This window comes from Dipteris shenzhenensis, chromosome 3 (assembly GCF_047967505.1).
Source record: "Dipteris shenzhenensis isolate YYH24624 ecotype China chromosome 3, Dip_SZ_1.0, whole genome shotgun sequence".
In the NCBI taxonomy this organism is placed as follows: Eukaryota; Viridiplantae; Streptophyta; class Polypodiopsida; order Gleicheniales; family Dipteridaceae; genus Dipteris; species Dipteris shenzhenensis.
Genome location: NC_141598.1, coordinates 56,572,589 through 56,644,677, shown reverse-complemented (window position 1 = coordinate 56,644,677; position 72,089 = coordinate 56,572,589). Strand labels below are relative to the sequence as shown.

The 72,089-nt window shown below is 42.5% G+C and overlaps 1 pseudogene; it reads left to right on the top strand.

Moving 5' to 3' along the window:
- Positions 1-41,220: 41,220 nt before the first annotated feature.
- On the top strand, positions 41,221-71,887 carry LOC147904042 (uncharacterized; annotated as a pseudogene).
- Positions 71,888-72,089: the final 202 nt, after the last annotated feature.

Sequence of the window (72,089 nt, the reverse complement as noted above, 5' to 3'; positions counted from 1 at the left end):
CTTCTCAATGGGATTTGTTGTGTTTGTAAAACACAAAATTGTTTGTTAGTAGTAATGTTGTAATTGTGTTTTGTGCTTTAGGACATTTTAAAAACGTGACTAAGAAAATTCACGCATGTACTAACGAAATACGCATGTGGACTTATCTGTTGGTCCCTACTAGCATGACTACGTATGAAAAATGATGCACGTACTAACGAAATACGCATGTGGACATTTTTGTTGGGGATGAAACTTTGCACGACTCTTAGGTCACCCTAGACATACATCCATGCAAGATTTGGTCTCCAACTAATTTGGTATGTGCCATGTGGAAGGTATAATGCGTACATTTTTACAATCCCTACTAGCACGACTGCGGCAAAGCTATGGCGCATGTACTAATGAAATACATGTGTGGACTTATCCGTTGGGGATGAAACTTCGCACGACTCTTAGGCCACCCTAGACATACATCCATGCAAGATTTGGTCTCAAACTTATTTGGTATGCGCCACGTGGAAGGTATAATGCGTACATTTTTACAATCCCTACTAGCACGACTACGTATGAAAAATGGCGCACGTACTGACGAAATACGTATGTGGACTTATCTATTGGAGATTAAACTTTGCACGGCTCTTAGGCTACCCTAGACGTACATCCATGCAAGATTTGGTGTCCAACTGATTTGGTATACACCATGTGGAAGGTATAATGCGTACATTTTTACAATCCCCACTAGCACGACTACGTATGAAAAATGGCACATGTACTAATGAAATACCCACGTGGACTTATCTGTTGGGGATGAAACTTCACATGGCTCTTAGACTCCCTAGACGTACATCCACGCAAGATTTGGTCTCCAACTGATTTGGTATGCGCCACATGGAAGGTATAATGCATACATTTTTACAATCCCTACTAGCACGACTGCGGCAAAGCTATGGCGTATGTACTAACAAAATACATGTGTAGACTTATCTGTTGGGGATGAAACTTTGCACGACTCTTAGGCCACCCTAGACATACATCCATGCAAGATTTGGTCTCGAACTGATTTGGTATGCGCCACGTGGAAGGTACAATGCGTACATTTTTACAGTCCCTACTAGCATGACTACGTATGAAAAATGGCGCACGTACTAATGAAATATGCATGTGGACTTATCTGTTGGAGATTAAACTTTGCACAGCTCTTAGGCTACCCTAGACGTACATCCACGCAAGATTTGGTGTCCAACTGATTTGGTATGCGCCATGTGGAAGGTATAATGCGTACATTTTTACAATCCCTACTAGCACTACGTATGAAAAATGGTGCACATACTAATGAAATATGCATGTGGAATTATCTGTTGGGGATCAAACTTCACACGGCTCTTAGGCTACCCTAGACGTACATCCACGCAAGATTTGGTCTCCAACTGATTTGGTATGCGCCATGTGGAAGGTATAATGCATACATTTTTACAATCCCTGCTAACATGACTAAACCCTAAACCCTAAATCCTAAACCCTGTTGGGGATGAAACTTCACATGACTCTTAGGCCACCCTAGACATACATCCACGCAAGATTTGGTCTCAAATTAAACCCTAAACCCTAAACCCTGTTGGGGATGAAACTTCACACAGCTCTTAGGCTACCCTAGACGTACATCCATGCAAGATTTGGTCTCCAAATGATTTGGTATGCGCCACATGGAAGGTATAGTGCGTACATTTTTATAATCCCTACTAGCATGACTAAACCCTAAACCCTATTGGGGATGAAACTTCACACGGCTCTTAGGCTCCCTAGACGTACATCCACACAAGATTTGGTCTCCAACTGATTTGGTATGCGCCATGTGGAAGGTATAATGTGTACATTTTTACAATCCCTACTAGCACTACGTATGAAAAATGGTGCACGTACTAATGAAATACGCACATGGAATTATCTGTTGGGGATGAAACTTCACACGCCTCTTAGGCTACCCTAGACGTACATCCACGCAAGATTTGGTCTCCAACTGATTTGGTATGCGCCATGTGGAAGGTATAATGCATACATTTTTACAATCCCTGCTAACACGACTAAACCCTAAACCCTAAATCCTAAATCCTAAACCGTGTTGGGGATGAAACTTCACATGACTCTTAGGCCACCGTAGACATACATCCACGCAAGATTTGGTCTCGAATTAAACCCTAAACCCTAAACCCTAAACCCTGTTGGGGATGAAACTTCACACGGCTCTTAGGCTACCTTAGACGTACATCCATGCAAGATTTGGTCTCCAAATGATTTGGTATGCGCCACATGGAAGGTATAATGCGTACATTTTTATAATCCCTACTAGCATGACTAAACCCTAAACCCTGTTGGGGATGAAACTTCACACGGCTCTTCGGCTACCCTAGACGTACATCCACACAAGATTTGGTCTCCAACTGATTTGGTATGCGCCACATGGAAGGTATAATGTGTACATTTTTACAATCCCTACTAGCACTACGTATGAAAAATGGTACACGTACTAATGAAATACGCACGTGGAATTATCTGTTAGGGATGAAACTTCACACGGCTCTTAGGCTACCCTAGACGTACATCCATGCAAGATTTGGTCTCCAACTGATTTGGTATGCGCCGTGTGGAAGGTATAATGCATACATTTTTACAATCCCTGCTAACACGACTAAACCCTAAACCCTAAATCCTAAATCCTAAACCCTGTTGGGGATGAAACTTCACACGACTCTTAGGCCACCGTAGACATACATCCACGCAAGATTTGGTCTCGAATTAAACCCTAAACCCTAAACCCTAAACCCTAAACCCTGTTGGGGATGAAACTTCACATGGCTCTTAGGCTACCCTAGACGTACATCCATGCAAGATTTGGTCTCCAAATGATTTGGTATGCGCCACATGGAAGGTATAATGCGTACATTTTTATAATCCCTACTAGCATGACTAAACCCTAAACCCTGTTGGGGATGAAACTTCACACGGCTCTTAGGCTACCCTAGACGTACATCCACACAAGATTTGGTCTCCAACTGATTTGGTATGCGCCACGTAGAAGGTATAATGTGTACATTTTTACAATCCCTACTAGCATGACTAAACCTTAAACCCTAAACCCTAAACCCTATTGGGGATGAAACTTCACACGGCTCTTAGGCTACCCTAGACGTACATCCACGCAAGATTTGGTCTCCAACTTATTTGGTATGTGCCACGTGGAAGGTATAATGCGTACATTTTTGCAAGCACTCCCTACTAGTGATTGCATATGAGAAATGGCACACGTACTAACCAAATACGCATGTGGACTTATCTGTTGGGGATTAAACTTTGCACGGCTCTTAGGCTACCCTAGACATAATCCATGCAAGATTTGGTCTCCAACTGATTTGGTATGCGCCACGTGGAAGGTATAATGCATACATCCACGCAAGATTTGGTCTCCAACTAATTTCGTATGCGCCACGTGGAAGATATAATCCCTACTAGTGACTATGTATGAAAAATGGGAAGAATTGATATATACAAAATTCAATATGATATTCAAAATGATAAAGTTCATAGCACGAGAGAGCTCTAGAAAGAGAGAGATAGAGAGAGAGAGAGAGAGAGAGAGAGAGAGAGAGAGAGAGAGAGAGACCTTATACTTGAACACCTTTTCAATGCCTAATGTTTACAATCACGACACACGGCATTATTTTTAAAATACCTTATGTATTAGATGTGTGAATTGAGATATCTGAAATTCAAAATCATACTCTTAATTTTAAATATGCACATGGGGATGAAACTTCGCATGGCTCTTAGGTTTAGTGTAATAATTGCAAGCATTGATATATATGAAATTCAATATGATATTCAAAATGATAAAGTTCATAGCACGAGAAAGAGAGAGAGAGAGAGAGAGAGAGAGAGAGAGACAGAGAGAGACCTTATACTTGAACACTTTTTCAATGCTTAATGTTTACAATTACTTCACATGGCATTCTTTTTAAGATACCTTATCTATTAGATGTGTGAATTGAGATATTTGAAATTCAAAATCATACTCCTAATTTTAAATGTTTATGTTAGATTTGAACAAACTATAAACTGAGATAAACAAAGTAAGAAGAACATCATGAAAGTAAGAAAATGCTCATACATCATAAAAGTAAGAACAATATCATGAAAGTACCAAAATGAATGTGTACATCATCATCATCATCGTGCAGAAGTGCATCCCTAAACAAGAAATGTGTGAAGCCAAAACAATCATCCTGAATCAGAATCTGATAACTCCACATATGATCCTCTAGTCATCCTCTGACGTGGCTCTTGTATGACCCACTGCCCAACTGTCCGCTATGTGCCCTCAGGCAAAGCCGGATCAGATGGGCCAGCCTCATCTCCTGCATGAGATGGGCCAGCCTCATCCTGATGAAGAGGAGGGCATGCTGCATGAGCCACCATTGCCATCTTTGCCTCCCTTGCCTCCTCTATGTATGCACGTCTCAGCTCCCAAAGTCGTGCATCTGTGAATACTCGTGCCTCAAATCCAGCACGAGTAATTGTCTCTACATGTAGAAGACACTGGTCTCGGCCCAAGCGCTGCTCCACCCACTACTGCAATGATGTCTGCAGCTCTGCCTCTCGCTCAATACGGTGTGCCTCCTCTGCTCGTGCCTCGTCACCTGGTATGAAATCACCATATGAGAAGCGTTGTGGAACACACGCTACAACGTAGATGTATCAGCACCCTCCTGCTGCAGTAAAGCTCTCTGTGCCTCCTCCTTGTAGTGCTCTGTCAAGACCACACGGGCGAATGGATCAATGGCCTGACGATGACCAGGATACAGATCATCCATGCCTAGTCCTCTGTATGTGGCCACATCAATGTCAGCAAAGCATATAGGGCACACTGATCGTGCCACCATGTGGCGGGTCATGCAATGGAGATGTGCGATGTGGCTGCACCCTAGTCCAAACCACCCTACGGTGTCAAACTCCTCGTGGCAAAGGACGCAAGTGGCGGTAGGAAGCCTGGCTATGACTACTGCATCTATGGTGTCCTAGTCGGCACATCTACAGGAGGAGCGGGGTATAGGGCCACGTTGGGGTCGATCCTATGGCGAGATGGATCATGACTAATATGTCTCAACTACAAAATATAGTGCTCTGCACGATGGTACGCTATGCGTGTCCGAATCCTCTGCTCCTCCAAATCTACCTCCAACAGTCGTACACGAGACTCCATATCCTATCGCAATAGATGTGCCTGCAATGCAAACATGTTGCGTACATAATGAGAATTAACCAAAAAACTTCAGTTCAAAACACGCTATAAAAAAATAAACTAAAATAATTAGAATAACTAACCTCATCCCTAAACTCAGCCAACAATGCCTCCAACTCTGCAATCCGTGCGTCTCGAGTCTCCAACTCGTGTTGAGGTGGTGTAGATGTGGGAGGCTCCATCGATGTGGGAGGTGGAATCGAAAGTGATCTTGATAGGGTAGAGACCATGTGGTGCAAGGATGATGCCACTGAATGAACATCCCCCCTAATCCATCCTCCAACAGCTCGCAATGCCGGTGTAGGGATAGTGTGCAACTCTGGAACTCTGGTGCCTCGCGTTGACACCAAACACCTGCAGTCTGACGCTCCTGACGCCCCATCCTACCATGTCCCGCTCCTGGACGGGTACTAAGGTAGTCTACCCGATGACCAAGCATAAACTCAGCGTATAGCTACATGGCAAATGACCTAGCTATCTGACGGTTGTGAGGCAATTGACACCATTCGTAGCGAGATATCTCGGATAAATGTGTGCTGCTATGACGGGGTGCCTACAATGTAAAATATGCAAGGGCAGCCCTGATCGTGGTCGCATCGCCTTAGTGTGACCATCCCAAAACATATCCTCTAAGGCCTGCCTGTGAGGTGACTCACACTCAAACAACTATCGAATGGCTCTCCAATCCAAGCCATGACCAGTGATCTCTGCCTTAGCCTGTGCCTGAAAGCTATCCACAACGTTCTCAACTGTGTCCAATCAACCTAGAGCCTCAATAACTGAATCTAGACTCGCAACCAAGTGAGGGGGTGCCCTAGCATCCTGCAGTGCCTTCATCTTAGCTCTCAGAATCTCTATCTACATACGAATAGTGGTGCTAGAACTTGTGCGCTGTGGCTAGCGCATGCACAAAAAAAACACATGAAAATTAATATTCTATTTGGGTAATGAAAATAATATTCTATTCAATATGAATTATAATCTAGTTGTTGCATTTTTAAACTTGCATGTCTCAAATATTTTTTCCTTATATGTTTCCCTTTTTTTACTTTTTATCCAATTGATGGAATTAACTGTATGGCTCAATTATTGATGGGACTTTTTAATTAAGCACACACGCACTTTTTTTGTGTGTGGAATCTCTCTCTCTCTCTCACTCACACACACACACACACACACACACACATGCAACACACTCTTGGTAACCCTTGTATTTCTTTGCATTTATCAGTACTTTGAGGACCCTGGTAAGAAGACTCATTATGATCTGTGTTTGTTAACTATACAGATTCTAACAAGACTATAGGTTTAAGAGATGGTATTGAGGAGAATCTCTATATTTTATTCCCCAAGATAATACACATGGTTGGGGCAAGTATTATTATACTTGATTAACTTATTTTCCAAAATAAAGAGAATTGTATTTTTTTAAATGCCTTTCTCGCTCTTTGGAAACTTTTCCACATGTGGTGTAAGGGCCACATTGTCCACTTATGGACTCTATACTAAGGACAGATAGTGGAGAGGTTTGGTTAATAAGACCTTCTTTGAATGCTTTACTGCCTTGGGTTTGCACTAGATATGGAGGAGATAGAAGGATATCTAATACATTACTTTGAATGATACACAAGCAAGGTGCATCTAGTATTTCTCGGACTACACATTAAAAAAGAGAGTGGGTTGACACTACAGACCTTCAAAAGCGAGAACTTTGAGAAAATAATTAGGCGTTTTCAATATTATCTATTTTGGTTGGGCAATCCATCTCAACTAGTGGCCATTCCTATAGATCATCACTTGGTTCCCATGCCTGGGGAGAGAGGAGACCTTTGGACAATCATTTACGTATGTGTTTTCCATGCGCTGATTCATTTAGAAGATCCAATTAGCCATACGCTTATGCATCTAACCACTCTAGTGTTGGGGTCTTTGCCATATGGCCAAGCAAAACAATAGATGTTCTACATGGGTAGCACAATCTCTTAGTAGGGTGGTGTTGCATGTGGGCAATCATCCTCGGATGATGCATCATTGGATAGACTTCATTCATCCCATGCTCAATTGAGGCTGGAAAGTAAAAAACGCTTTTCCAATTTCATTTGACCCCCAAGTGAATGGTGTGAACGAAGCCAAGTTACTACGCTTTGGGCCATGCTATACTAAGGTTAGAAATAGAAGATACTTTTTCGTGATTATGTGAGCCTCAAGTGAGAGGATGTAGGTGGGCGCCAGGTGGGAAGGAACGAATTACTTTGCTGAAGACATGAAAGAAAAAATCATTTTGCTAATATAAGGGAGAAACTCACATACCACATGACATTGAATATTGCTTGCTCTTTTATCCCAAGGATGATGAGGACATGATTAGCTATGTTGGGATACATTTTTAGGATAATGCCCATGTGGTGTGGTGTTTTAGGGATAATGCCCATGTGGTGTTTTATACAGCCTACTTACTCTACCTAAATTATGAAACAACTCTTAACCAACTATTTAATCTATAACATTCCACATAAAGATAGATAAATGCACACCGCTACCTTAAACTCTTATTTTCTTTTTTTTTAAAAGATGATTTTGAAGACTAAAATTTAAACATTTTTTTATTTAAATAAAAATAGCACCAATTTGAAAAATAACATAAAACCTACTTTTATCTCTCTTTTTTTAAATAGATGAATTTAGAAAACAAAAAATATATATTTTCACATTTTAAATAAAAAATTACGTAATTAAAAAAAATTATTTAAAAAAACTTTAAAATGCATTTGAAATTTTGAAATATTTTATAATTAGATTACATATTCCTATAAACTAAAATAATATAAATGCTACTTTAAACTCTTATTTTCTTTTTTTTTAATAGATGATTTCTTAAAAAAAAATTTAAACGTTATATTTAATTCAAAACTTCAGTAATTTATAAACTTCAGTTATAATTTTTTTTAATAGATGATTAAAAAAAACAAATTATATACTTTTTGACATTTAAATAAAAACTTCACTAACCTAAATAACTTACATAACATAAAAGCTACCTTAAACTCTTATTTTCTTTTTTTTAAAAGATCATTTAAAAAAATAAAATTTAAACGTTTTTTAATTTAAATAAAAATAACACTAATTTAAAAAATATCTTTAATCTCTTTTTTTAAAAAGATGATTTTAAAAAACAAAATATATACATTTTCACATTTTAAATAAAAAATTACGTAATTCTAAAAATAATTTAAAAAAACTTTAAAATGCATTTTAAATTTTTAAATATTTTATAATTATTCCTATAAACTAAAATTTAAATGTTATATTTAATTTAAAACTTCACTAATTTAAAAATTAACATGCAAACTACTTTAATCTCTTTTTTTTTAAATAGATGATTTTAAAAAACAAAATATATACTTTTTGACATTTAAATAAAAACTTCACTAACTTAAATAACATAAAAGCTACCTTAAACTCTTATTTACTTTTTTTTTAAAAGATGATTTTTAAAACTAAAATTTAAACGTTTTTTTATTTTAATAAAAATAGCACCAATTTAAAAATAACATAAAACCTACTTTAATCTCTCTTTTTTTAAATAGATGAATTTAAAAAACAAAATATATACATTTTCACATTTTAAAGAAAAAATTATGTAATTAAAAAAAATTATTTAAAAAAAATTTAAAATGCATTTGAAATTTTGAAATATTTTATAATTACATTACATTTTCCTATAAACTAAAATAATATAAAAGCTACTTTAAACTCTTATTTTCTTTTTTTAATAGATGATTTCTAAAAATAAAATTTAAACGTTATATTTAATTCAAAACTTTAGTAATTTGTAAACTTCAGTTATATTTTTTCTTTATAGATGATTTTAATAAACAAATTATATACTTTTTCACATTTAAATAAAAACTTCACTAACTTAAATAACTTACATAACATAAAAGTTACCTTAAACTCTTATTTTCTTTTTTTTTCAAAGATCATTTTTAAAAATAAAATTTTTACATTTTTTTATTTAAATAAAAATAGCACTAATTTAAAAAATAACTTTAATATCTTTTTTTTAAAAGATGATTTTAAAAATTAAATATTTACATTTTCACATTTTAAATAAAAAATGTCGTAATTCCACAAAAAAAAACTTTAAAATGCATTTAAATTTTAGAAATATTTTATAATTATTCCTATAAACTAAAATTTAAATAAATTTTAGCAAAAAAAAAAAGCTACATAAAAAAAACCTTACCTGGACTCTCCCGCTCCGTTCATCTCTGTCGTTGTCTGTCGGTCGCTCTCCGTCGCTGCCGCAATTCCGTCGACCTCCCACAAATCTGAAATCGGTCGATGAGGAGGAGCTCGATCGAGGTATGAAGAATGAGGGGGGGTCCCTCTCTTTATACAAGAAAATTTAGGGTTTCCCTACCTCGATCGAGGTATTTCACATGCAACATACATATCGATCCATCATACCTCGATCGAGGTATAGACATGCCACGATACCTCGATCGAGGTATTTTACATGCCATATATACATTGCTCCGTCATACCTCTATACCTCGATCGAGGTATTTGACATGCCCCATACACATCGGTACATCTACCTCAATCGAGGTATGGACCTGCCATGATACCTCGATCGAGCTATGTCAGCAGCCAGCCGGATGCCACATATCCTGCCACGATACCTCGATCGAGGTATGTCAGCAGCAGCCAGTCGGATGCCACATATCTCGATTGATGTATGTCAACTGCCCTGTCAGATGGCACATACCTCGATCGAGGTATAGCTGGACATGCCACAATACCTCGATTGAGGTATAGTTGGATTGCCACGATACCTCGAACGAGGTATAGGTGGCATGTATAGGTGGCATGCCAGGAGACCTCGATCGAGGTATAGGCTCGATTCGGTGGAAAAAGTCTAGGACCTCGATCGAGGTATCGGCTTGGCTCGGTTGTCCTCGTGTGTGATTTTCATTGGAGATAATACCTCGATCGAGGTATTGCAGACTGAAGCAAAACCTTTGTATTTTCACTCGAGCAGGTGTCACACTCACCCGAAAGTGGTCCGGAAGTGGACACCCTTAGCTTGCTACCACCCCCCTGTGCATAATTTGCTAAGACTTGTGTTAAGATGAGAAAAATATCTTTTGCCTATCTACACATGCCGGGTTTATAGCACTCAAGACGGATGCTTTCATTGCATATGTATGCCTCATGGGTAGTCCTCCCCTTAGGGTTATTGCATGTTTGTTGCCATTGCTAAGGCCATCACTATTATTTGCAAGGCACGACATAACCGACATCCCACCCATGCAGCTGATCATCCCATCGCACCAGCAAAAGAAGTGTCAAAAGATGATAGGGCCTATCTCACTTCCAACTTCCCATATCTAACCACTCTTTCTGCCAACATCATAACCTCACTTACCCTTGCTGCTACCACCCTCTTAACCTTCCCCGAGCTCCATCCGAACATCTATTCCCTCCATTGTCTCTTTGCTCATGCCTCTCACCATTTTCAACTAACCCAATAGTCACAAACTTACGAGCCCCTCACATCTAGCTTTTTCCCCTCCCTTGCTAATCCTACCGTTGAGTATTACCAAGTTGCTCAAACCATTTGCCCAGTTCTTCCACCCCTCCCCTCTGCTCCCCCTTCTGCAACTAACACTCTGCCATATTTCTCTCGCATGTCCCTAGATTCTCTCCCTGCCCCGTCATCACCTCGAACACTACTTGTGCTTCCATCAGCAAAAAATTACACAATATTTGATTTCGAATATCAGGATCCGGATAATCCAATTCATACTCCCATGCCAAGTTCCAATGATGGGTATGATTTTGATGAGATACCACTTCCCAGTAACCTTATCAAGGAATTTTGGTTCAAATATCCTGATACGAGAACTCGAGGTGGATGGACCCTAAACAACTTTCCTACCAACCTTCGTCAGCGTCAAATTAGTGAAGGTTGGATTAGCAAGTTGGATCCACAACCCGATTGGCGCTGCACCAAGCTTTTTTATGTAATCTTCTTGAAGGAGTACCTGCATGCACCTCCATGTCTCAGAACCCATCCCAAGTTCTATGCAGTTCCATGGCATAAAAGAAGCCAACATACACACTTTGGGTGAAAATTGAACCATTGATTGGCCAATGATCAAACCATACTCTGGTGTAGAATGGAATATCCAAGGCACAATGATCCGAGCACTTCAACAGCATGAGCAAGTAATGCACGGCAACATTGATCGCTTCCTTCACCTAAGTGCTATATTCATTCTGGAGGACCCATGTTACCTCGATTCCCATTTGCCTCCACTCAGTTTCAATCCCAATGAACGGGTCGATGCTAAGATTACAAGCCACCTTTATCAAAGAGTGATCTTCTTAGAAGCACACCACATATCTCTGTTCGAGCAAATGGTAGATACATGCTACCTAGAAATCGAGCAAAAATTATATGGTGCTAAGGCTTTATAGTAGGATCGACTGGCACGACACAAGTTCCACAGCCACTAGACTAAAGAAATGGCAACCTAGGTACGTGCTCGCAATAAGCCATAACTCGAGGACGGGTAATAAAATGGATCCGGGAGTATGTTGACTTCGTGCCAACATGGACTTATGAAGAAAGAGAATGTGTTACAACTTCTACATACGACTTCTACATGTAGAAAGAGAATGTGTTACAACTTCTACATGTAGAAAGAGAATGTGTTACAACTTTGTGTTACAACTTCTACATATGACTTCTACATGTAGAAAGAGAATGTGTTACAACTTTGTCTTACAACTTCTACATGTAGAGAGAGAATGTGTTACAATTCCTACATGCAGAGAGAGAAGCTCTCCAACTTGTATAAATACCCCATAATGGAATGAAGCCCACACTCTTTGGGGCATTGTGTTGAGTCTACTTTGGTATTCCAAGCATTTGTGTCAAGTGTCCATGCTTCCTTGCACTCCACATCCAAAAGCATGTCCTAACCTTGCAACTTCTCCTCCCCTCACCTCCAAGCTTGCAACCCATCCTCTCCCTCTCCTCCTCCCTCCTCCTCCTTCCTCCTCCTCCTCCCTCCTCCTCCTCCTCCTCCTCCTCCTCTCTTCTCCTCCTTCCTCCTCCTCCTCCCTCCTCTCTCTTCTTTTCCCCATGCTCTTACACTTCTTCCTCTCCCACTCCTATGCTCCCCCTAAACCCTTTGTTCCTCAACCCTTAAACTCCATGATCTACAAGGGAGACGAGTTCTCCACCATGTACTCTACCTTGAACCTTGGATCCTCCTTCTAACCCTGGACTCCTTCTGAACCTTGAAACCTCCTTCTAACTCTGGACTCCTTTTGAACCTTGGAACCTCCTTCTAACCCTAGAACCTCTTCTAAACTTTGGAACCTCTCTTTGAACCCTGGAACCTCCTTCTAACCCTTAAACTCCTCCTAAACCCTGCAACCCCCAATGAAGGCGAAAGCCTTCATTACCTCAATCATGATGATACACGTTCCTTTTACACATGCATGCACTTTGTTTGCTTACCACACTTAAGCCTACATCTCTCACCGGAACACGACTCGAGGTCCTAAGCTACATGTATACTACAATGACAACCGCAATATATCTGTAGGTGACAAAAAGCCTCGGAACCCTGCAAACATAGAATACCTTGCTCTCCCTATGAAAGCAGTAGGAAAGAGCCAACAGTTTAACCTCATTTAGAATTATAATTTCTTGGGTTCAAGTCTAAAATATGTCTTTCACCTCATCGTTCTTGTGCTTAAATTTCTTTTAAAGTTGAGCTTCAACTTCAAATATTTCAAGGAAATCCATGATCTCTGCTAGATACAAATTCAAGTAACTCTTTGTAGGGAGAAACAAATTCACTTTAGTTGCTAAGACATATCACTGATCCATATTCGGGTAAGAGATCCCAATTAATATTAATTTCCTTATCCTCAAATCATTAAGGTACAAAATGCACTTGCAACAGCTAGAGCAAGAATTGTAATTTTTTATATACACTTGCAATAGCTAGTGGCACTTTGGGAGAAAGAATTGTAATTTGGGCAAGCTCGGAGGTAGTTTTAACTAATTAAATTCTACCTCCATTAGACATAAAGAAATAGGAATCTTAAAATTAGCCACAAAAGAAACGATTTCATTTTTCAAGAACAATAGATAGTTTTAAGTGCTTAAATCTTAGCAATAACGTCAAGTTATAGCTTCAAGTGCAACATAACTTAGATGATGAGCCATTGGAGTATAATATCATGGACGCATGGAAATTGCTCCTTCTTAGATGAGAGACGGTAGATGCAAACGAAGGAAAGAGAAAGCCATAGATGTATTAGTTACACGTGGTGACATAGTAGCGCTAGTGGCACTAGTAGTAAGTAGTGGAATAAAGATGGGTAGTGGAATAATAGCATGGAGAAGATTAATCGAGATCTATTTGGGAAGAGGTGGGGATGCAAGCGAGGAGTGAATATGGTGTGGAGGGGCATCACCTTGGGGAGCGTTACCCCGTATTCTTCTTGCATGTCCAACATCTCTGGAGTTTGATCTGCAGGAAGTGACTAGTCGAAGCCATGGAGCAGATTGCCCAGTGCTTTTTGCATACTCAATAGCCCAAGATCCATCCCTGGACACCCCCTCCTCCTTGCTCCAAAAGGCAGATTATTGAACGTATCATCCTACATGAATCTCTTAGGCCAGAACTCCATCACCCTCATCCACAACCCTGCGTCCCTCCCTATCACCCATACATTCACCAGCACACTCATCCTTGTAGCCACATTGTATCTGCATGATTCTGTGGACTCGTGTAGCAACAATGGCACCAAGGGATGTAGCCTTAGTGTCTCCTTCACCATCACTTGTAGATATGGTAAGCGGACCAAATATGCTTCTTCCAACCACCACCATGGCTCTCCCTATTCTTTTCTCATCACCTCGAGATGCTTCAACAACTCCGCCAATCCCCATTCGATCATCACCGCAGTCATGTAGGTTTTTGCCCCCAACATATCTTGCAGGACGTCCATGATCAGCATAAAACCATACAACATCATTTAAGTTTAAGTATGGCCACGAATGAATATCGCCATTTTAGTTATATGGTGTCTTACTAAGAACACTGCCTTGATGCCTTTGTCATCATTGATCTTGAGTGTAAGCTTCTTGTCTTCCCGGACTGATAGGAGCACATCCAATATATCCTTGTCTGCTGATCTGCCACCTCATCTGCCACCTTGTCTTTCTTGACACTGCTCATCTATGAGATCTTGAAACGCCCTCTTGCATTAGAAAAATATAGTAATACACTTAACTTAGTAAATTACATAGACACAACACTTAATACATTTCAATAAAAACATTATTAAATGATTGCATGTAAAACAAACCAAAATTTAAAACAAACTATCTAATGAAGGTATCAAATATGCTAAGACAAAGTCTGAATGTCAATAACATCAGCACATATACAATAGAAAAAAAAACCAATATCACATACACAGATATCACACAAACAATAAATAAATTGACTTGCATTTAGTAAATTTAGAGGCATACTTGACTTAGTAAATTATGATACAGCATCACAAATCACATTTGAAAATGACAAACATTGTTGAACTATCAAATGCAAAAAACCCAAAACTTTGTAAATAACCAATACTAGATTCTTAGAACAAGGATCTTTCAAGGAAAAATGTGATCAAACTTGTCTTCCTCAATGGCCTCTCTTGTATTCCAAGTTGTTAAAGTTGATGGATCTTGATCCAAAACAAATTATATGCTCCCAAACATCTCAAAATCTATTTCAAGCAAACTTTTATAAAAAAGTACAAATAATAAAGGTGTATGTGTTTGAAACTATTTACTTGCTTGAAAAGGTATCCAAAGTGACTTCTCTTTTACTATTGCACTTTACTTCTTGTAAGGGAGACTCTATAAGCTCACTTTTCATAATATTTCTTACAAAAAAAACTTTCAATGTTTTCAAACCATGTAGTGAAAGAAAACAACACAACACAAAACAAACTATGAACTCACTATTTCTTCGAAAATACATTACTAAAACTTAAATCTATTAATTGTCACTATCTTTCATTGTTCCAAAGGCTGAGTCACCTCAACCTCCATGAAAGCTACTTAGATAAACTCGAGACCTTCAAAGATGGTTTGAAATCATGCCTCCCTAGAGATTGCAGTATGGAAAGTGACCAATGTTGAGAGATGGGTAAAAGAAAGATTGATTTTTCATGCATAAGCAACTGAAATGGCCAAAAGTAAAACTTTTTTCTTCCTGTCTCAAAGAACCTCATCCAGTAGCTTCCTAAGAGCAAACGTTTTCTCTAGGCTATTGCACTACAAACTGGAGGCCCTGCCAGGACACCAAATAGGGTTTCTACATTGTTCATGTCTTCAACTGCAAAAACCATTGTGTCATCAACCAAATAGTTGTGAAGTTAATTGTTTCCCCTCTGGGAGAGATACCCTGCCAACTTGATCATCCTAATGAGGGGAATGGAACTGTTGGCTCTTTCCCATGGCTTCCATAGGAAGAGAAGGGTAATATCAGTATGTAGGGTTCTAAGGATTTTTGTCACCTAGAGATATATTGGTGGTGTCGTTTGTAGTAAAAGTATAGCTTAGGACCTCAGGTCATATTTTGATGAGAGACGTAGGCTTAATTATGGTAAGCAAAAGTAGTGCATGCATGTGTGAAAGGGACATGCATCATCATGATAAGGGTAATGAAGGCTTTTGCCTTCATTAAGGGTTGAAGGATTTAGGAGGATTTTGAGGTTTAGAGGGAGGTTCAAGGTTTAGGAGGGGGTTCCAAGGTTTATAAGGAGTTCTAGGGTTTAGAAGAGTTTCAAGGTTCAAAAGGAGGATTTAAGGTTCAGAGTAGAGTACATGGCAGAGAACCTATCTCCCTCATAGATCATGTGGAATATTTGGGAGACAAACTCTGTGAGTTTGAGATGTACTCCTTTCATGGCCATTTTTGTTGGTGTCGCTATTTCTTGTGGTTGTGGAGCTGAAAAGTGCAAGGCGCATGCACTCCTCATGGCCCAGAAGTGTGCATCTCCTTGTTCCGGGTGGTGGTAGCTAGAACATGTAGCCTATGCCTAGGATCCTTGAATCCTTGAACTTTGGAGCCGACTTTGGGTATTTGGGGATCAAACTCCCTGAGTTTGAGCTATACTCCTTCCATATGCACATTGCTTGTAATCATTAATCTTGGTGTATTTGGGTACCAATCTCCCTTGAGCTTGTCCTGTTGAAGTAGATCATTCGGATTGGTCACCTTTACTCCTTGATTGCCCTACATTTTGCGGCTGTACTCTATGGATGTTAACATGCCCCTTTTCCTATTGCTAATCCATCCTCGAGTCAGCCGCGTCAAAGGAGGTTGGTGGTGAGCTGACTGCAGGATGGCATAGCGATCTAGCTGCCTTGATGTGAGGCAAGTGAGGTACGAGCAGTACTTACTAAAATGGGTGGCATGCATATCCTCATAAGTGCAGAGGTGATGCCCATGGAGATTGCAGATGCGGAGGTAGAGGCGAAGGTCCTAGAACTGAGTTGGACTGACGTCGGGGTTGAAGACAATCTGGTTGGTCATATTGTGAATGCAGTCGTCGATGGGACGGCTATGGGTGGGAAGATCACGAAGGAGTAAGAGGATGAAGTGGTTGAAATGGATGGTTGGATCTGGCACTGAGTCGTAGGTGTCATTGATGAATGACTGGATGCAGAAGCAAAAACCCTCCTGCATCATTTCTTTTGGAAAGTTGTACTTAGGAAAATTGTACAACACATTGGGGTCCTGTTGCTGGAGAGCTCGAAAGGTGGCCCAAGTCCAACGTCGTTCCATGGGCATGTAGAGTGGGTGGACTCGATGATCAATGGGCACGATGCGGTAGTAGTGCCAAAATGTCTCCAACTTCAAAAATGGGAGTCGCCAATTTGGTTGTAGATCAGCATCTGCATCAGTCACGAGGACGGGGGCATCGGGGTGAGGCTATATCCTCCTCTTGTGCATTTGGGATGTGTGCTGCGCCAGTCATTGAATGACTATGCTATGAACTATGTGAGGGGGCACACCTTAAGAATTTCGTAGAGGTGGAGGTGGGAGCCCTCAAGTTGGTGCTTCCAATGGTGCATTAGTGCACTATCTAGTAGCTCTTGAAAGGACTACAAGTTCGGATGCCAATGAACATCTTTAGGGGGAGACCTTGGTGGGGATGGCAGAGCTTCATCATCTGCAAGCGGCATGGGCTCTGGCTCTATGGGGCTTGCAGGAGTCATGGCATCAGTGCTTTTACAAAATGTGCTGCTTTGAGTAGCATGTTGAAGGCTTCATCAGGGAGGTCGACCGGAGCATTAGAGGAGATGGACTAGGAGGATCCGTGCTATGCAGTGGTGGTGTTGGAGGCATTGGACGAGTACTCGGGCAGTGTTGTTTGAGGGAGAGGAGGCTGGGCAGCTTGTTGGGTGGGATCTAGGGGAGGCAATAATGGAATATCTATAGGGGGGCGGTGGTATGAAAGAGTGTGACTACATTTTTTCCCTCGTCCTCAGTTATTTTCTCAAGGTATGCTACGTGAATTGTTTCAAAATTGCTCACCAAGGACTCAAATGAGTGTTGGAGAGCTTGTAGCACCCTATTAAAGAGGATTATTATTCTGAGGGGTTGGTAGGTTGTGGACTGGTAGGCTACAAGGTGACCTTGAGCTTGGACTATTGAGGCTTGGCCATAGTTTTGCATCCAATTTATGTTTGCATTCAGTCTTTGGGGAGTGCAGACCCATGGCGTGAGCTCCTTGGGCTTTGCGAGTTTCATCACTTCATTGTCCGTAGGATAATTAAGGGACTCAGTGATGACATGGCACCAAGCTTAAAAATTAAGAAGAATGGGATGGGCAGATAGGGTTTGGAGATTGGAGGGATGGAGAAGAGATAGGGAGGTGGGATGAAGGTCAAGAGAGAAATATGACATGTCTAAGATGGGTCGGCACTGGTCGAGATTACGGTAGGGAATAGTTTGGAGGGCATTAGGCAGTAGTGGGGTAGTGAGGTCTAGGTGGAAGATAAGGTTTTGTGTGCGGAGTGCATCAAAGTGCATTTACAGGGTTTGGGCGATGGTGCGTGGTGCAAGTGTGTATGTGGCTAATTGTGCAGACACCTCCCTTTACATCTTGAACTCCCACCACTGCTCGTGGTCTTCCAACCCTGAATCCTCAGATTGGCCAGTGGCACGCTATCTTTCAATTTGTTGTTGGAGGGAGACCATGAGGTTCCTCTCTTGTGCCAAGATGTTCGGTAAGGAGCAGATCTGTTGGTCTTGGGACTCCTGTGTGTGGGCATGCTGCTGCTTTGCATGTGCTTGCTGCTCCAACGTCATGCTGTGTAGGGCTAATTTTGTCATGTCCACTTGTTCCATGAGCGTTTGGACTAGGGATTCACTGGTGGCGAGGTCATCCTTGACTTTCGCCAGAGTGAGCTCGAGTTCTTCCACCTTAGCTTGATATTCTTTGGCTCGATGTAGTGCAGCATGGCCCGTTGCCTGAGCTATGACCATTGTCGACTGGCTTTCATGAGCTAAGAGTTGGGCTTGGATGAGATTGGAGGAGAGTTGTGAGGCTTGCTCCTGCCTCCTCTATAAGATCATGCATGCGACTTGTGGCAGTTGTGCCATGGCTTCAAAGAGATTCATCTCCATCACATCTGCGTATGACAACTGTTTTGTCGTCATGTGGCAATAGCCTCCCGTTGCCCTGTACTGGGGCACACTGCAAAATTGTATGGCCTCAGCTAGGCCGCATGGAAGAGGTGCTGGTTGCGAAGGATGCTGTCTCCTGAGGGGTGGTGGAGAGATTGAGACAAAGGGCACAACGAGGGTTGTCGGTGTAGTTTTGGCTCCTGTATGGAGGCTGATATCGATGGTGTCATTGCCCTGGAGGTCTTCAATGAGAATAGGCACTCCTTGCACCTCTGTGCCCTTATCCTGAGGACCTAACCATTGCAGGCGTAGTTGTCATTGCATGAATTCATGCAACTAGCGGTCCTCATATTGGTTGAGTGACTGACTTGTTTCGGATTGCACCTGAGTTACTGGAGTGGCACATGGCATTGTCCTCGCTCTCTTGGGCCTTGTTTCTATCTGTTCCTGCTTGGTTTGTACAGGACCGGTGGCAGATTTCTCGACGAGGCTGAAGCCGACTCACGGATGCTAACTTTTCAAGTAATATAGAACCGACATGTACAACATGGGATTGCTGATGACATCCCCGTGGGTGCTGAGATCATCTCTCATCTAGCTGTAGTAGTAGTCAGCTTAGTTCGTCTCCTGGAAGTTCACCATTCTCAGTAAGATATTGGGTACAATGGACTGATGATGGTCTGTGTGCTTCACTTGGGTGAGCCATTGTAAGGCTCTTACTGGTCGCTCTACTTTTGGCTTGTGGATGGCAATGAACTGGATGTGGCCTTTGCACTTGTGGCGATCATAGTGATAGATCATCTTTAGGGAGTCGAGCTTCTTTTTCTGCTTGGAGTATTTCTCCACCACCACTGGCAGGTTGAATGCTGCCCGCACCATGTTCTGATTGATTTGGTAGTGGTGGGGGTTGCCTGCTGCATCCCACAAGACACCAACGTTGGTGTTATTGTCATATGTCTTGAGGAATTCCGCCAGTAGAGTCATGTCCAGGTGACATGGGACATGGGCTGCTACTCTTCACAAGCCTAAAAAGTTGAGGGCTTCCACGACTGTCAGGTTCTAGAGAGCGACATATGCTACTACTGTGTGGTAGTGGAGGGTGTAGTCGTGATGCTCGTAAGCAAAGCGTGAGTGGATCACGCAAGCATCTAGCTCTTGGAGCCATGCTTCTCCCAATGGCGAGTGCACTTGTGAATGCACGATCTTGTACTCACCTGCGGTTAGCACCGGGGTGCACTTTCATGTTCTCGTGGGAGGTGTGCTTGTTGTAACTGGCTCTTCTTGAGTAGCATGTCTAGTGGAGGTGTCTTCGTCTTGCAAGTCCTTTGCGGGTATTTCGGTCGACATTCAAATTGTGGCAAAAGGAGTGCTTTGAGACTCTGACGGGCCACTGGCCTTTGGAATAGGGTGAGGGTGGAGACCCAGGTCAGCTTCAATTTCAAAGAAGTCATGTTCAGACTCCATCGCAAATAGGAGGGGAAGTTGAGTGACGAGGGAATCGGTGGATGAGGAAGAACAGGATGACATAAATTTGCTGGTGGGGATGTAGAAAAAGTGGGCAGGAGACTATCATACTTCTAGATAAATTTTGATAGAGTTTTGGGGTAACAACTATGGTGACGACCCAATGGGGTAGGCCTCCTTTTATTGAATTCTATCCCCCCAACTGGCAGGATACTGGTATGATGAGGGTCGGTGCTAACTTTGATGGCAATGGTTGGTGCTGAACCTCGATGGCGATGATCAGTGTGGAATGTCTTAGGCCGTGACCGGTGTGGTACTCGAATGGCGACAGGACGATGATATTTTGGATGGCGACAATCCGATTGCATATCGTGACGGTCGGCGGTGGCAAAAATATTAGCAACGGTTAGTGGCGAATATTTTGACGATGGTCGATTGGCGAACATTTCGGCGACGGTCGGTGTTGTACTAGTTTGGTAATGGTTGACGGGGTAGTGACTGTGTAAAAATAGGGAAAAGAGAAGGAAGGAGGAGTGGGGTGGGGGAAAATATGGACTGAGCAGAGTGCACTTGTGTGGTGCAACATGATAGTGAGGTTAGCGTGCAAGAGCATGAACACTTGTAAAAATGCAAGAATGGACTCTAATCACCTAGTGCTAACCGTGTGCATTAGTTGCATCTGTTCAATTGTTGCCTTAAGAAGGGTCATTTGTCTTCACTGTCAGATCTTAGCATTACAGATTCTGGCTTCCTCGATGGTTTCATCCTCGCCACCTCTGCCTTGAGTTCCTTTTCTCTATGCATGGCTTGAAGGAAGCGTGGAGATAGTGAGTGGTCCATAGTATCTTTTCAATTTTCTTTTGTTTAGGTAGCCATCCATTTCTGTTCTATCAAGGGAGGCTATTTGGCACAACCCTTGACGAGTGATCTCAACTACGTGGTAAGGACCCATACCTCGATACTTAAGCTTACACTTGGTGTTGCGGACACTATATAGGAGTGCTAAGTCTCCTTCTACTAGGTCCTTGTTCTTGAGGTTGCAGTGAACCACTTTTTACATCGAGCCTTTTCTACTCGGAGAGAGTTGGCTACTCGCAACCTTATCTCTTCTAACTTTTCTAGGTTGACTAGCCTTTCGGCTAGCATGTTTTTCATGAGTCTTTCTATTACGGCAAGACGTAGGCTAGGCACTACCTACTCCATTGGCATTACTGCCTCTACCCTAAAGGCTAACTTGAAGGGGGTACAATGTGTTGCCACTTTGTAGGAGGTCTTGTAGGCCCATAACACTGCTATGAGCTTATGCGCCCAGTCAGTATGACTGGCTTCTATCATACATGTGATAATCTTATAGCAAGTTTTGTTGGAGCTTTTGGTCAAGCCATTTTCTATGGGGTAGTATGGCGTTGAATTCCTATGAATGATCATAGACTCGCTCGTCAATATTGCTATGGCTTCATTGAGGAAGTGAGCTCCTCACGATCACTGACTAACTCCAAGGGGCATCCAACCGCGCGATAACTTGTTCATATAAGAATTTGGCGATGGATCTTGCATCAGTCTTTACCGTGGCTCTTCCTTCTACCCCACTTAGTGAAGTAGTCTACAAAGCACCCATAGACACACACACAGACATGTTTCCTTAACTTTAAAAAAAACTTACGGGCGCATCTATTTGCACGTCTATTGGTGCATTTATAGACCTGCATCTATAGGCACGTTTATATAACAAATAGACACGCCTATAGATGCGCATATAGACGTGCAAATAGATGCTCTGGTAGAAATTAAAAAAAAAACAGAAAGATGTGTATATAGATGCGTTTATAGACGCACTTATAGATGCTCTACAGAATCTTTTTTGTTAATAAAAGCAGAATTTTATATGGTTGAACAGAATGCTGTGTATGTTGTGTATGCTATGTAGTTACAAGAATCCCATTTTCACATTGTGCAATTCAATTCTTACAGCCAACTGCATTTTAATTAGCACGATTGCAAGCATGTTTATAGCCGACAATTACAATTCCAAATAAAACATTACAACTCCAAAATTTTTAGTTCTTAAGGCATTCATTGATAGAATGTTGCACAAGGAAATTGAAAGCCAAAAAATAAAAGGAGTATATTAATTCATAGCTTAAAAAGTGCTTGTATGTACATATAGCATGAAGCCAAGCCACGTCCTATGGCTTCAAGTACAAAAAATAAGAGGAGTGTATATACAAGAGAGGCATGAAGCCAAGCCAGTGGATTCAAGTACAAAAAAGAGTAGCTAGCACTACTTCTACGACTAATCTAAGTTCTCCGCATCCTCATTCCCTTCTTCACTCCCTTCTTCGTCCTCTTGATCAGCCGTAGGGCCCTGTAAACGAGGGACAACATGTATCAATGTATGAAAAATCAAATTTTTATTTAAATATTGACATTATTTAATTATTTTTAAATACCTGGGGGGTGCTCTAGTAGCCCAGATATATTGCTCCTCAGTAATCAACCCATCATCATAGAAGTGCCTCCATGTATCTCCTCTGTGATGGTGGCAGTGGTAGGCTATCTCGATAGGAGTAGGGTACCTGCCCACGATATCAAGCTACAAGATGACACAATTTGTGGAGGGGTTAGTACAAAGAAACAACCTCCTAATAAACTACATAAACAATATAATTTGAGATCGATACTTACAAATTGGGCCTCCCATGATTGAACACACCCTACTCCAAAATGCACACTTCCATATTGCTCCATTTGGATCCTTCGTGCCTCCATGTGCTGCAGACTGGGGTTCGCCTTCAATGCCTTCATTCTTAAGCGAAGATCTTTTATTGCTAAGTATCGTAACAATCTTTGACTTGGCCCATTTATCTGTGAATCGAACATTGGGGGGGTTGGGATACCTAGAGCGAACAACAGCGAGGGTCTCATCAGCCAACTTTTTTGGATGGTCTTTGTAGTGAATAAAGCAATCTCTATAGTTGTTTGCAATTATAGCGTGCATGAAGGCCATGATGTCCTTCCCCAGTGCATCCATCAAGATGCCTCCTGTATGAGTGATGTCATAGAAGGTCATACCATCACCCTCTGGCACATTTGCATCATCTGAATCATCCCCATCCCCACCACTACCCCCCCAAAGCACTGTGCCATGCATCCCCCACCGCTCTCCGTGCTACTACACCTACTGCCCTATCGTGTTGAGCTAGTACGCTGGCCACTCGTAGCTAGAGAAGCGACTCTCGACTGCACGAGAGTATGCTGGCCACTTGTAGCTAGAGAAGAGACTCTTGACGGTACGGGAGTATGTTGGCGGCTCTGCGAGGTAGGACCTATTGACCGCAGGAGGGGAGAAGGGGCTCGGCTTTGTAGCTGGCTGGGCTATCTCAACTCCACTAGGGTAGTCTCAGCTGGTGTGGGGTTGGGGTGATTTGGAGTCTGTATTGATGACTCCTGGGGGGTGTTTGTAGTACTCATCATGTATGTGTATAACTTCGCAGGAGTGGGAGTGTGACCCAAAATGTTATATAACTCCCGAAAGATGGCATCTCAAAGATCAGGTGAGGCTGAAGAGCTTCCTAGACACATGATGAACTGAAGAAAAGAAAAGAAGAAGATTATCGTCGAGCATGCCCTTGTCAGGAGATGCAAAAGAAAAAATAGATTGAAAGCCTGACATTGAGCAAGCATTTACAGACTCCTGCATTCTTTGAATTAGAGTGATGGAAGTCTGTATCTGCTTGCTCAATGTCAGGCTATTGAAGCTTCATGTGGGGAAAAAGAGAGAAGGAAAGAGACAAAAAGAGAGGAAAAGAAAGGAGATAAGAGAGGAAAAGAGAGGAGAAAGGAGAAGGAAAGAGAGGAGAAAGGAGAGAAAAGAGAGGAGAAAAAGAGAGAGAGAGAGGAGAAAAAGGAGAAAAGAGGAGAAAAAATAGAGAAAAAGAGAGGAGATAAGAGAGAAAAAGAGAGGAGATGAGAGAAAAAAGAGAAATTGAAAAGAGAAAAAGTGGGGATAAAAGAGAGAAAAAGAGAGAAGGAAAGAGAGGGGAAAAGAGAGGAAAATAGAGGAAAAGAGAGGAGAAAAAAACAGAGAAAACGAGAGGATATAAGAGAGAAAGAGAGAGACAAAAAGAGAAGGAAAGAGAGGAGAAAAGAGAGGAGGGAAAGAGAAAAAGAGAGAAGGAAAGAGATGAGAAAAGAGACAAAAACAGAAGAAAAGAGAGGGGAAAAAAGAAAGGAGATAAGAGAGGAAAAGAGAGGAGAAAAGAGAAGGAAAGAGAGGAAAAAGGAGAGGAAAAGAGAGGAGAAAAAGAGAGAAAAAGAGAGGAGAAAAATGAGAAAAGAGAGAAGAAAAATAGAGAAAAAGAAAGGAGATAAGAGATAAAAAGAGAGGAGATAAGAGAGAAAAAGAGAAAAAGTGGGGATAAAAGAGAGAAAAAGAGAGAAGGAAAGGGAGGAGAAAAGAGAGGAAAATAGAGAGAAGGAAAGAGATGAGAAAAGAGATGAAAAGAAAGGAAAAGAGAGGAGAAAAAAGAAAGGAAATAAGAGAGAAAAAGAGAGGAGAAAAGAGAAGGAAAGAGAGGAGAAAGGAGAGAAAAAGAGAATGCAATCCCTTATTTCCTCACGAATGCAATCCCTTCCTTCAATCATGCAATCCCTTTCCATCATTCATGCAATCCCTTTCTTCAATCATGCAATCCCTTTCCATCATTCATGCAATACCTTTCTTCATTCATGCAATCCCTTTCCATCATTCATGCAATCACTTATTTCCATCATTCAATATGCAATCCTTTTCTTAGAAGGGGAAGGGGAAGGGGAAGGGAAAGAGAAGGAAAAGGAAGGGGAAATGGAAGAACACGTAACAAAGATTGTCGGAGCATGTCTATAGACACGTCTAATAGCGCATCTATAGGTGCGGTTGTCTATTTTCCCAAAAGACAGATGCGCTATTAGACGTGCTATTAGATGCATCTATAGACGCACTCCGATAGACGCCTTTTTCAAAGAAACTGAAAAGGACATGTGCCCAACCCCAAAAAGAACAACACTAGTACCAAAAACATCTGTTCCCTGCATATGACAAAGGACGAATCTAAAGAGAGCAGCTTCCAAAGAAGATCAACTGCCAAGAGACTTACCTTGGATAGAGGTATGGAAGCTTCTTGTCCTTCTTCCAAGCTGCTTCTCTTTCTTCTCTTCCTTGTTCACCCTCTTCTTTTGTGTGCTTGGGGATGATTGTGTAGGCTTGGAGATGAGTGTGGGTGCTTGGAGATAAGTGTGGATGCCCGGAGCTGTGTCTGTTGATAGGAAAGCAAGCCGCATGATGCTAAAAGTATGTGAAGGAAAGCAAGCGTGCTAAAAGTAGGTTGGAAAATCAGCTCGCAGTTTGTGCTTCTAAAAGTGCGTCTATTAGCACATCTAATAACACATCTAAATGCATGTCTATCAACGTGTCTACACTACATTTTAGACATGCCTATAAATGCACTCCACAATACAGACGCGGTGTTAGACACGCTCTTAGATGCTCGACAGAGTTTTGACATTTACAACTCATGTAAGAACAAAATTTTTGGGTTGTTTATCTATAGGATGTCATCTTCAACAAGTAGCTCCAGTGAGGATGAATCCCTCCATATCCACCATCGCAAATTGTGGTTGGAGCAAAAAATCAAATGTATGTGTGATCGATGTCGAGGAAACATGTATCGTGCACGCAAAATTACACTCAATCACCTCTCAAAGTATGGAGAATGGGATGCAACCATAAACATGGTAAGTGTTAAAGAGTTAAGGTTAATTGAGATACCTATGGGTGTTCATGTGTTTGAGTTATGATCGCATTTTAATTTGATACAGGATGCAGTGTCACACCCGTATATGTTGCCCTATGCCTATCATGAGGAGGCAAAGCATCGGCGATATGAGGTGGGATCTTCAGGAGGGACCATTACAGATGCATGGAGTGATGGTGATAGTAGCCCTCTGCCATTTCCTCATGAGGCCATGGAGGAGGAGGTCTTTGATGATATGGTGTGGGATTTATATGTCCATCAATCCTCAGGTAGGGATGATAGCATGGAGCAGGATGATCTTTTTACTGCAGCATTGACACCACTGTTTGAGGGGTGCACATTCTCTATTCTAGGTGGCTCCCTTGAGTTACTAAACTTGTAGACACGGAGCAATGCAAGTTTGAATGCATTACTCAAGTAAGCTTTAAAGTCTATTTTGCAAACATTGTGAATTATGCTAGTGGGTCAATTACTCGAATGCTTTTTCTCATTATGGTCTTCACATGCAGGCTATTGTGTAAAATGCTTCCAAGGGAGAATAAATTACCAACCTCAAGAGATATGGCAAGGCAACATGTGACCTCTCTTGGAGGATTAGATTACAAGCGCATCCATGCATGCATCAATGATTGCGTTCTATTTTGTGGACCACATAAGGATGCAAGAGAGTGTCCTACTTGTGAAGAGGCAAGATATAGAGCAGATCTCAAAACTTTGGATGTGCCTTGTAAGGTTCTGCGACATTTTCCCATAATCCCTCACATCCAACATATGTTCAAGTGCAAATCCATTGCAGAGCTCATGTCATGGCATTCCTCCCATCGATCAACCAATGGCAAGTGGAGAACTCCCGTAGACACTCCTGTGTGGAAGCATATTAAAGACACATGGCCAAGCTTCAAGGAAGAACCTAGGAGCTTGAGACTTGCATTGGGTATGGATGGTGTGAACCCATTTGGTCTCAAAAGCACCTCTTATAGTGTATGGCCAATGATATTGGTGAATTATAATCTTCCACCCTCTATGGCGATTAAGAAAGGACATGTTATGTTATCCCTTCTAATTCCAGGGAAACATAAAGTAAAAAATCATGATGTTTATTTGGAGCCTTTGATTGATGAGCTAGAGATACTTTGGAGAGGTATTGAGGTGCATGATGTGAGTAGGCCACCTCACTTTTAATTATGAGTAGGCAATCGATGTGGCACCCTAAACCCACCTTCAACTCTTAATTGTGTCTGTTGTTCAGGTCTCACTACATCAGGTTACCATGGATGTCCTATTTGTGGTCCTTCGCTAGTTGCCTCATGGGCACACGCATTGAATAAGGTCATCTATGAGAATCGCCATCGATTTCTTCCACCTGATCATCCTAGATATTTCGCCCCTTGGAATGAGGTCCCCCCATAGTCACTCACTGCGGGAGATTGGATGAGAATTTGGGATGGTTCCACGACTCCTCCACCACTTGGAATGAGCCGGCAAGGGTTTGTAACTATTATGTGATATATTGGCAAGAAATAAAGATTGTCGGCTAACACCAGCTTTTGTTTAGATACTCCATCTTTTATCATTTACCATATTGGTCCCACCTCAAGATCAATCACTTGCTTGATCCCATGCATATCTTCAAGAATGTGGCATCTACAATTTGGGAACATTTGAATGGGACACAAGATTCCGCAGGCATAAGTGAGGATCTACGCACCACAAGGAGGATGTGCGAAGCTTGGCCACAAGAGAGGCCAAATGGGTGTGTCTTTTTACCTCGTGCACCGTGGAGGTTATCAAAGCTAGAGATGGTGGCAGTGAAGTGAGCTATCACTACAATTGGTACTCCCACTGGATGCATGAGGTGTTTGAAGGGGGCCTTCACAAAGAGCAAGAAAGGAGGTGTAGAGCAATTATATGGCTTGAAATCTCATGATTGGCACAAGATGCTCCAAGTAAGTATTTTATGTGCATAATATCTTTTTACTTCCAAATTTGTGAGTGAATTAGAAGCACTTAATCAACCATTCCTCGTGTGTTCAATTCATACTACCTACTAGCATTTCTCATAGTGCATCAAAGGTCATGAAGTATTGTATTTACAAGATGGGCAAGCTTGTGAGGTACTTTACACGATACAAAATGTGAATATTGTATTTACAAGATGGGCGAGCTTGTGAGGTACTTTACAGGATGCAAGGTGTTCATATTGCTAATATGGCATACTTTTTCCTTTATAGGTATGTGAGCTCAAAGGAAATAGATCCCAACACGCTTGAGAATGCTTGAGTTATGTCAGTGGAGGTGGTTTGTTTAGTGGAGGAGACATTTCCATGTTCTATTATCACAAGCCAACTACATCTCATAGTGCATTTGGTGGATGAGATTGCTATATGCGGTACTGTACATGCACGATGGTTGTTCTTCCTCGAGTGCTTCATGAAGACCTTGAAGGGTTTTGTGAGACAAAATGCAAGACCCAAAGGTAGCATGACCGAGGGTTGGTTGGTACAAGAGTCACCTGTATATATTTCTGAGTTTCTTGTTGATGTGGATAGCTCTCTCCCATGACTATGGAGAGATAATGAAGACCTAAGGATGACCTCTATTGTGCCTTAAGGGAAAGGATGCAGCAAAGTAATAGACACAGAGTTGGTTAATAATATCAACCTCTATTGCATGCTTAATAGTGATGTGATGAAAAGATGGGTGACAAGATACGAGGATGCAAAGGCAAGAAGACAAGGAAAAAGGGCCCTCTTTCGTACACACCACGAATCTCATGTGCCATACCCTCGGCATCTAAGAGCACTTCCAAAGGATATTCATGTGGATTGGCTACTTGACAAAATGGAGAGAGAAGAGAGAGACGAGGGCATGCATATCACAATGGAAGAATGGGAGTATGCTAGGGAATGCATGAGCAAGGTCAGTATATAGAATGTTATGCATAAGTTAGGAGCTTTCAACAATTTAGATTGCTTGTTTAATTGATTTTGTCTTGGTGTAGTGTACTATGTTCAATGCTATATGCTGTGAGGGCAAGCATTTTTGAACAAAACGGATTGATGATAAGAGAAACACACAAGATTGCGGCATCATTGCTAGCTTTGAGGGAGCCAATGGAGCCATGGATGATTATTGTGGCATAATCCAAGATATTATTAAGCTTGAATTTCGATGCTTCTTTGTGTATGTTTTGGATGTAAAGTGGTTTAAGGACATGGTGGAAAGAGGCCCTAATGCAACAATCAAATGCCATACAAGTGGCTTTGTAACTATTGATTCCAAAAAGTTTTGGAAAAGTAAGAAGGACACACTAGTACTACCGCAACAATGTGAACATGTATTGTACACACATATAAAAATACTCAGTTTTAAATATTTGATACCTTCGATGCAAGGAAAATAACATGATTGTATTTGTGTTTGAATTAGGTTGTCTATCAACCAATGGTGGATAATAATAGGTGGTGGCATGTCATACGTATTACGCCACGTTCCAAAGTGATGTATAGTACATTTACTAATATGGAGCGTATGGACGATGATCATGGCCATGGAGGTGATGATGACCATGATACAAGAGAGGAGGATGATCATGAGATAGGAGATATAGATATTGAGGCCATTACCTGTGATGACGAGCCTACCATTGGTGATTCTGATTTCGATGAGCACATGAGTAGCATGAGTAGTAGTGGGCTGAATGTATTTGTAGATCTCAACACTGGTTTGGATTTTGAAGTAGATAATTTGGCAAGGGTTGATCTCATTGAGGATGAGATTGAACCGTATCCCATCATTGATATTGGCAAAACTATTTTACATATTGTCTCATTCTCCTCACCTCACTTAATTTTTGTATATGTGGGTTTGCCAAAAAGAATTGATATTTTTGTTAAAATTATGTGCTTTAGTAATCATGGGCAATGTTTGGAAAGCAGTGATATACATTTATCAGCCTACACCAAAATCTCACTTTTTGTATTCTCTATTTTGTGTCTAAATCTGCGCCTAATTCATAGTGCAGACACGCTAATAGATGCATTAATAGACGTGCAAATAGATGCGCTATTAGATGCATCCGTATTTTCACTATTCTAACAGTGCCTATAGATGCACCCGCTATATTGCGTGTCTATCAAGCACATCTATAGTTGCTTTGTCTTGTTGTGCAAGTAGTGGCCGATTTTGGTGGCCCATTCTGGAATGACATCGAGGAAGATGAGGGAAACATCAAGGAGATCATCTTCTACTCCCATTGGAGCTTCGCCGTTTGGGATCCTCGATAGGTGGTCAACTAGAACGTGGGTTTTGCCCTTACATACAGTGACTATGAAGTCAAATTCTAGTAGGATCAGCATCCCCACCTAGTGATGCATCCCATCATGTAGGGTTTGTTGACCAAGTATAGCAATGCTTGATGGTCCATGAAGAGGACAAACTTGTTAGCTAACAAGTAGTGCTTGAAGTTCTTGACTGCATAGACCATGGCGAGACCCTCTCTCTCAGTGGTGGTGTAGTTAACTTTGGCCTCATTTAGTTGACAGCTCGCAAAGTATACTGAGTAATCCAAATTATGCTCCCCGGGCTGTGGGCTAACACACATCCCCAATGGCAAAGCTAGAGGCATGAATGTGGATGTGGAATATTAAATTCCAGTCAGGAGACCTCAATACCAGTGCGGTGGTTAGAGCTAGCTTGAGGGTTTCAAAGGATGTTTGGCATTCTTCGATCCACTCAAAGGATACTAGCACTTTGCATAACGGGCGGGCTATATTGGTGTAGAACAAGATAAACCTCCGGTAATAGCTCACATGGCCAGTAAATCATTGGACTCCCTTAGCATTGGGTAACTCCAAGATGAATTTGATTTTGTTGTGGTCCATGAATATTCCATTTCTGGACACTATGTGACCCAAGATGACACCATGTTTGACCCAAAACTGGCACTTAAGGGGGTTGAGGGATATGCGGCATAAGCGGCACTTCTCAAGGATGAGCTTGAGATACTTAAGGTGGTCATCCCATTTTGAGTTCACGCAGATGTCGCCCAAGAAGAATTCCACAAAGTCCCTCAGGTATTCCTTGAATACCATGATCATCATACGTTGGAAGGTAGCTGGGGCATTGGTTAATCCGAATATCATAACCTTGGCTGCATATACGCCCCACTCGATTGCGAAGGCAGTCTTGGGGGGCAATTCTAGGCCATGCAATCCTTATATTCCCGTAGCAGAGCTATTAAGGCATTCTCCTCACTGGGAGTGAGGTCATCAGTGACAAATACGATTTGTGGGTTCTGCCCTTTCAAGGCTAGGTTTACTTCCTTAACCGGGGTTGGTCCATCATATCCTTGAGAACAATCATCCTATCGAGATCTTTTAGCCTCTTGGTATAGGATCTTATGATCTTGAATAGTATAGGCCTTGTAGTGGGTTGGTACCTGTTGCCGTAGGTCTTCTTTATCCTCAATCTCCTTCTCTTTTTTTGCTGAAGTAGTGAACTTTTTGGCCTTAGCATTGCCTTTGGATACAGGGGATTTGGGACTTGAAGGGGGCTCTTCCATTGTACTTATAGAGTCGACGAGGGTGGTTACCTTACTTACCCTATTTCCCCAGTTAGAGGAGAACTCATGGTGGGCAGTCATGGTGCCTACCTAGGATAGCCAATGAAGATCTTATTTTACCCTTATGGTTCCCTTGCTTACCTCTCGGAGTTTGAGCATGTTAAACATCCTTAGGGGGACACTGGGGTCACCAGACCCTCGAGCTTTGGGGTGGTGATCTGAAACGCTACTTTTTTTGGTACATCTATGTTGGCTAAGATGTGCATCCAGTTCTGCGAGAATTTTGGCTTGGGGAGAGGTACATACCATAAGTCATCAGACTCCTTCTCATCCTCTTCCTTGTCATAGGGTTGGAATAGCTTTATGGAGGTGAATGGGGCAGTGGTGTCATACTCTACGGCAAAGAGGTGTCCTAACAATGGGTGGGTCTTGTAGGTGTGCAGGTCCACTCTCATGGTGAACTTCTCATGCCACAAGTAGATATTATCATTATGCCAGTCATGCACATTGAGCCCGGACATTCACAACAAGAAGGGCTTGCCTAGGATAGCTTCATATCTTGGATGTCAAGTGAAGTCCATGACCATGAACCTAGCAGGGTACGTGAATCCAAACACCTTAATGTTTATGCCAATCAATACTCCCAGACGTTCAGTGGTTCCTCCATCGGCTAGCTTTACTACGAGATAAGTCTGCTCGAGTGTGGGTTTTCCCCATTTCTCCTAGCATTCCTTGGTGTAGACACTCACTCCTGCTCCCCCATCCAGGATGACTTCCACCTTTTGGCTTTGGTGGACTATATGGGGATAGAGGCATTTGTGTCACCACTCTCGAAATATTGGCCTAGAATCTTGGGTAGGTTTTGCCCTTTTCTAGCGTTGATTGGTTGGAGGGGTTGAAGGTAGCTTAGTGCTAGTAGGGGTTGAAGGTAGGCTACATCAGATCCAAAGCTTCTAAGTGCTCCAAGCTGTGGTGTTCCTCTTCCTCCATGCTTTTTGGGACCTTGAGTGATTTCACTCCTCGGTGTCCCATCAAGTGGGCTGGATGGATAGTATTTGACCCCCTACTGGCCTTTATTTGATGCTAGAACTTATCTTGGAAATCATGCACCAAGTTCTGGGTATCCTTTATGTATTGCTTTTCTAAAACCAGGTCAGGGTAGGTCTCTTTATAGGTGGGTGTAGGTGCTAGGCCTTGAGCTTGCACTGGTTTGTTCACTTCTGGAGTCAAGGGTACCTTAGGGTCACCCTACATGGAAGACTATTTGGAAGAAGAGGAGGTGGCAAGGGTAGCCATCTCATCGGACCCATCCTAGATGAACACCTGGTCAGAACCATCAGCTACTCGAATGGCCTTTTTGGAACAAGTTAGAGACTCTAGAGGAATCTCGAGACCCGGGCCACGGGGATACTTTATGCTTCCTTATGAGCTTCTTGAGGGCCTTGCCTAGTGCCTTGGTCTGCATCTTTGTAATGACTTGTAGTGGCAATGCGGCCACATGGCCTTGTTCAATGCTAAGCAAATTGAGACTAGTGCTCTTTGGAGGGGTGAGTGGAGTGGTTGGTCTTCTCGTGGGACAGTCTTGGAATAGATGCTCTATTCCACATCCTGCACACAAATGGGTGGGGTTAGTTGTGGTTGGGGTGGTGGGTGTATGGATAGTCCTTCAAGAAGTGTGGGCCCTAGCATTTGAAACAGGACACTGGTGGGTTTGAAGTGCCTCGGTAGGGGCATTCACTTGCTCTATGGGGAGCTTGGCAGGTATAACATTGGAGCAGGGGTCTCGGAGAAATTGAGTTTAGCTCTCTTGCTCTTGCATTTATGGGGGCAGTCTAGAATACGGTGACTTGTTGATCATCTAGCAGGAGGCAGTGAGTCAGGGCTCCACTCCACTCCTTGTAGGGGTAATAATCATGCAGTCCATCATCAGGATCTGTTTCTACCCAGTCATTGGGCAACTCTTCATCAACCAACACTTGACTGACTGGGGCAATGCGAGGTAGCGGGGGTTGTGGACCTAGTATGGGTAGTGATAGTGGAGCTGGCTGAGCTTGTTACTATGGCTAGAGCTAGCCACAGGGCCACCTTGCTCCATAGATCAAAGGACGTGGGGTTCATCACCATGAGGGGTCGTGCATCTTTGGGTCTACTAACCCGATAAGGGAGCGAGGCAACAATCATTTTGTCGCTCATCCGATCATAGGGTTCACAGCGGACATTGAGGTGCTTAATCCTCGCAGATCTACCTCTGCCTTTGCTTTTGCCTCTGCTTCTGTCTGAAGCTGTGAATGCCTGATCATTAGAATGACCTTTTCGTGCTTGAATATCTTGAGTCCTGAGTTCTTCACCAAATAGAACTGATTGACGTTCTTCCAGTGTCGAAATTTGCCGTTGGATGGCAATACTCTGGACTAGATTCTTGTATCCCTCTCCTAGTCCATTCAGAATGACTTGAACCATTTCTGCGGGGTTCATAGTCTCTCCTGCTACTGCAAGTTGATTGTTGTAGTCTTTTATGCGGAGTACATAAGCATGACTGGTTTCACTGCTGTTGTGGAAACTCTGGTTGATTTGTTTTCTTAGGGTGAGAATCCTGGATGTGTTCTTGGACTCGTAGAGAGCTGCGAACATATGCCATGCTTCTTTCGATGTCTTGAGCTGTCCTAGCATGACATCTTGCACATTCTACTACTTGATCAGATGATAGGTGTACTTGTCTTTCTTATCCCATTCTGCCTGAGCTGGGGCAATGGCAAGATCTGCTACTGGTGCGAAAACTGTTTGTGTAGGTGTAGATGCCGTTGTAGATCCTGTTGCTAGTGTTGTGTATGGAGTAGAGCTACTGGTAGCTAGACTGTCTAATGGTCTAGGTGTAGACCCATCGACATACTCCCATTTGTCCTGAAGTACAAGAATGGTCTCTATTCGGTATTTCCATGTACCATAATTGGAGTTGTCTAACTTAGCATATGCCTCTAGATTGAGGTTGCTAGTCGACATGGTACAAGAAATGTACGCAAAAGTGTCGTGAAAATCTCTGTATGAATCAATTGCAAATACACTGACTATGCCAAGTGAAATCTCTGAACTGTTAATGAAGATGGAACTGCAATATATAGAATTTGATCTATATTACAAGGCTTGTGGCAATGATGTCGGGAATAGCCAAGAGGCTTTACAAGGCTGAAATGTTGTGCACGATGCCGTGAGATAGCTGAATAGGCTTTACAATGGTGGCATGTGTGTGTGAAATCAAATGCTATTTGCCCACTGAAACAATCTGCAATGCCTTTGTACTCTCTGAAGTCTGCTCACTGAACTAATGATCGTAAGGTTTTAGGTAATGTAATGATGTGAAACTCTATGTGGGCGTATGGACTAACTCTGAGTAGGTACTAATCGAGAATTTTGGGCATGGCTTGGCAACTTGGGGAAATTCAAAGCATCCCCTCTATGGCGATCTAGTCTACTCTGATTTAGATCTATACCAACTATCGATTGATGAAAGAACATCAAATAATTCCTTTTCTTTTGTTCTTCTTAAGTGCTAGGTCAGATGCATCGATGTCCCCGAGTGGGATATGGCTGTTGCAAAGGCAATACGGTTTGGACATGCTGTCCAAATATGGGATGACAGGCTGTAAGCCTATTTTTGTTCCATTGGAGCAGAATGTGAAGCTCAATGCAGAGACAGGTGAGGAGCAGGTGAGCTTCTTGAAGATATTACTATGTACAGGCGCATAGTAGGTAGCTTGATTTACATGACTATAACCAGACCAGATTTGAGCTATGCTGTGGGGCTGGTAAGTCAGTTTATGCATGCACCGAGGAAGCCACATTTGGATGCGGCTAGGCACATACTGCGATATGTGAAGTCCACATTGCATTATGGACTGTTTTATGAAGCTGGGTGTGCATTACAGGTACATGGATACACAAATGCTGACTGGGCTGGTAGTGTCTCAGACAGGAGATCTACTAGTGGTTTTATGTTTTCCCTTGGGAGTGGTGCCATCAGTTGGAGCAGCAAGAAGCAGCCAACAATTGCCTTGTCGAGCACAGAGGCTGAGTACAGGGGTGCAGCAATGGCTGCATGTGAGGTAGCTTGGTTACGGAAGCTACTTGTAGATATGGGACAGACAATTCATGCAGCAGTTGTCATTCATTGTGACAACATTAGCAGCATCATGCTTGCTAATAACCTAGTTTATCATGCTAGAACGAAGCACATTGAGGTGCATTATCACTTTGTGAGAGAGAAGGTTCTAGCTGGTGAGATTGATCTTGTCTATGTCAGCACTGAGGAGCAGGTGGCTGATATTTTTACGAAGGCATTGGGTACCGAGAAGCTTCGCAGATTTAGGAGCTTGCTTGGTGTACGTGAGATGGATTTGAGCTTGAGGGGGAGTGTTGAGATATCAAGCTCTACCCCCGATATATCTCCTGGATGACTATCATTTATGTCACCGCCTATGTTAGTTGTACTCGTGGTGTAGTTAGACTACCACGTATGTTTTTGGTTTGGGTTCACATATGAACCACGTATTCTAGGGTTTGACATATAGGGTATTTCCCTCTTCTATTGTATTATTGTTGTGTGCAAAAGTGAAGAAAGGCTTCACCCTCCAACCTTGTGTCCTCTCTCTTTTGTGTGTTGTGAAGAAAGCTGAACTTGAATCTCCTATCTCTCTCCCTTATTCTTTACAGGGGCGAGGCACGGGCGGGTGGGGCGGGGCGGGCAGCGCGAGGCGCGGGTAGGGGGCGGAGGGGGGAGAGAGAGAGAGAGAGAGAGAGAGAGAGAGAGAGAGAGAGATTGTGATGGGGGGGTGGTGGAGAGAGGGGTGGTAGAGATGGAGGGGGGGAAAGGGGGAGAGAAGGGGGTGGTGGTGGAGGGGGAGATGGAGGAGAGGGGGGGGGGAGGGGGGGGGAAGAAAGAGGTGGTGGAAATGGGAGGGGTGGAGGGAAGGGGGGGGAGAATGGAGGGAGGGGGGGGGGGGGGGGGGGAAAGGGGTGGTAGAGATGGAGGGGGGGAGGGGGTTGTGGTGGAGAGGGAGGGGTGGGGAGAAGGGGGTGAGAAAAGGGGTGGTGGAGATGGAAGGGGGAAAGGGTGGTGGAGATGGAGGGGGGGTGGGGGGGGAAATGGAGGCCGGGAGGGGGAAAAGGAGGGGGGGTGGGGGGAGGGGAAATGGAGGGAGGGAGGGGGAAATGGAGGGAGGGAAGGGGTGGGGGGTGGTGAAGATGGAGGGGAGGGTGGAGGGGGAAAAGAAAAAAAAAAAACGAAAAAACTTGACGGATGGAAAACTTTGACGGAAAATGGAAAACTTTGACGGAAATCCAAAGGGAGGAAGAGATGGTCACTTGAACGCTCTCCAAGTCTTTCTCAATATAACGGGATTATTGAGGACCAATGGATGGTGGGTGGATGGCTAGGTTATAGCTGCGAGATGGGCTCGAAGCCCAGGGGATTCAATCTTCATTAAAGGGGAATGACACCTGCGTGCATGAACTTCAAGAAAACCCCGTATTTAAGATCCACTTAGGATGATAAAACACTCCTATTTAAGCTTATAAGAAACCACCAAAGTTCTATTATGTCCCCCCTTTCCTTAAATCTATGTTCTTTCTCAAGCATTTAGATTACTTTCCTTATGACTATTTAAAACCATACACAAAACCAAACTTGTTTGGACTAGTTACCCAAGCTAGCCTATACTATGTCCCCCGCTCTTAAATATGGCATGGCCCCCCTAACTTAAATTCAATGTTGGGAAAAAATAAAAAGGGCCCCCACCCCTAATGTATAAACTTATGCCTCATTTTAAAAAAACCATTGTACACTCACGTGATATCATAAGTTTCCTCTTGTAAATCCCTCGGGGCTCGAAGTAACTTACCATGCGAGGATGGGAGTAGGGTGGTGGTCGATGGAGAGGGAGGAGTGTCTTACGTAGGGCTCGGAATGGGGAAGAGGATGGAGGCAAGATGTGAAAGATGATGAATGAGGGGGTGGAGTGGGTTTTTATAGGAAATGGGTTTAGGTTTAGGGTTAAACCCTAAACTCTTCCCGAGCCATAACTTTTTATGATTAGCTCGGTTTGCTCTTCTGCAAAAAGGTGAAATGATCAAAATTTCAAGCTTTACCCATTCGTGTCCACTACAAAAAGGTTAATGCTTGGGGTTGATACGTTTGGCTAGAAATGGAAAAAAATTTATTCTCCTTACCCTTGAGTGTTATGTTCGTGAAAGTTCAAAGTAGTTTGTTTTTTACACATACCTATGTATATTTACTCGTTACTTGAGACGCTAGTCTCCTCGGCAGCGGCGCCAAATGTTAGCTCTTTCCCACAGCTTCCGTCGGAAGAGCAAGGTATTCTCTGTATGCAGGGTTCCGAGGCTTTTTGTCACCTACAGATATATCGGGGTTGTCGTTTGTAGTATACGTGTAGCTTAGGACCTCAGTTGTGTTCCGTTGAGAGATGTAGGCTTAAGTGTGGTAAGCCAACATAGTGCATGCATGTGTAAAAGGAACTTGTTTCATCATGGTTGAGGTAATGAAGACTTTCGTCTTCATTGGGGGTTGCAAGGTTTAGGAGGAGTTTAAGGGTTAGAAGGAGGTTCCAAGGTTTAGAAGGAGGTTCCAAGATTAGAAGAAGGTTCCAAGGTGTAGAAGGAGGTTCAAGGGTTAGAAGGAGGTTCCAAGGTTTAGAGAGAGGTTCTAAAGTTTAGAAGAGGTTCCAGGGTTAGGAGGATCCAAGGTTTAGGGTAGAGTACATGGTGGTGGAGAACTCATCTCCCTCGTAGATCATGGAGGTTAAGGGTTGAGGAACTAAGGGTTTAGGGGGAGCATAGGAGTGGGAGAGAAAGAAGGTGTAAGAGCATGGGGGAAAGAAGAGAGAGGAGGGAGGAGGAGGAGAGGGAGGAGGAGGAGGAGGAGGAGGAAGGAGGAGGGAGGAGGAGGGGGAGAGGATGGGTTGCAAGGTTGGAGGAGAGGGGAGGAGGAGTTGCAAGGTTAGGACATGCTTTTGGACGTAGAGTGCAAGGAAGCATGGACACTTGAAACAATTGCTTGGAATACCAAAGTAGAACTCAACACAATGCCCTAAAGAGTGTGGGCTTCATTCCATTATGGGGTATTTATACAAGTTGGAGAGCTTCTCTCTCTGCATGTAGGAATTGTAAGACATTCTCTCTCTACATGTGGAACTTGCATATAGAAGTTGCATGTAGGAGTTGCATGTAGAACTCGCATGTAGGAGTTGCATGTAGGAGTTGGATGTAGAACTTGCATGTAGGAGTTGCATGTAGAACTCGCATGTTGAACTCGCATGTAGGAGTGGCATGTAGGAGTTGCATGTAGGAGTAAAAGCAAGAACATAACATAGAAGCTTTATGAACAAGGAAGGTTTCGATGAAAAGGTGCCTCTTCTCGTTGAGGCTAGCGGGGAGGGACAAGCCATACTCTTCGAGTAGGCGATTTGAGTTTCCATTCGGGCATGGCGAGGTAATCAGGCTTGGTGTAGCGGGGGTAGTGGAGGGGGAGTTGGAAGACAGAGGGGACCTGGGGTTGGAGTAGGAAGGGCCACGAGGGGGGGAATTAGAAGACAAGGAGGATTTGAGGTGGTGGCAATTATTATCGACGGGTCGATGATCAAACGATGTAGCTGGAATGGGAAGAAGAGAGGAGGAGGAGGTGGTGGAAAGATTGTTCGAGGGAGGAGATGTGTTCGAGGAGGTGGGAGAAGTCTTGAGAAGATGAGTTCGAGGAGGTTTTGAATGCCATTGAGGATGATGGACGACGGAAGTCAACAGAAGTCGACGGAAGTTGTCCTAATCGACGGAAGTCGATGGACGTTGAGCCTTGCACAAATGACACTTATAAAGGGGCGCTTGTTCCATGTGGCGCAAAATTCATCCAAATCTATGAAAAACAAAAGAGCAAAAAGCAAAATCTAACAAATCAAATAAACGGCTTATATGGATGACACGTGGCTCAAGGAGGGAAAGAAAACCCAAACATCTCCCTAGGCTGCCTGGCTAGGAGTAGTTAGGTTTAGTGAGGATCTTTAGATAGGCGGGCCAACTAATAACAACCGTTTTCTGAAGGGAATTACCACTCAGTTGGCTTTTCTCCGTCAACGACTGGGGTTGGCGGAATCACAATCCCAGCCGTTGGATCAAAGTTTTGGAATAATGGGAATGTGTGCTTCACATCTTGACCGGCTCCATTATGTACACGACGGGCTATCAAAGGTAAGAACGAGCAAATCAATGGCTCGCGAATAGCGCCCCATCTCCACCCTTGGATGAACGTAGCCCCTTCGAATCCTATCGCTTTTAATTCGTTAGATCCAAGCAGGATCTAACAGTGCTGCACAAGCCAGAGCTCCAGACACAATACGCATCACGTGACAACCCCAATCGCCGCCAAATCACCCAATCAAAATTTGCCACGTGTCTCAGCTCGTGCCCGCCTCCCTGGAAATCAGCATTGGTTGCCGATTCTCGGTAGGAAAACCAGGGCAACCGGCTCCTGTGAGTCGCCACTGTGCCTGGTTTTCCTCCCGGAAATTCCCTACTCCATCCTCAACTTTTGTTGGAGAGATTGCAAGCACCGAAATTGCTCTGCTGCTGCTGCTGCTGCTGCTGCTTCTTCTTCTTCTTCTCGATTTTGGGTGCTCCGAGAGCTTATTGCTTCCAGAATTTCCATCATAAATTGGAAAGATTGCCGTCTTATTGCTTAATCTCGACATACTGTCGCTGGACGTTCGCCTTGATTTTGCTCGCACATCGACATGCGTTCGCTCTTGCATGCAAAGCATCCTTCTTGTGGTGTCGTTGATCGCGTTATCATCTGCATCACAGCTGCTCCTTTCATGTTGCTCGCAATTGCTCAATGCTTTGCTGAGCGCTCTTAGATTGCTCCAGGTTGTGGCGAGTAAATACTTTTAAATCGGTCTCTTCCATTCCTTCGAAGTTCCTGGCTATGGCTGCTGCCAGATGATCGCGACTTGTGCATGGATGCATTGATCTCTTTTCTGCGTCTCCATCGACCTGGCAGGCTGATTTCCTCCTCTTGTGGATGCCGTTTTGATTCCCACTCTGTCAATGCAATCTACGTCTTCTGCACGCGCACGATGCAATGCACAGCCTGTGATCTCGGATCAAGATTGGGCCTCTGCGAATTCGAAATTGCGGTTGATCGTCCTCTTGATCTCCCCCAGGACCGGCTCGGCATCATCGTGGTCCTTCTCTTGCTTTCGTAGCAGCTTGCACTGTCAGGGGCAGCTCCTTTTTCGTGCGATGCTCTTATGCGGCGCGTCCTGCAGTGTTGCTTGAAAACCATAACTTTGTATCTGAATTCTTTAGCTTTCCAGCATTCCTCCCGCCGAAACCATGTCGCCTTTGCAGCGCAAGCTCCGCAGGCCCCTGGGCTCCCTCAAAGACCAAACCAGCATCGGACTGGCAAAAGTCGCCAGCACTCGTGCTCCAGATGTAGAGGTGGCTTCAGTGAAGGCCACCAGCCATGACGATGTGCCAGTCGAGGAGAAATACGTGCAGGAAATGCTCCACCTCACTTCTTATTCAAGGTTTTACGTTAGCGCCTGTGTTGTAGGACTTCTGTTAAACCCACAATTGGATTGTGGCTATCAAGGCTCTCATGCTTATACACCGTCTCCTTCGCGAGGGCGACTTCTCTTTCCAGGAAGAGCTTCTATTGGGAGGGCGGAGGGGCATAAGAGTGTTGAATCTATGCAATTTTAGAGGCGACTCGCATTCTCTTGCATGGGACTATTCCGCTTTTGTGCGCACATATGCGCTGTTTCTAGATGAGCGCCTTGACTATAACTGTATCCATCCCGAGGATAGATCATTGAACCACCTAATCTCAGTTTATGACGGCTATGGAACGTTCAACGGATCCGATCGTCACTTTGACAATGGAAGAATGGATGTGTCTGGGCCAACCTCGAAAATCAAAACTGTAAGGATTTGAGACGTCAGGAACTGCTTGAAAGGATTCCTTTGATGCAGCGTCTATTGGAACGTGTACTCGCTTGCCGACCAACTGCTGCTGCCAAGTTGAATCGTTTGGTTCAAATTGCCCTGTATGCCGTTGTGAGGGAAAGTTTAATCCAGCTCTATATTGATATTTGCGATGGCTTGGCCATTATTCTGGATGCCTTCTTCGATATGGAGTATCTCGACTGTGTGAAAGCTTTTGGAACATATATGAGGGGAGCTAAGCAAGTAGATGAGCTGGCTTCTTTTTTCAACTTCTTCAAGAATCTAGGAGTGTGCAGAACTTCAGGGTATCCGTTGGTGCAGAAAGTTTCCGAGGATCTTCTGGAGACCATGGAAGATTTTCTCACGGATCGTTCTGAGACAAATTCACTCAGTCGCCGCAGGAGGAGTCGGGAACCAAGGCCTAAAAGTCCAGCGAGAGAGTCAGAAGTGGATGAAGTTTGTTATGAGGTAAATGGGACGAAGCCCCTTCCAGCTCCACCATTAGAGCAGGATCCAGGTTCTCAAAAGGAACAGAGTGCAGCAGACCTACTAGAATTCGATCAAGCGACAGTCTCTACTGAGGAGCTTGGACACCAGGCTTGCTCTAGCGATTTTCTCTGGAACCAGCCCTGAAATTTGAAGCCTTCCACGGGCTTCAAAGCCCTTTAGACATTCTAGCTTAGAGGGAAATGCCGACCACGCGTCACTTTCCGAGCGTCTCCGAGGGAGTGGGCGTGACCGGCGATGAATGTCATGAACTGACAGTTGGCAGTCGGGGGCGCGATAACATTTGGCGCGTCGTTAGGATCGTTTGGTATCTACTTCGGTTTTGGCAGGCTAATTACATGGCACGTGTTGATTGGCTGTGTGTATACTGTGATGTGTGGCGTTTTTTGAATGCTGTGGCGTTTAATTATTGGTTGAGTGTGTGTGTGCTTTTTGATGCATGGTGTTCGAGTTGTGGTGCATGTGTTTTGTTAGGTGATTGAGTATAGGGGGAGTGGGGTGACTGATTTTGTTTAGTGTGGAGGTAGTAATGTAGCTGTTTCGAAGAAGGAATGCGGAGGCAGAGGTGATTGGGAGGAGAGCATGGAGGCAGATCTGTTTCGAAGGCACGGAGGTAGTGACAGAGGAGGAGATCAACATACGGAAGAACTTGGGTTGCTGGAGGAAAGATTGACATACGAAAGAACTTGTGTTGGTACAGTTCTGTGTGTTTTTGTTGTGCTTTAGTTGTTTTTCTTCCGTTCGAGTGCGGTTAAATTGTTTAGTGCTTGCAATGGATTCGGTTGTAGAGGCTCCATCGTTTTTGTTGGGTATTAGTAAGGATGTTGAGGTGTTGGTGGTTTTTGATTCCACCAAAGGTGATCTTGTTGCTTCTACGGCTATTGAAGGCAATGTTGTTGGGGATTTGGTAGTTTGTTTGGGTGAGGATGAAGATCCAGTTCGCACTTGTTATGGATCTGGTTCGGACGGGGTTACATGTGTTGGTTCTGAGGATTTTTGCAACTTTGGAGGTGAGAGTTTGGCTGCATGTGCTAGTTGTGATATATTTGCGACTATTTTCTTTTTTACGTTTATTCCTGTTGTTTTGTAGGTACGAAGGATGGTGGTGCAGTTGCTGTGGGTTTTGTTCGCGGGTTTCTTCCTTTGGATCCAGATTTGGAGAGAGAAATTGAGGAGGGTGGTGAGTATAGGATATGTTGAGCAAGTTCATTCTACAGGTGTGCAAGAAGAGGGGTGATGGGTTTTTACCTGCCAGCAACTTTGCTTGCTTTGTTTAAGTCCTTCAATAGGATTTTGCGTAGGTTTCAGTAACGTCGTGTGGCCATCACTAGGATTGTAGAAGTTCCATTCGACATTTTTAAGAGTTCTTTGACCAGTGCTATGAATTGGTCAGTTAGGATGGATGGGTTGAAGGCAACTAAAAAGAGTGAGGTAGTTGGTTTGAAAGATGAGATGTTAGTGATCCTGATTTTTCTGCTTTTCATCCGAGGGGGCTTCAGAAGTGGTTCGCTTTCTTTTTGTTGCTTCGGTTTAGAGTTGGTAATGAGTTGCATGGGATAGAGTGGGCGCAGTTTGTTCGAGGACGTGACAGTTTCGGAGAGTTTGTAGAGTAAGTGATATTGATTTTATCTTTCTTGGTTTGTGATTTTATGTTTGTGTTTAATTCGTTTGTTTCATTTTGATAAGGTTCAATGATAGGCTTACGAAGAGTCATGTAATGAGTGTGAAGAGATATAAAGCCGATCATCTTCGCAAGCTTGTGTAAAGCTATGAGCGTGATTTTGTTATCACTTTTGATCGTTTGATGCGACACATGCCACCTGTTGTGGATAGTGATGATAACTTGTTGTATGCTTTTCTATAGCCTATCGACAATCAACGTTCTGTGGTATGTGTGTTTTGAACTCACGTTGTTTTTTGATGCTTTGTCTTTGTTTATTGTTGATTTCGTGTTTGTTTTCTTTGCAGATTTGGTATAATTGAAATTGGGTTAGAATTAAGACCTTGAAAGGTTTGGTGTGCTGCATGTTGGATACTGTGGGTGTTGGTGTTAAGGGCAAGTTCAACAATAAGTCTCTGTGGTCTACTGCTTTCAGTCATTTGTCTTTAGCGGGTGTTCCTGTTGAGGTTTCAACGAAATTCTTGGGTCATCGTTGTGTTTCATCTTTTGAAAAATACAATGCTATGGAGGAGATGCAGATGCGTGCTTGTGAAAGTCTGATTGAGAGGCCGTATGATGAATTTGGAAAGAGAAGGACTTATGAAATTGTTTTGGGAGAATGTATGGCTCAATACTCTCAGATTGTTGATGGAGTTATTGATTAAGGTGCGAGCAGTGGTTTGTTGACAGGTTCTGGAGGTTCTGTTGCAAAATTGCTTTCGAATGAATCCGTTGATCTTGAGGTTGGTTGTGGTTTGGGTGAATTGGCTGGCAGCGGCGCTTATGCTAGTGGTGCGGCATTTCCATCTTCTAGCGGTTCTAGTCTTTCATCTGGTGGCGGTTCTTTTGGATCTGTTGGTGCGGCGTTTCCATCTTCTGGTGGTTCTAGTCTTTCTTCTGGTGGTGGTTCTTTTGGATCTGGTGCTGCGGTGTTTCTATCTTGTGTTTCTGGAGGTTCTGCTTTCTTCTAGTGGTGGTTCTTTTAGATCTGGTGGTGGATCGAGTCTATGCTCAAGTGGTGGTCTATCGGACATTTTTGGTGGTGGTTCAGCTTGTGGTTCTGTTGGTGTTTCTGTTGGAGCGCTTCCTATTGGTGTTGATGATGTTAAGAGTTTCAAGGATGTTGATAATTTTGGGAACGCTTTGCATGAAGATGACGACTTCCTTCATGAGATGGTTCGCTGTTGCCCGAATGGGTTTGATTCATCTGTTGATAGGTTGTGTAGTTGTTCTCGTTATGCGAGCTATAATGTGGCAGGATCATTCAAGAATTGTGTTTTCAACTTTTATGGAAGTCCGCTTGTAGTGGACGAATCTGCTGAGAAGTAAATTTTGGACATAGTTTCCATCGTTTATTTAGACGAAATATTTGGTTCATTCGTTAGCTGTGGTTTTAATGGGATGTGCCATTTTGCCTATTGTTTTAATTTTACATGTTGTAGCAGGTTAACAGATTTAAATATACTTTGGAATTTTAGTTTTTGTTTGTATTTATTGTGTGGCATTTTTCTATTGGTTAATTTTTTTATGGAATGGGTATGTGTTAACTGGAGGTTCTGTCTACCTATTATTTTCTTGTGTGGAATGTTGACGTGTTCATTGGTGGTTAACTTAATCTCTAGCGGGCTGTTAGTTAGATCGTGCGGTAGGTTATTCTGCAAAATAAAAGCATTTAATATAATAGTTGTGATTAAATTCTCGCCGACGTCAGACCTTGACGGGAAGACCAATGAAAAAATTCATGTTGCAAATGAAGGCCAACAATTGGACAAGGTTTCAAATCTTTGCATATAAATATATGTATTTACCCCTATTTTCTTACTTTTGAAGGTCAATATCAAATTTTGTCCTTCAATATGAAGATTCGGGTAGGCCTTCAAATTCCAGGGTTGTTAGGAACTGACTCTTCTGCAAACAAAAGCACGAAAGGCTTTTCTTTTGGAGGAGGCCAAGGCAGAGGAATGCAAGCATTTGCAAGAGAGAAATCTACTACTAGCTGGGAGTGTACAGTTAGTCATTTGTGGTGCGCTCTCTCATCATCTCCACTCTTCTCCTCTCCCCTCTTCATATTTTGTCATGGTATTAGAGCTCCCTTGCTTTCCAATGAGGCATTGCAATCCGTATGCGAGAGTATGAGAGAGTGTGATAATTTGAGAGATTGAGAGATCGAGTTTTCTCGTCCATGAGAGAAAATTTCCATTGAGTGATACAGAAATTTCTGTCCATTTGAGAGGAATTTCCGTCTATGTGAGATTTAGTGATTCCTTGTATTGTTCTTCGATTTCGATTGAGAGAAAGAACTCCATTGTGAGAATGGAGAGAGATTCATGATTCATTTTCATAGTGTTTGAGAGACGGAGATAGTTATTCCTTGTGAGAAATCGAGAGAGAGATCTACTTTGAGAGGTTCATGAGTGCTTTCTTCTTTGAGAGATAGGGAGAGATGTCATCAACAAAGCAACTCTACAACTTATAGAGCTCCTACAACAGCTCAAGGGCCAAAAGGCTCTCTCAGCAAACCTTTACCTAAGGCTTAACTTAGCGCCTCCATCGACTTCATATCCATAGATAAGGAGATGAGTTCTCCCTTCTTCAACAACCTTTGTGCAGCTTCAACAAGGGCCGGCCAACAGCTCCTATCTCTTTCCAAGGCTTGTAGCCTCTACAATCTCCAAGATGATCCTACAACCTACGTCTACAGTCCCTCAACCAACGGATCTGAGAGCTCCATGCATCTAGGCGCCATCTCCAAAGCTCACAGCCTCACCACCCAAACCACTCCCTCTCCATCCTTGACTCTACGCCAGGCTCCAATGCCCTCCAATGGCCGCCTTCAACAACGACCCTTAGCAACTCTACAACTCACAAACAACGGCCTCTTCAGCATCCAACCACATAGCCTGTCATCTATAAGCGCACTACAACGAAAAGCTCTTGGTCATCGACAGCCAAGATTCGTTCTCCAGTAGATAGCTCCGAGCGACCCAGCCTTCACAGATAGAGCGCATCCAATGCTACAATGACTGGCAGTCTCGACAGCCTCTCAAGCAGTCTGTAGTTTCGACTAGTCGCTCCGTTAGCTGCTCCCGATGCCATCTACAACTGCAAAGTCCTCTGTTGCTCCAACGCAAACGATGACTCCCTCAGAGCAATACGCGACTCCTATGACACCTCCATAGCACAGCTCCGAAAGGCTAGTGCCTCTCTCCATCAATCTGCAAGCTCTTTACGGCCTCTTCCACCGAGAGCTATGGCTGTAATGCCACACAGCCATCTATGGGCTCGTGGCTCCTACCATCGATAGACAAACAATGTTCACGTAACCGCGACAATAGAATCTTTAGATGATTCCGTCATGGCAACCTTATCATGACATGTGGCATTTACCCTATCCACTAGGGTCACCACACAGAGCTATGGTCAAGAGACTGCCATGTGGCAGTGCTATCCCATAGGCCATGTTAGCAATAAGGACACATGGCACATGCCACATTAGTACTATCTTATCCTAACACGTGTACAGTCCACGTCATTTTGATACATCATCATTGCCACATCAGTAGTCCACATCACCTACCATGTCATCTGCCATGTCCCCTATGCCACATCATCATTGACACATTACCTACCACATCACCTATGCCACATCATCACTTTGACTAGTCAACAGTCAACTACCACCTCATCAATCAACAGTTGACCATTCAGTTGCCACATCATTAGTGCCACGTGGCACTGACCCTTGCAGGCACAGTCCCCTGCCAAGCACACTGTGCACACATTGCATGTGACCACACAGTTGCCACCTCAGCATAGGGCTCCACTGAAACACCTCTTGCTAGGCACAGTGCCACATCATCCCTGCATGTGACCCACATTGACACATCATCATTGAGCACCATTTGCACTCCTTTTGCTCCTCCACGAAGAATTTGAGGGTGCTCCAATGAGGAAAGTCGCTCAATTTTTCATGCTCTATGCGCTCATCACATCATGGACACATTTTGACACAAGTTATACTCACATTTGGGCCTCGCCAAAAAACCACTTCTACATGCACATCAGCCTCTACATCGACGCATTTGACCCAACACTTAAAAAGAACAAAAGAAAAGGAATTATTTATTGTTCTTTCATCGCTTGATGGTTGGTATAGATCTAGATCAGAGTAGACTAGATCACCATAGAGGGGACGCTTTGAATTTCCCCAAGTTGCCAATCTAAGCCATGCCTGAAATTACCGACTAGTACCTACTCGGAGTCAGTCCATATGCTCACATACGGTTTCACATCATTTCATTACCTAAAACCTGACGTTCATCAATTTAGTGAACAGACTTTAGAGAGTTCAAAGGCATTGCCGATTGTTCAATGGGCAGATAGCATTTGATTTCACACACACATGCCACCATTGTAAAGCCTATACGGCTATTTCATGGCATTGTGCACATCATTTCAGCCTTGTAAAGCCTCTTGGCTATTCCCGGCATCATTGCCACAAGCCTTGTAATACAGATTGGATTTTATATATTGCAGTTCTTGATCGACAGTTTAGATTCCACTTGGCACAGTCATTGTATTTGCAATTGATTCATACAGAGATTTTCACGATACTTTTGAGTACTTTTTTTTTTGCACCATGTCTACAACTAGCAACCTCAATCTGGAGGCATCTGTTAAGTTAGACAACTCCAATTATGGTACATGGAAATACCGAATGGAGACCATTCTTATACTTCAAAACAAATGGGAGTATGTCAATGGGTCTACACCTAGACCATTGGATGATCTAGCCAAGCTCTACTCCACCTGTTGTCATAGCACCAGTAGCGGCATCTACAACTACACAAACAGTTTTTGCACCAGTAGCAGATCTTGCCATTGCCCAAGCTCAAGCAGAATGGGATAAGAAAGCCATGTATGCCTATCATCTGATCAAACAGAATGTGCAAGATGTCATGCTAGGACAGCTCAACACAGTCAAGACATGGAAAGAAGCATGGGATATGTTCGCAGCTCTCTACGAGTCCAAGAACACATCTAGGATTCTGACACTGAGAAACCAGATCACAACCAGAGTTTTCACAATAGCAGTGAAACTAGTCATGCTTATGTACTCTGGATAAAAGACTACAACAATCAACTCGCAACAGCAGAAGAGACTATGAACCCCACAGAAATGGTTCAAGTAATCCTAAATGGACTAGGAGAGGGATACGAGAATCTAGTCCAGAGTATTGCCATCCAATGGCAAATTCCGACATTGGAAGAACTTCAGTCAGTCTTACTTGGTGAAGTACTCATAACTTAGGCAATTCAAGCACGAAAAGGTCATTCTAATGATCAAGAATTCATAGCTTCAGACAAAAGCAGAGGCAGAGGCAGATCAAACTAGAGAAGTGGTCATCATCAGCAACAGAGTCATCAACAAAATTAGCATCAGCATCAGAATCATCCTTAGCAGAATTAGAATCAGGAAAGAGGAAATCATTCCAACCGAGGAAGATTTCAAGTATGAGGGAATGCATCCACCAATGTGTCAAACATCCACTACAACTACTATGACAAGTTTGGACACTATGAAAGAGATTGCCACAAGAAGCAATACGACCAAAGCGGTCAATCCAACAATAATCAAGGGAATTTTTGCGGCAGAGGAAATCATCGTGGTGGACATTCTAGTCACAGTCATTTTGCAAATGAACATGGAAATATGTTTCTTGCAAGCGAGGAAATGCATCAGACTGATACAGTGTACCTAGTGTACCTAGACTCTGATTTTAATCCCAAAGAGGATTTTAGCTATCAAGTCGACCAAGTGGAATAGGATCCTTGGTATATCGACAGCAGTGCATCATCTCACATAACAAATCATTAGGAATGGTTCACAGAGATGAAACCATTAGAAGGTCAGAAAAATGTCATCTACACAGTAGACAATACATCGAATCCAGTTCAAGGGACAGGTGTTATCCCTACGAACAATTTCACTAGTACGAAAGGATTGGTAAAAGATGTGCTCTATGTTCCGAAGCTCAGCAAGAACCTTTTGTCAATAGGTCAAATGATGGAACACAATTATTGAGTCATCTTCGATGGAGATGAATGCACTATCAGAGATAAATCCAAAAGATGTTAGCTAGTAGCAAAAGGTGTCAAGGAAGGATGCTTATACAAAATGCTAGCTATAGTACTAGAAAAGCATGCCATGTCAGCTCAACCACAACAGATGCCACTATCTGCAAAATGGCACAAGAGATATGGTCATGTCAACTTCAAGTACTTGTTAGATCTTAGGAATTGGAATATGGCGATTGGGATTCCGAAGCTATAGTTTCTTAGAAAAGATTGCGAAGCATGCTACTTTGGCAAATAAAAGCGAACCAACTTTGTCAGAAGTACCTCTCGTGCACGAGGTATTCTTGATTTAATTCATACAAATGTATGGGGTTATGCCCAGACTCGCAGCATCAATGGTTCACTTTACTACTTGACTTTCATTGACGACTACAGCAAATATTGTTGGGTCTACTTTCTGAAAGAGAAATCTGAAGTGTTTTCTAGATTTCAAGAATTCAAAGCCATGGTAGAAAACCACACAGGCGAAAAGATAAAAGTCATGAGATCAGATGGAGGAGGTGAATACATGTCTTCAGCATTCAGGAACTTTTGCAGAAGTCATGGCATTTGAAGACAATTCACATGTGCAGATACTCCTCAGTAGAATGCAAGAGCTAAAAGGAAGAATGGGACTTTAGCAGACAGTGCTAGAGCAATGCTTAGTGAGAAGCATCTTCCGAATTAGTATTGGGCGGAAGCAATAGCTACAACAAACTACTTGCTTAATCGACTTCCTACCAAACCGATACAGGGTATGACTCCTTATGAAGCATTCACTAGACATAAGCCACACATAGGGCATCTCCGCATATTTTGTTGCATAGCATATGCCCACATACATGATGATCATCGCAGGAAATCGGATGCGAAGACACGCAAATGCATCATGGTTGGCTACAATTAGCAAAGCATACAAATTGTATGATCCCATCAACTGCAAGGTCATTATCTCCAGAGATATAATCTTTGATGAGGAATCAAAATGGAAAACCTCACCTACACAAGAGATAGAAGGATCACTTTATAGTCATCTACAAAACAAGTTGATGAAGAAGAGCAAGAATTGCGAGCAACACCCCAAGCAGAGCCACAGCAGTTCAGATGGTCTACTAGGGAAAGCAGACCTCCAGCCAGATTGACATATGCTTAGAAAGGCAAAGCAATTCAGGTGGAAATGACCAACTATGCTCTTATGACTACCATCATGGCTACAGAAGAGCAAGTGTACTTCAAAGACATAGTAGACAAGCCAGAATGGCAAACTGCTATGAATGAAGAAATGGATGCTTTGTATAAGAATAATACTTGGGAATTATGCGACCTTTCACCAAGAAAGAAGGCCATAGCAAACAAACGGGTATACAAAGTGAAGTACAATCCAGATGGAAGTATTCAACAATACAAAGCCATACTAGTTGCAAAAGGATTTGCATAGCAATATGGTTAGGATTATGATGAGACTTATGCTCTAGTAGCAAAGATGGATTCCATACGGTTGTTGATATCACAAGTGACACTCAACAGATGGAAGTGTATTAGCTCGATGTTAAGAATGCATTTCTCAATGGTTACCTAGACGAGGAAGTCTACATGCAACAACCAATAGGTTATGTTGAACCAAGAAAGAAGAATAAGGTTTGCCATCTGAAGAAAAGTCTCTATGGCTTTAAGTAAGCCCCCAAAAGTTGGTACAGCAGAATCGACAAGTATTTTGCTGATCTGGGATATATGAAATCCAATGCATATCATACTCTCTACTACAAAGTTCAAGGGGAAGACATTACTATTGCACTTTAGTACATAGATGATCTGATTGTGACAAGAAGCAAGGATAGCTTCATCAGAAAACTAAAACAAGACTTATCTGCAGAGTTCGACATGAAAGATCTTGGACTTATGCACTATTGTCTTGGAATTGAGTTCTGGAGAGATTCAAATAGCACATTCATGAGTCAAAAGCCTACAATCAATGACAGGTACTACAAGTAGCTCATTGGATCTCTTATATATCTAACTATCACACGGGCATATATTTGTTATGTAGTAAGCTCACTAGCATAGTTTATGGCAAATCCAAAACAGTCTCATTGGAATGCAGCCAAAAGAGTCTTGAGATACATCAGAGGTACAAGACAGTTTGGGATAGAATACAAATGAAATGATCCACGTTTGCATGGATACTGTGATAGTGACTATGCCGGAGATCATGAGACCAGGCGATCGACATAGGGATATGCATTTTTCCTTGGTCAAGGTGCTATATCATGGTTGTCAAACAAACAACCAACTATTTCTTTGTCTTTGACTGAAGTAGAATATAGAGCACTCACTACAGGTGCATGTGAGGCTATATGGCTTAGAAGACTATTGTCAAAAATAGATTGCTTTGATGAGTCAAATCCAACAACAATATACTCTGAACACTTATTTCATTAATTTTGGACTCATATGTCTACTTTTGGACTATTCCTTAAAATCCTTCCCAACTGAAAAGTTTACTTTATGAAACTGTCATTCGAGAATCAAAAGTTTACTTTCTGGAACTATCATTTTCACATAAGACATTTCAAAATATCTCTCTACAATGTTGTACAAATAATGCAAAAACTACTATTAAATCCTAAATTTGTATTTCTTGTTTATAAGAATCATATTCTTAAAATAAAAAATCTGAGTTATTAGTTTAAATCCATGAAAAACCATGCTATTGAGGATTCACAACATTTTAAAAATGTATACATAAGAGATCTGTAAGACTCTTTTTACTTTCAATGCAGAAAACTATAACACTCTTGACTATTCAAGAAATTAAAAGGTTTATATACACATGAGACATGATGGAAGCCTCTTTTGTACTCCAAAAAAAAGCAATAGCTATGCTTGCAATTTTACATTATCATGTCATAAGTTTTACAACAAATATTGCTCTGGATGAGTCTTTGTACAAAGGTTCTCCTGTGGCCTTTTCAATAATTTAATTTTTCCTTTACAATGAGTTTAGTACAAATAGGCGATCCAAACATTTGCTTGTTTGAATGTCCTTTTCTATCATGATCACAGAAATGAGCGATCCAAACATTTGCTTGTTCAGAATGTCCTTTCTGTCGTCACTTGTCGCTTGGGTGCCATCTTCATTCACTCTCATCTGACAACCACCACCACCTTCACTCTTTCTCGATATTTGAATGGTGTTATCATGGGCATTCTTCATTTGCGCTATCTCCTTCTACTTCCTCCCGGGCGAGCATCTTTGTGAACTCTGTAATGTGCATAATAATTGGTTGCCGTAATTTTATTTTGTCTTCTACATCATACCCCATGTGCTTCTTTGTTTTCTTTGACCTTGATTTCCAGGATACTATGACTGTCTCTGTGGAAAGTCTTGAAATTGCTTCATGGTTTGGGACCCATTCCTTTTTCAAACAACTACTATACAATGTACTGTTATCTTGGTTCTCCTTCCTGCCCCTTGGCTCATACCATACCGCTGTAAATGTTGTAGCTCTCCCCCGGTCATCCATGCTCATGTCAACTACTTTTGCAACCCAAAACTTCACGTTCTCATGTTCATCATCCGATGGTCGAACTGCAACAAAACAATGGACATCTATGTCTATTTGTGGCATAAACTCTCTCTTCTTGGGTCCACAATATGGACGTGGGAGCAATGATTCAAACTCATTTTCAAAGAGACCACATGCTGGACGCAAGTCATTACCAACATTTGGCCAAAATAAAGGCCGTTCTGCCTTAATATCATCTTCTCGCATTTTTGCAAGGTCCTTTATCAATTGGTAGGTCTTGCTAATTACAACAGTAGTGTGTTCCTTCCAAGAGGGCTTCCAATTAGGAAATCTCCGGAGCATTTCCTCTTTGTATGCAATAAAAGCTTTTAAGCCTTCTATTTCACCTTTGGATTTCTCACTGAATTCTTTTATAGGAGCCCATGTTGGATGCATTTCTTTGCTCGGGATTGAAGTTAAGAGAGAGTAAGGTTCTTCAGGTTCCCATTTTGTATCAAGAGAATAGTGTTGCCATTGCATCACTGGTTTTTCATCCTTTAAGAAAAATCGAAAATAGTGTGGAGCGCTATGACCAATTAGGGCATCACCACCTTTTTGTATGAAAGGTAGAATAAAGCTCTTCCAATCATACATCCTCTCAACCATTGAGCATATTGTTCCTTCCTTACGGCCACCAACTTGCCTCCCGCATTTTCTTATCAAGTCATCCATTGTCTCCATGTCCTTGTGTTTTAGTTCTCTTGAAACTGTGCTAAATACCTGATCGATATCCTCATGTGTGTGCCCAACCAACAAAAACCCAACTTCAATCTCATTGAAGATTCTATGAGCGATTAGCATTGAGCAAAATGCAAAGAAGAGTACATTCTTATTCTCTCGTCCGCAATTGTCTGCTTGTATTCTCAAAGTTGCTGGTAGGCGACCTTTTTATGCATGTACATTGTGAATTGCCTTCATAATGGATGTTACAACTTGATTGCTATCGTGTAGATGCAAGGAATCAATCCATATGTCTGCAAAAAACTTAAATCCATGCACTAACACTCCACATAGATGTGTCTTTAAAAAGTATTTGCCTTGTAGCTTAGGTGGAGTGTTAACGAATCGAGGTAATGTTGTTGTATTTTGATCCATACCATCTACAATAATGCACATGTACTCATTTGGGTGAGAAATAGCTTGCTCCTTCCAAAATGCATATTTTATTCTAGAATGTCGAACAAGTCCATGATGAAATTCTCTCTTTCTTTTGTAAGCTTCTTTTTGTTCTGGAGATGTTGCACTCTCAAGTGCTCGCTTTAGATCATCACAGTCATTGCACTTTGACATTTTTTGCCTCGTTGGGATTTTAACATGTCCAAAGTTTTTTTTCAAAGAGTATACAAAGTATGAAAAGATGCCGGTGCATGCCCTCTTTGCCTCTGTGTTTCTCCAATAGAGTTAAATACTTCTTTTTTTGTCAAACCTATCGGAAGATGCATTTCTGATAGGTGGGGTTGCGGTAAAGCATTTTCATAAATGTAATCTTTCAAATTTGCTGTTGCCGCAACCATTGAGGCTCTTGTTTTGGGCCTTCCCATGTTTCCATGAATGTTAAATTTAACTCCATACTTTGCTTTATTAGCCAAATTCCAATATGTGCCATGTGATAATCCTGTAATAATGCGATATGCATTTTTGCATATACTTTTTCCATTTATAAGAGGCCTTATTTGATGTCCTGAACTTCGCCTTCTCTTATCATTTACAAGAAAGCAAGACAATCTCGTGAGTAGGTATTCATTTCTTCTGCTTCCTTTCCTTTGCCAGACATGTTCTCTACAACCCTTGATGTCATGTAAGTTAATGGATCGCATACATGTATGCTTACAGCATGTAGATCGCATTGCTTTTAGCATAACATCTTCATTCATTACTCTTATTCTCTTTGGTTGCTTTTCTGGATCTGCCTGCACTCGTTGTCTTTTCATGCATCTGTATGTCCGTTTTGGGACCTTCTGTTCATTCTTATTTGGATTTGTGTAGTTCTCCTTGTAAGATTTATTTGTCACGTTGTTTTCATGAGATGTTGCATCCTTGATCTTATCACTCTCTGACAGTCAAATACTAAATATTCCTTTGTTGATGTCATCCTTGCTTTTGATACATTCGTCAAACCATTTGTAACATTTACAAGTTCACAATCAAAGTCAAACACCGAATAGTCCTTTGTTGATCTCATCCCTACTTTTGATACAATCATAGAACCACTTGTCACAATGGCATTAGAGTGTCCCGAATGATCTTCAAACTCATCTATTCCTGAGAGAACATCACTCATTGATGCACTTTCTATGGATTTCATAACTCCATAGTTAGTGGTGATAGAGTGTCCAGAATGATCTTTAAACTCATCTATTCCTGAGAGAACATCGCTCATTGATGCACTTTCTATGGATTTCATAACTCCATAGTCTTGAAACTCCTCTACTCCAGAGAGAACATCACTCATTATACTATCGTGCATGATTTCCATAATTCCATAGTTACCTGCTTTGACTCCAAGAACTTTATCAGTATCCATGAAGCCATCCATGCTTGAAGATATAACACTTTTCACATCTTTGCCCAAGTTCTCAATGTGCATGAACTCATCCACCCCGGATAAGGCATCACTTGTGAAATATTTTTCTTTCTCGGTATCAATGAACTCATCGACTTCTGATAAGACGTCAGTGCTATAGTTGAGTGCATTGGAATCATCCATCTCTGAAGGAATAGAGCTTGGTACATTGGCATATTCTTTCAATTCTTTGATGTTGTAGTATACATTATGTTTATCATTAAAAACCACATGCCGAGTCTTTCCAATCTTTAAAAATTGCATGCTCCATCTCAAATCCTTACCTACCTCATAGTAGGGACCATCCAATGACATTGAGTTATCATCCATACCATCATCAGTAACTTTTTGAATTCTCATCTGCGCAAATGTCCAGTGTTCAACTTGTTCAAATCCCAAGAATTGACCTTCTGCTACATACTTATTTGTAAATGATAACATTTGTAAAATATCTCCCACTCTAAAATCCAAAGATATGCACTTTGTATTCCTGATGACATGTGTTGGATAAGTCTCATCTCTGTCCCATGCAATAAATGCTTTGTTGGAAGTATTATAGGGCATAACATCTCCAAGGATTTCCATATCCCCACACTTATGCTTTAGCTCAACATGTGCACTAAGAATCCTTGATACGATAACCGCTACCTTATCTTCGCCAAGCCTTCTAAAGTGACAAATAGAATTTGGATCACTTTCATGGATTGTAGCAAATGCAACTACTTCTCTTTTGCAACATAAAATCACCTCCATCCCCGGAATAAATTTTGTAGCCATCTCCTTTGTGAGTTTCCTTTGCAAACAAGCTGTAACAACCATTATAAAGAACATTAGTCTCTTCTCAATAATCTACTTTATTAATGATTTAAAAATCCAGAACGTGTTTGAAAATTTAATTAGACACTAACCAATAACAACCCTAAACCCTAAACCCTAAACCGTAAACCAAAACAACCCTAAACCCTAACCAATAACAACACTAAACCCTAAACCCTAAACCCTAACCCCCAAACCCTAAACCCTAAACCCTAAACCCCAAACCCCAAACCCTAACTCCCAAACCCTAAACCCTAAACCCCAAACCCTAAACCCTAACTCCTAAACCCTAAACCCTAACTCCCAAACCTTAAACCCTAAACCCTAAACCCTAAACCCTAAACCCTAACCCCCAAACCCTAAACCCTAAACCCTAACTCCCAAACCCCAAACCATAAACCCTAACTCCCAAACCCAAAACCCAAAACCCTAAACCCTAACTCCTAAACCCTAAACCCTAAATCCTTACCCTAAACCCTAGATCCTAAACCCTAAACCCTTAACCCTAACCCCCAAACCCTAAACTCTAAACCCTAACCCCCAAACCCTAAACCCTAACTCCTAAACCCTAAGCCCTAACTCCCAAACCCTAAACCCTAAATCCCAAACCCTAATCCCTAAACCTTAAACTCTAACTCCCAAACCCAAAACCCTAACCCCCAAACCCTAAACCCTAAACCCTAAACCCTAAACCCTAAACCCTAACTCCTAAACCCTAAACCCTAACTCCCAAACCCTAAACCCTAACTCCCAAACCCTAAACCCCAAACCCTAAACCCTAAACCCTAAACCCTAAACCTTAAACTCTAACTCCCAAACCCTAAACCCTACCCCCAAACCCTAAACCCTAAACCCTAACCCCCAAACCCTAAACCCTAAACCCTAAACCCTAACACCCAAACCCTAAACCCTAAACCACCAAAGTCTAAACCCTAACCCTCAAACCTTGAACCCTAAACCCTAACTCACCAAACCCCAAATCCTAAACCCAAACCACGAAATCCTAAACCTTAAATCCTATGAGTGTTTTCAAGTAATATCATTTATTTAAGTAATAGTTTTAATCAGAATTCATAAGTAATGGTGGAATTGATAGTTGGGAGGGTGGTAGTGGGAGAAAGGGAGAGTGGGAAAGTGGAGAAAGGGAGTGTGGGAGGGTGGTAGTGGGAGAAAGGGAGAGTGGGAGAGGGAGTGGGAATGGGGGCGGTGGGGGTGGGGGTGGGAGGATGGGAGTGGGAGTGGGAGAGGGAGTGGGAATGGGGGAGGTGGGGGTGGGAGTGGGAGAATGGGAGTGGGAGTGGGAGAGGGAGTGGGAATGGGGGAGGTGGGGGTGGGGGTGGGAGAATGGGAGTGGGAGTGGGAGAGGGAGTGGGAATGGGGGAGGTGGGGGTGGGGTGAGGGTGGGAGGATGGGAGGATGGGAGTGGGAGTGGGAGGGGTGGGGAGTGGGAGTGGGAGGATGGGAGTGGGAGAGGGAGTGGGAATGGGGGAGGTGGGGGTGGAAGTGGGAGGGGTGAGGTGGGAGGATGGGAGTGGGAATGGGGAGGTGGGGGTGGAAGTGGGAGGGGTGGGGTGGGAGGATGGGGGAGGGAGTGGGAGTGGGGGAGGTGGGGGGGGTGGGAAAATGGGAGTGGGAGTGGGAATGGGGGAGGTGGGGGGGTGGGAAAATGGGAGTGGGAGTGGGAGTGGGAGAGGGAGTGGGAGGATGGAGTGGGAGGGGTGAGGGGGTGGGAGGATAAGGGTGGGAGAATGGGAGTGGGAGTGGGAAATGGGGCTGAGTGTGGGGGGGGAGGATGGGGAGTGGGAGTGAGAGGATGTAGGTGGGAGGATGGGAGTGGGTGGGAGAATGGAGTGGGAGTGGGGGTGGGAATGGGGGGAGGTGGGGGTGGGGTGAGGGTGGGAGTGGGAGGGGTGGGGTGGGAGGATGGGGTGGGAGAGGGAGTGGAAATGGGAAGGTGAAAGAATGGGCGTGGGGGTGGGAGTGAGAATGGGGGGGAGGTGGGTGGGAGGATGGGGGTGGGAGTGGGAGTGGGAATGGGTGGGAGGATGGAGTGGGTGGGAGAGAGAGAGAAGTAATTAATAGAGAGGCCAATGGGAGAGGAGTATAATGTTATAGAAGGACTAATGAGAGCGAAGCCCTCAAACCCTAGTTTTTCTAATATATACTCTCCTTCTCTCATGTTTCTCTCATTTCAACAAGGAAGAGCAAGAGGAGAAGCAAAAAAGAGGAGGAAGAGCAAAAGCAAGCACAAGCCATCGATTTCAACTTTTTCCAGGTACTTTTTTTAAAATTTGTATTCTTTGAAATTTTATTATAGAGAGAGAAAAGTGAAGGAAAGATTTTTAGAGAGAGAAAAATAAAAGATTTTTATAGGGGAGAGGGGAGGGGAGAGGGAGGGGGGGCGGCGAGAGAGGGAGGGGGGTGGGGGAGAGAGAGGGGGGAGAGGGAGGGAGGCGAGGGGGGAGAGGGGAGGGGAGGGGGCCGCTGCCGCTGCCGCGGCAGCGAGAGAGGGGGAGGGGGAGAGGGAAGGGGGGGGAGGCGGGGGCAAGGGGGGGGAGAGAGAAGGGGGGGCGGTGAGAGGGAGAGGGGAGAGGGAGGGGTGGGGGCCGCGGCGAGAGAGGGAGGGGGGGTGGTGAGAGGGAGGGGGGAGAGGGAGGGGAGGGGGCCGCTGTCGCGGCAGCGGCAGTGAGAGAGGGGGAGGGGGGGGAGGGGAGGGGGAGGGGAGGGGAGGGGGCCGCTGCCGCGGCAGCGGCAGCGAGAGAGGGGGAGGGGGGGGAGAGGGAAGGGGGGGCGGGGGCAAGGGGGCGGCGAGAGAGGGAGGGGGGGCGGTGAGAGGGAGGGGGGAGAGGGAGGGGAGGGGGCCGCTGTCGCGGCAGCGGCAACGAGAAAGGGGGAGGGGGGGGAGAGGGAAGGGGGGAGGGGGGGGCAGCGAGAGGGAAGGGGGGGGAAGAGAGAGAGAGGGGGGGCCGCTGCCGCGGCAGCGGCAGCGAAAGAGGGAGGGGAGGGGAGAGAGAAGGGGGGGGGGAAAGGGAGGGGAGGGGAGGGGGAGAGAGAGAAGGGGGGGGCCGCGGCCGCTGCCGCGGCAGCGAGAGAGGGGGAGGGGGGGAGAGGGAAGGGGGAGAGAGAGAGGGAGAGGGAAGGGGGGAGAGAGAGGGAGGGGGGAGCGAGAGAGGGGGAGGGGGGGGAGAGGGAAGGGGGGGGGCCGCTGCCGCTGCTGCGGCAGCGAGAGAGGGGGAGGGGGGAGAGAGGGAAGGGGGGAGGGGGCGGGGGCAGCGAGAGAGAGGGGAGGGGGAGAGAGAGAGAAGGGGGGCACGGCCGCTGCCGCGGCAGCGAGAGAGGGAGGGGGGGGAGAGAGAGAAGGGGGGGCCGCGGCCGCTGCCGCGGCAGCGAGAGAGGGGGAGGGGGGGAGAGGGAAGGGGGGAGGGGGCGGGGGCAGCGAGAGAGAGGGGAGGGGGAGAGAGAGAGAAGGGGGGGCCGCGGCCGCTACCGCAGCAGCGAGAGAGGGAGGGGGGGAGAGAGAGAGGGGGGGTAGCGAGAGAGAGGGGAGGGAGAGAGAGAGGGGGAGGGGGGGGAGAGGGAAGGGGTGGGGAGAGGGAAGAGAGAGGGGGGGCCGCTGCCGCGGCAGCGAGAGAGGAGGGGAGGGAGAGAGAGAAGGGGGGAGATGCGAGAGCGAGAGAGAGGGGGAGGGAGAGAGAGAGAGGAGGGGGGGGCCGCTGCCGCGGCAGCGAAAGAGAGGGAGGGGTGGAGAGAGAGAGAGAGAGGGGGAGAGAGAGAGAGAGGGGGAGGCCGCTGCCGCGGCAGCGAGAGGGAGAGAGGGGGGAGAGAGAGAGAGAGAGAGAGAGAGGGGAGGGGGGAGGTCACAGCAAGTGAGAGAGAGAGTGGGGAGGAGAGTGGGGAGCGCAAGTGAGAGAGAGGGAAAAGGTGAGGAGAAAGGGAGAGAGAGAGAGAGAGGGGAAATGAAGAGGAGGGGAGAGAGTAGACTAAGATGAGAGGAAACGTAGACTAGAGCGGAGAGGAAAGAGAGAGAGAGAAGAGTGAGAGAGATGAAAATTTAGAGAGGGAGGACACGAGAAAGTACGATCGAGATAGAAAATCTTACCAATGAAGAGGAGAAATGAGTGGGCGACGATCGAGACAAGATGAAGGAGCTACGATCAATGAGGCATATGAGAGGAGATTGGTATGTGATTTAGTCTAAACTTAAACAAACAAAACTATAAACCTTGGTGTTTGATGAAAATTTAGAGAGGAAGGGCACAAGAGAAAGTACGATCGAGATAAAAAATCTTACCAATGAGGAGAAAAAATGAGTGGGCGACGATCAAGAAGAGATAAAGGAGAGATGTTTTGATGGAAGAATTTGGGAGCTATGATCAATGAGGCATATTAGAGGAGATTGGTGTGTGATTTAGTCGAAACATAAACAAACAAAACTATAAACCTTGGTGTTTGAAAAGAGAAACGTGTGGAAACTAGAATTTCAAATTTCCCGCCTTTTTTTAAACTATGAATCCTTGTGTTTGAAAAGATAAACGTGTGAAAACTTGAAAGTTGTGATAAAAGACAACCTTGTGTTTCAAAAGACAAACGCGTGGATGTGAAAATTGTGATAAAAGACAACCTTGTGTTTCAAAAGACAAACGCGTGGATGTGAAAAGACAAATGTATGCTAAAAGCAAAACTTGTAGAAACTTGAATTTTAAAATTTTCTTTGTTTTTGAATTTAAAATGAGTTTCACTTTCATTTTTAATTTACTAGTTTAATTTAGACTATAATGCATTTTGTTTGGAATATAAAAAGTATAATTTTAATTTTATTACATTTTAAATTAAAATTTTAAAAGTAGTTTAACTTACATTCGTTATTATTACTTTAATTTATTTCTTTTTAGGGAGAATTAATATATTCTTCTATGTAAATATTAAATTTTTAATTTTAAGTCTTGTTTTCTTTATTTTACGTTATTTTTTCATAAACTTTAAGTTAAACTACTTTATAGTTTTTATTATTTAAATTGAAATTTATTAAGATTTTAACTTCTTATTAATGTGAATGTTCAATTCTTATGAGTTGTAAGCAAAATTAGTTTTTGAAAATATAAATTTTATCTTTTTTAAAATGAGAAGGAGAAGGGAGAGAGAGAGAAGGGGGGGGCCGCTGCTGCGGCAGCGAGAGAGAATGGGGGGGGGAGAGAGAGAGAAAGGGGTGGGAGGATGGGAGTGAGAGAGGGACTGGGAATGGGGAAGGTGAAAGAATGGACGTGGGCGTGGGAGTGAGAATGGGGAAGGTGGGGTGGGAGGATGGGGGCGGCAGCGAGAGAGAAGGGGGGGGAGAGAAGGGGGGGAGAGAGAGAGAGAAAGGGGTGTGAGTTTAAAAAAGATAAAATATAAATTTTATCTTTTTTAAACTCACAACCTTAGTGTATTAAAAAGAATAATGGAAAATAGATTATTTTTTGCTTTTAATTCGCAACCTAAGGATATTAAAAAGAACAATGGAAACGAAATTATTTCTTACTTTTCTTCGCTTCGACGGTTGGTGTAGTCTAGATTAGCATAGATTAGTTTGTCCTTAGAGGAGAGAACTCCAAAAAACCAATCAAAGCCATGCTCAAAATTTCTTGACTAGTTCCTAATCGGAGTCAGTCCATTCGTTCACATTCAGTTTCACAGTCACAACAACCCTACCATTTAAGCAACGATTAAGGTTTTTAAACTTTCAAGATGATTGAAAGTTGTATCAGTGGACATGATAGATTACAGTTGTGGAAGTTGACAGAGCATTTTACACTTATATCAGTTGTGGGAGTTGACAGAGCATTTTGTACTTATATATGACAGACTTCAAATTTGTATTCAAAGATAATTGTAAATCCTTATTTTTTTTCACATTTATGCTCTAAGCCTTGTAAAGCCTTTTAGGCTATTCCCAAAGCATTTATGCTCTAAGCCTTGTAAAGCCTTTTAGGCTATTCCCAAAGCATGAAATTGATACTTATATGATTGGGAAGAATAAAAACTTGAGGTGTATTAATGGGACTCATTGTACTTTTGATTTTTCAAAGTAATTGTAGTTTGTCAAAGTACTTAAAATTTGTGTTGTGCTTGAATACAGGATGGATCTTGAGGCTACAGCATTTGTCAATGGTATAACACTGAAATACAATGGAAGAATTTATGCCCCAAAGGACTTCACAAACAGGACAGTTGTTGACAAAACAAAGAAAGCATGGTTCTTGGTCTTAAGTAAAGGAAATCTCATTCTAGTGATGACAAAGAGAGAGTTGGAGAAAGATGAGTGCGCATCAAATGTATCTTTCTCAAAGAGCAATTTGATTCAAGGGGGCACCTTAGTAGGAATAAAAATTGAAAAAGACAGCAGTACAATGATGATTTACACAAAGTCAAGAATGAGCAACAGATCGTTTCTTCTTTCTAAGAAAGATGCAATGCACTTTGTGATGCCGCCGCCAAAAGCACCTAGATTTCCTGAATTGGTTCGTGCATTGGAGATCCTTCAACATGTGTGGGAGGAATTTCCCATTGAGGAAGCAAGAAAAATGCAGTCAAAGATTGTCCTTGAATACTTTCAAGGTGTCATCCAACAAGGTTCAACTTCATTGGAGGGACCTAAGGTGCAAGAATCCACACATGAGAAAGGAAGTGATGAGACACGCCATGTAGATTTGGTTCATGGTAATACAAATGAGAGAGGAAGTGGAGTGGATGAGACAAAACACATTGTAGCAATGGATGAGGGTCTTGTACACGTGGATGCTTACAAGGGATCTACATCTGAGATAGGAATTGAATTGGTGGAGACCGGACATGCACATGCATCTCAGACAGAAATTGAATTGAGTGAGACACGACATGCATCAGATAAGACAGGACATGCACACACATCTCTTGTTCATGGTATTACTCACTTAGATGACTCACTTAGATGGTGTAACTCATGAAGTTGATGGAATAACAGAACAAGTGAAGCCCTTAAGTATACCTGAAGTTGAGGCAATAGAAGAAGAAGTAGGGCGATCTAAAGCAGTTCACATTGAGCCCCTAAAAAATAAACCTCGACGTCAAATGCAAAAGGCAAGTACTTCACGAGCTACAGTTCCAAGTCCTATAACTGGAAAAAGAGGTCGTTCATATACAAAGAAAGGGCAAAGAAGAGAAGAGGAAGAACATGAAGAGGATGCGGAGGGTCTTGAAATGGAGTCAGATCTAGAAGCAGAAATGTTATCAATGAAGAACCTAAATCTTCGCTTGAATGAGGCTGTGACAGATGAGGATCCAGGATATATATGGGGCCAGAAGACTCAAGTTATACATGCTTCAACAGTGGTCAAAGCAAGTGTCTTCACCAACAGCAGGACCTTAGATACAGCCTATGCTGAAAAGATTTTTCAGGCTTTGATTGATGGAAAAAAACCAGTTGTTTCTAATTTGGTACTCCATCCAAGAACATTTTGGCCAGTCATGGGAGATTATAGTCAATCCATCAATTTCTCTCAGCCTATAGATTTTGAGATGCAATTCACTAAGTTCCTCGGAAAACAAGTTCCCTCACTTCAAGAAGGACAGAGTTCAGTGAATGATCCAGAACGAAATATAAGGGATGCCAAGAGAAATTTCTTAGCTCATTGTACATTTGAGGCAATAGATGGTCAGCACTATGCCTATGCTTGTAATGAGCGCTCTAGAGATGCATACAAGAAAGGAGAAATTACTTATCAAACCTTCGCTAGTGTGCCTCAATTTCACTACTATTCTGCATGCATCTGTATCTTCAAGAACGAGAAAAAATATTTGATTGAGTCGGAAAGACTTAATCATGACATTTATGCACTACGAAAAATCACCTCCACTTCAGAGATGTTGCTCAAAGCTAGGACCATATGGAAAACTTTTAATTCTCCTTTGACCACTCTCAAAAGAACTGCAACTAAAGTGGAAGCGGATAATCTTGTTGACTTCTACACATGCTTGAGTGCCATTGTACCAAGGGGAAAGCAAGAAAGAGCTGAGGTGATTACAAGCTTCAAGATAGTAAGGGATAGGTATCAAGACTACACAAGCATACTTTTCCGTAGTGATGAAGTTTTTCATCAGATCAAAGACGTGTGTCTTGCATGTGAGAAAGGAGATGTTACATATGAGGCTCCATCATTGATTAAAGAGAAGGCAAAGAAGATTGAGAAAAAAGAGATGACAGCTCGGATGTGGAGGCCTTTAAGAAACCTACTAGACAAATACGCAAGTCTTGCTACAGAGAAATTAATGTCCAAAGAATGGTTTTTTGGCAAAAAGGATAAAGATCATTGCATGGAAGATAACATCATCCAACAGGTCAAGCGTGATGCAGTAAAGAGTGCAATTGAATATTTATTGGGAGAAAAAAATATTCCAATCAGCCAATGTAAAATTGATCATAACATTGTGAGGCAGATGGCATCAGCTTTACCGTCAGCTAAACAGAAGGCTTGAGCGCATAAATGGGTGAAGGTAGAAGATGATGGATCTGAAATTACTCCCTCTATGAGAAGTGACATTCCGGAAAATGTGTATGCATATGCACAAAAAGTCATCAATAACCACACTCTCAGAAAAGAAAAAACTTTGAACAAGAGCTTTTATTTCATACATGAAATCATTTCAGAGTCTGGAAAGAGTGTTGAGTGCAAGGGAGTTTCATTGAGTGATTTTTTGTCCGACGACACTGCTTGGGAGAGACCTCAGCTTTTCTTTGTCCATGAAATATCACCGGATGACATCCGTCCACTCCTTGACAGAATATTACATACCACCATTGGTAGAGTGGGACAATGTAATATAGTCATATTTGCTGATAAAGATGACAAGGAACAAATGTCTACTACCCTAGAAAAACAATATGGCAATGAGCTCAAGATTTACAATGGGATATACTCAAGAAAAAGGGACAACGGAGAATGCGGTCTCAAGATACAGAGTCTAGAAACCTTTTTCTTGTGCATGAAGAGCCCTTACAATGATCACTCCTTACAAAACAATATAAGAGGGAATGCAAAGAGATTGCAACTACTGTTGGAAGAGCATGAAGCTCCAAGTCCCCTCCATCGCAACGCAAATCACTATGAAAGGCCAGCAAAAAGTGCTGATCTTTTAATTAGTATGATGGAATTTTTGCTATCGTCCGGATGGGAAGTCACATTGTGCCGAATGGGACATCTGTTTGAAGCTCTTATCAGAAAAGGACACAATGTAAATATTATTGAGAGCCCTGCTTGCTTGGAATACCTTGATACCGTGGCTTCTCTCACAATAAAGTTTGATAAGAAAGGTCCGATCTCACATGAAGAGGATGACATAGAGCAGATCATGTATGATGAGAGCAAGAAAGATGATGAAAATGATCAAAGCTCTGGATATAATAGTGAGGACACCAGCGATAGCAAGGAAGCAGAAGAAGATGGATATGACACTGACCTTGCCTCTGAAGGTTACATAAAAAGACCACGAAGATATGTAGAGGTATGAAGACTTATGTTTAATTTTCTTTATTCATTTAAAGGTCTTTTTAAATTTATAATTAATTTAAAATTTTGAATCTCATAATTATTTTATCCTTTTATAGGAGAAGGGAGAGGAGGAGGATGAGGAGGACATAGTTGGAGCAGAGAATATAGAAAGCTCATCTCAAGAAAGCAAAGCTGCTCTGGCTATCCATCGGATGACTCTAGAAAATAATCATACATTGCAGCAAATGGAGAAGTCATTTCAAGTTAGGTTTCAAGTTCGAGAACAACCTCTTACTTTTATATTCGATGAAGAGGACATTTCAATCCTCATAAACTTCAAGAAAGAGGTCAATGACAAGGTTATAATAGCCATCCTCAGGTTTGACACAAACCTTTTACTGACTTTATGCTTTTGTATTTCCATTGGATCAAATGAACTAATATTCTTTTCTTTTTATTGCAGTATGGTTTTACAACAGCTTCCGCTATATATACAAAGATGTGCATATATGGTCGATCCTCTTGTTTCTAGTGTACTTAGCAATAAGCAAAAGACCATAGATGATGTTTTTAAGTGGTTGCAACCTATTGATTTGACTGCGGCGCAAGTTATCTTTACCGCATATCACGAGGAGTGAGTATCAATCCCTACCTAGCTTATCTCTTACATTGTGGAGGATTATATCAAATAATAATTATTCTTAATTGATAATGCAGCTTGCATTGGAGCTTGGTAATTGTGGACATCTTAGCCAAGCAATGCTTCTTTGTCAATTCAATAGCATCTATCCATGGCAGTGTGTCAGAGTAAGTATAACCTACTTGTGTCATAATTATGTCAATGAGATGCATCCTATGCAATGCGCACATTCATTTATGTTTTCTATTTTGATGTGTAGATCTGCTCGAAAGTTGGTAAGTGCTATAGATGCACTTATGCAAATGGAGGGTGACTTGGAAGATCAAATAGAGTATGTAACATGCCCTGCAGTGAAGCAAAATGATGACCACAGTTGTGGGTGGAGAGTTGGATATAACTGCTTCTTGCTCCTTGCTCAAATTTTTAATTTGAGAGGCGGTGAAACGTCATTGTCCACATATACAGACTTGCATCTATATGCATTTATGTCATCTATCATTAAGGCATTTATTGATAACGTGGTGGAGCATCCAGAGGAAACATTGGTTGCTACGTCCATAAGTTGTCCTGATGTAACCGCTGTATTGGACGAAATGGGGAGCTCTTCTGACGTTAAGGTCATCATTAGCAAGCAACCTCGTGTTTTGACTTTTGGTAGCGAGGAAGTTACAATCCTCTCCGACCCTTTGAAAGAGGCTAATGACAAAGTCATGATGGCCATCCTCAGGTTTGATATGAACATCTCTTGACTTGATACTTCAATCATTTGATTCAATCTGCTTCTAACATTTGTTTATTTATTGCTCAGTACGGTTATATCTCATTTTCCTAGATCAGTACAGAATCGCGTCTGTATGCTCGATTCTCTTCTTTCAGCTGTACTTAGTGATACCAAGAAGACAGTAGATGATGTTTGTTCAATTCTACAACCTTTAGACTTGGATGGCATACTACTTGTCTTTATGCCATACTATGAGAAGTAAGTATGGTCTCAATCTTTCTTTTACTCTCTTATTTATAATATAGTGTCAATTAATACTTAATATTGTGATAAATCTTATCGCTCTTTATTGGTGATGTAGTTCACATTGGAGCCTGATAGTATGGGACCTTGATGACAACCATTGTTGGTTTGTCAACTCAATTACAGGCTTTCACGGGGTGTTCAAGTAAGTGTTCTTTTATCATATCATTATGAACATGCATCTTACTATTTACTACACAAATTCACTTTGTCATATGTCATGATGGACAGGTCTGCAAACAAGCTAGTTTCTGCGATTATGAAAATTAGGGAGCATCAAGACCAACCAAATTTCCAGACACGCCTCACAGTGGAGCAAAAAGACATGTTTAGTAGTGGGTGGAGAATTGCCTACAACTTCATGTTGTATCTCAATGAAATTTTTGAACATGTCTCCATAGAAGCATATACCAAGCTCGAGCTACAAGATTTTGTGGCTAAGACTGTTCACTATCTAACTGCTATCATTGGGAAACAACATGATGGACTCAATGAAGAACCTGAGGGAGCCAAAGAAAAAGAAGAGACAATTCAGTCTCCTTTTGTATCACAGCCTCAAGTAGAAGCATTACAGTCTACACTTGAATTAGAGACTCAATGCATTCTTCCTACACAAGAAGTGGAGACTCAATGTGCATCTACAACATCACATCTTGTAAAGGAGGAAGAGATTAAGTCTATCCCGATTGCACCAGAAGTAGAATCTCAATGTACACCATCCACACAAGTAGAGACTCAATGTACTCTTAGAGAATCACAGCCTCAAGAGGACTCATCAGACTCTATTCAGTTGTAAAACATGTAGAAAGAAACATGAGTCCTTGAAGATTTTTATCTTGTTTGTATTGATTAATGATAGTGTTTTTAAAACTTATGTTAAATGTTGCAATACATTAGGATATTTTATGATATTTATTCATTACAATACATTAGGTTTTACTTTTTTGAAAGTCTAATTTATTATCTACAATAAATATCTTATGATGAGAATCTAATAATTATATCATTCTTATGTTCCATCACTTTATTTTATAGATTTCAATGTACTCAAAATCTATCATTTATTATGTACAGCAAGTCTAACTTATATTATATTAAAAGAATATCTCATGATGAGATTCTAATAATTACTAACTTATATTATATTAAAAGAATATCTCATGATGAGATTCTATTAATTATATCATTCTTGTGTTCCATCATTTTATTTTATAGATTTCAATGTACTATCACTATCTTATATGTCTCAAATGTCTCCCATTACGGTCTTGCATCCCATCATTTTATTTTATAATGTCTCGCATTACAATCTTGCATCTAGTCATCTCGCATTACGGTCTTGCATCTGTAGCTCTATAAATTCCCTAGTAGTCGTTCATCTTCTATATCTCACCCGCAGCAGACACTTCTTCCACTTTGCTCTTCTTACCTTACTCCTCTCCTCAAGCTTGCTCCTTCCTCTCCTCAAGCTTGCTCCTTCCATCTTGCCCGCAGCCTTGCCTCCTCTTCTCAAGCATACTCCTTTCATCTTGCCTTATCTCCTCTAGTTACCTTCCTCACTCTCGTTACCTTCCTCACCTCGTTCGTCGTCTTCTATATCTTTCCTCACTCTCGTTACCTTCCTCACCTTGTTCGTCTTCTATATCTCTCCTCAAGCTTGCTCCTTCCATCTTGCCCGCTACCTTACCTCCTCTTCTCAAGCATACTCCTTTCATCTTACAGCCATTATGGATCTTTTTAAGGTAATCGATTCTGTCGAGCAAGCCATTAGCAGCCTCAAAGAATGGATTGCCGAGAACCAAGGAAAGAGAGAGGAGAGAAAGCAAAATCCAGCTCCATTAACCCAGTACGAGAAGGATGACTTTGCTTGTCAAAAGGGCTTAGAGAAGGAAGAGGAAAGAAAAATAAGTATGGCTACTACTGAAATAGATAAATTGCAGTCATATAGGAGAGAGTTGATAGACTTTCAAAGTGAGATATCTTCGCGTGTGGCTCGTTATGGAAGATTTTCCCCCGAGGAAGCGCAAGCCATTCGGAACAAACAAAGTGTTATGCAGGAGAAAATTCATCAATCCTTACTTCTCTTCTATAATTTTAACTACATCGATGAGGAAGAGATGAGCTCAGCTCTTGAATGGGTTGAATTTAGGCTAAGGACTTGAAAATAGAAAATTCATCAAATTGAATGGCTGTAGTCTTGAAAATCTCAGGCTTAACTTTTGAAGGTGTTTATTAACACCATTAAATATTAAGAGAGTTTACAACAACCGAATCTTATTTTTTCATGTAACTTATGTAGTCTTGAAAATCTCAGGCTTAACTTTTGAAGGTGTTTATTAACACCATTAAATATTAAGAGAGTTTACAACAACCGAATCTTATTTTTTCATGTAACTTATGTAGGCTGCGTTAAATTTTATAATTTTAGTTTCATGTCCTTAAAAAATATATAAAAAAATGCTTGTTTTTATGTTTTTATATGTGCTTTGAAGATTGGGTTTTTCTTAAATTTTATCTGAAAACTAGTCCAAAAGTATATATAAAAATAAATTTGTACATTAACAAGTCCAAAATTAATGAAATAAGTGTTTCTGATAATCAATTGGCTCAAGCATTGGCCAAGAATCTAGTATATCACTCCAGGACAAAGCACATTGATGTCAGAGAGCACTTCATCAGAGAAAGAGTGTTACTTGGTGACATCACACTGTAGCATTATGATAGCAAAGAAAATGTTGCAGACATCTTTACCAAACCACTCGGTAAAGAGCTATTCAAGAAACACCGACTAGCTCTTGGTTTGACGCAGAGGAGGACATTCCCATTAAAGGGGTGTGATGGAATGTAATGTTTAGTCCTTCTTCGAATCCCCAGAATCATCATCTTGAGGGAAGGCCTACTTCATGATGTTGATCTTGAGGGAAGGTGTTGAGAGTTCATGCTCAACATCATGTGATCACGTGTGCAGAGCACCATCATGTGATCATATGTGCATAGCACTAACCCCATAGAGTGCTATAAAGGAAAGGGTTAGATCCCCTATCCCTAACCCTAAATGGGTTTGTATATATTCTATTTTTTCAACTAAATCTAGTGTATAGTTAGTCATTTGTGGTGCACTCTCTAGCTGTGCCCTTTCTCCTCATCTCCACTCTTCTCCTCTCCTCTCTTCATATTTTGTTAACTCGCCCTATTGACTTCCTCCAGTGAACTTTCCAAACATACTAATAACACAATGGCAGGAGGATTTGATCGTTTGCTTCTGGATAGTATGTATGATCAAGCTTGTGACAAGCAAAAGTTGGCTGCAAATATTCCTTCTGGTAGTGCAAGTAGTGTTGCATTGCATGGAAGTCAACCATCCTCGTTCTTGGTATTGCTTGCACCAATGGCTCAAGTCAAAGAAGACCCTTTTACATCTTCCCTCTACATTCCTCCACTTGAATATGTCCAAATGGCAGACACCAGGCAGAAGCAACAACTGCTGGTGCAAGAGCAGCAAATTTGACCAAAGAGATGGCATGCAGGGTTACAATGGTCTTACAAAATTATACAACGATGGGTATGGTACTCCCTCTCAGATGGTTCATCCTATTCCTTATTCATACTCTTACATCTGTGGGGAGAGTGGAACTACTCTTTCCCTTCCAGCATTTTGAGAATCATTACTGTTACACGTTTTGTAATTGTATCAACAGATTTCACCAAAAAAAGTTTATATCAAAAGTTTGGGCATTCTGTAAGGAGGCTATTATTACATTCTAATTGCTTTGTGTGGGGAAGTTGGTATTAGATAGGAATTCTGATGGTTAACCACCAACAGTGTAACATCTAATTCAAGAACTGTAACCTCAAAATGAG